General features: G+C 45.3%; 2 long non-coding RNA genes across 2 annotated transcripts; both read right to left on the minus strand.

The window, feature by feature from the left end:
- Positions 1-23,653: 23,653 nt before the first annotated feature.
- Positions 23,654-26,862, minus strand: LOC147054804 (uncharacterized). Its single transcript, XR_015066702.1, has 3 exons — positions 26,424-26,862; positions 26,220-26,326; positions 23,654-24,272 (listed from the first exon to the last, which is right to left on the minus strand). It is a non-coding gene; the product is annotated as an uncharacterized LOC147054804 (long non-coding RNA).
- A 13,208-nt stretch (positions 26,863-40,070) lies between these two features.
- On the minus strand, positions 40,071-43,065 carry LOC147054805 (uncharacterized). The gene is made up of 3 exons (XR_015066780.1): positions 42,775-43,065; positions 42,571-42,677; positions 40,071-40,623 (listed from the first exon to the last, which is right to left on the minus strand). It is a non-coding gene; the product is annotated as an uncharacterized LOC147054805 (long non-coding RNA).
- Between the last annotated feature and the right edge of the window lie 29,024 nt (positions 43,066-72,089).

A 72,089-nucleotide genomic window follows, 5' to 3' on the forward strand; every position in this document is an offset into this window, starting at 1 on the left:
GTTCGATGATCGACTTTGTAGACGTGTCACCGGATTTGCGGCCGCATGTCAACTGATCACCACCTGGTTTTAGGTTGGCTCCGATGGTGGGGAAGATGCCGGTGCGACCTGGGAGGGCCAAACGTACTGTAAGGGTCTGCTGGGAACGTCTGGCAGAATCCCCTGTCAGAAAGAGCTTTAACTCCCACATCCGGCAGAGCTTTTCCGACGTCCCGGAGGAGGCGCGGGACATTGAATTCGAGTGGACCATGTTCTGCGCCTCCATTGTTGAGGCAGCCGACCAGAGCTGTGGCCGTAAGGTCGTTGGTGTCTGTCGTGACGGCAATCCCCGAACCCGCTGGTGGACACCGGTGGTAAGGGATGCCGTCAAGCTGAAGAAGGAGTCCTATCGGGCCGTTTTGGCCTGCGGGACTCCAGAGGCATCTGACAGGTACCGGATGGCCAAGCGGAACGCGGCTTCGGCAGTTGCTGAGGCAAAAACCCGGCCGTTGGAGGAGTTTGGCGAGGCCATGGAGAATGACTTCCGGACAGCTTCGAGGAAATTCTGGTCCACCATCCGGCTTCTCAGGAGGGGGAAGCATTGCACCGTCAACACTGCTTACAGAGATGGCATGCTGCTGACCTCGACTCGGGACGTCGTGAGTCGGTGGGGAGAATACTTCGAAGACCTCCTCAATTCCACCTACACGCCTTCCATTGTGGAAGAAGGGCCTGGAGACTCTGACGCGGACTCTCCAATCTCTGGGGTTGAAGTCATTGAGGTAGTTAAAAAACTCCTTGGTGGCAGAGCCCCGGGGGTGGATGAGATCCGCCCGGAGTTCTTAAACGTTCTGGATGTTGTGGGGCTGTCATGGCTGACACGCCTCTACAACATTGCGTGGACATCGGGGATGGTGCCTCTGGATTGGCAGACTGGGGTGGTGGTTTCCCTCTTTAAGAAGGGGGACCGGAGGGTGTGTTCCAATTACAGGAGAATCACACTCCTCAACCTCCCTGGTAAGGTCTATTCCGTGGTGCTGGAGAGGAGGGTCTATCGAGAGGTCGAACCTCGGATTCAGGAGAAGCAGTGTGGCTTTCGTCCTGGCTGTGGAACAGTGGACCAGCTCTCCCCCCTCTGCAGTATCCTCGAGGGGGCATGGGAGTTCGCCTAACCAGTCCACATGTGTTTTGTGGACTTGGAGAAGGCGTTCGACTGTGTCCCTCGGAAGGTTCTGTGGAGGCTGCTTTGGGTGTATGGGGTGCCGAGCCAATTGATAAAGGTGGTTCGGTCCCTGTATCACCGATCCCAGGGTTTGGTCAGAGTGAGGGTTGGACTCCGCCAAGGTTGCCCTTTGTCATCGATTCTGTTCATAATTTTTATGGACAGAATTACTAGTCGCAGATAAGGCATCGAGGGTGTCGGGTTTGGGGACCTCAGCATCGCGTCTCTGCTTTTTGCAGACAACATGGTGCTGTTGGCTTCTTCAAGCCGTGATCTCCAGCTTTCACTGGAGCGGTTCGCATTTGAGTGTGAAGCGGTCGGGATGAGGGTCAGCACCTCCAAATCAGAGTCCATGGTCCTCGGTCGGAAAAGGGTGGAATGCCCCTCCGGATCGGGGATGAGATCCTGCCCCAAGTGGAGTTCAAGTATCTTGGGGTTTTGTACACAAGTGAGGGCAGGCGGGAGCGTGAGATCGACAGGCGGATCGGTGCAGCGTCGGCAGTAATGGGGACTCTGTACCGGTCCGTCGTGGTGAAGAGAGAGCTGAGCCAATGGCAAAGCTCTTAATTTACCGGTCGATCTACGCTGCTACCCTCACCTATGGTCACAAGCTATGGGTTGTGACCGAAGAGAACGAGATCCCGGATACAGGCGGCCAAAATGAGTTTCCTCCGCAGGGTGTCCGGGCTCTCCCTTAGAGATAAGTTGAGAAGCTTGGTCACCCGGGAGAGACTCGGAGTAGAGCCACTGCTCCTCCACGGAGCCAGATGAGCTCGGGCATCTCATCAGGATGCCTCCTGGATGCCTACCTGGGGAGGTGTTCCGGGCATGTCCCACCGGTCAGAGACCCCGTGGACGACCCAGGACGCGCTGGAGAGACTATGTCTCTCAGCTGGCCTGGGAATGCTTTGGGATCCCTGGGATAACCGGCTGTGGAGAGGGAAGTCTGGGAGTCCCTCCTAAAGTTGCTGCCCCGCGACCCGACCCTGGATAAGCGGAAGAAAATGGATGCATGGATGGATGGATGGATATTTACTTACAAGAACGTTTCTTGACTTTAAAATGTTTGCAAAAGTGGTTAAAAATGCAAAAAAAAGTGTTTAATAAACAATAAAGTGTTTTAAACTACAATAAAATTTAATAAGTCTTATGTGGATATATTGTAACAATATATTTACTCTTTTATTTTCTTATTTATTTAAATGAATAAGATTATTACTTAGTCAAATTCACTTCAAAATGTTTACAAAAGTGTCTAAAAAAATCATTTAAAATGTTCTCTACTTTGCGGATTTTCACCTATCACAGATGGGCGTGAGCGATTAACCGGGATAAACGAGGGATTACTCTACAATACATTGTCAGTAGAATTGCCACTCTGTTCCATTTCACTCAATTCCAGGTTTTTCTGTATCGTTCGCAAATAAATCACTCCCTCCTCCTCAAATTCCGTCACTTTGCAACGAAGTAGGGTGGGCTGGCCAGTCTACACCGAGTGTTTACATGCAATGCTGAAACGAAAGCGCACGTTCACAGCGGAGATGAATAAAAAAAATCCCGTGCTTTCCCCAGGGATGATCCAACGTGATCCACCGCACCCCGCAAGAGAAGGACTGAAAAGGAGAGTTTTTCTTTTCTTCAAATGCTGCACCGATGGCCGTATTTCTAGTCCATTTATACTTAGTGTACCACTATAAAACTGAAAAATGTCAGTGTACACATTTGTTTTTCTTCGTGTAAATCCGTTTTTGTGATTGTATATATGTTGTTTTGTGTTATTTGTGCCAATAACTGCAATTGCTATACAGACACAATTTGTGTCATAACATGACGCAAATGACCCCCACCCCCAAAAAAGACCCCCCTCGCCCAAAGAAAAGATGTCCTCTTTTTCAGATACCCAAATCTGGTCACCCTAAATTGTCCTGCCTCGTTTGTGACAACAAAACGAAGCGCGAATCAGAGATCCTGCTGATTCTGCTGACACAAACAAAGTGGAGGAGTGGATACGTAGCAGGAGATTGAGATAAAGCCTGGTTCGAGCTGCTCTTACAGCTCTAAACCAATCATCGGCAAAGATACAGATCAGCATGTTCCCATTGGTCTCCTACCGGCCAGTATAGTGTGCTATAAAGTAATCTGGGCAGACAAAGTCCCGCGGTCCAAGTGACGCACCAAAAAGCCGCGATGCACCGAATATATCTGCAATATTTGTTTGCAGAAAAATCCGCGATGCACCGAGGCTGCTAAGTGGCGAGGGATTACTGTATATGCAAAACTCAATATTTATTTTTTTTAAGATATTTTTTTCCTTCTTTGCAGACCAGTTTTGTGTGGATCATTAACGTTGTCTGAGAACCAACATTGTCACTTTTTTTTACCACCCAGCTTAATCCCTGGAGAGTGAATCAATGATTTTATTATAAAATAGAAATGTGACAAAAAAATGAATAGCTGGTTTTCCTTTTTATTTATAGAATCTATAGAATCAACAGATTTTATTTTTTGAATTGAAATTGTGTGAAGAAGAAACTTTATTACTTGTCTAGAAGCATAACTTAAGATCAGTTGTATGGTCATTTTATGAATTAAAATCTATTAATTAAAATGTATGAATTAAAATGAACTAAAATGTATTACAAGTCACTCCATTATTATTATGTCACTACATAGTTACAAGAAAAATTAAAGCTGAACTATGTATTTTCAATTTAAGTTTAAATTTAAGCGTTTTCCTTTATTCGGTCAGGTAATTGAAGCAACATCCAACAGCGACAAAAGACAAAGCACCCTAAAATATAAATTAAAATATGCAAAACAAAACGGGGACTGCACCGAGATAATTTTGTATGGTAAAAACTGGCAATGAGAAAAATTGGGTGCCTCTGCTTCAATGAGCCAATCCAGTTTCTTCTATTAGAAATGATCTGCCCAGATTCTCTCAGAAGGGACTAACATTGCAACAATAAACAGTCTCTATCACACAGCAATATTAGCATTAGAGACACTGGCACTTGATTAATATCATATATGTTTTCCTTGTTTCACTCTTTGCAGAATATCCACTCTGCTCTTGTATTTTCAATAAAGTTTAAATATGCTCCAATATACAGTAACTCATTTTCCTGCTGACTCATCTTGCTGTTTCTCTTCCCCTCCTGTGAGTGTTCTAAGGGGACGACACTGGATCTGGGTCGGCGGATCGGTGGTGCACTGGGTAGCACGTCCGCCTCTCAGTTAGGAGGGTGCGGGTTCGATTCCACCTCTGGCCCTCCCTGTGTGGAGTTTGCATGTTCTCCCCGTGTCCGCGTGGGTTTTCTCCGGGTACTCCGGTTTCCTTCCACATCCCAAAATCATGCTTGGTAGGCTGATTGAGCGCTCCAAATTGTCCCTAGGTGGGAATGCGAATAGTTGTTCGTCTCTGTGTGCCCTGCGATTGGCTGACAACCAGTTCAGGGTGTCCCCCGCCTACTGCCCGATGAGGACTGGGATAGTAGTGATGTGAATTCCAGTTCTTTTAGGTGAACTGAATTTTTAGAATCAGTTCACTCAAAAGATTAGTTCAAACGAATCGTTCAACAAATCGTCCCCCCTCGGCCGGCCCCCACAGACTGATCCGTTTTCTCTTTTCTCTTTTTTTTTTTTCCACCCCGTGGACACAACCCATACACATCAAACACCCCCCCCCTCCCCCGCCCTGAAATTTTATATATAATAATAATTGGCTCGGGTAATTAACACATTTCTTTCTATAATACAACACCTACACACTGATCTGTTAGCAAGAGTCTCTCAATTGGTCTTGAACGGGAAGTTGCGTCACTGACTCATTCGTGAACGGGAAATTACGTCACTGGCTCGTAAAGTCCCTCCTCCATCTATCACTCGCTGCTGATTGGTCGTTCGCAAAGATTCACGAATGAGTGACAAACAGCATTGCCGCTATGCCATTGCCAGCCAACACACGTTATGCCGACATTGATGTTTTAATTTTGTATTTATTGGCTTGTAGTTGATGGTATTAATATACCAAATGTGTTTGTGTTTGAATAAAAGGTTGAAAAAAAACTCGTTATGCCAACATCTATTTATTTTGGGGGCCACCAACTCATATAACAACGTAAAACACGTGCACATATTGTCAGATAAAGCAGTTAACTAAATGTCTGATTTTTATGTTTTGTTTGGCGAATATAAAAACAACGAATAAAACACCAGACAATTTATAACATAAATGTTTCTTAAAATAATAATCATAATGATGATAATCATAATAATAATAATAATAAAAGTACATCTCAAACCAGCAATCTAATGTGAAACTGCAGTTGATATATTGGATAACAATTTTGACATATATATATATATATATATATATATATATATATATATATATATATATATATATATACAGTAATCCCTCCTACTTCGCGGGGGTTACGTTCCAGACCCACCCGCGAAATGGGAATTTCCGCGAAATAGAAACTAGATTTTTTTGAGCTATTCTTGGAAGATATTCTATTTTTATCGCTGACATCAACCAGCTCGCTGCTAGGGGACTTTCATATCAATGGACTGTGCGCTCCGCATTCATGCCTTAGCGACGAGACTAACAGTGTATTGCTATGTCAAGATGAAGGCCACCGCCGGTGGAGAGTGTTATATCTTTACTATTTTCCAGGTTCTGATGTAGCAAGCATGGTTCGGACAACGACGTGATGGATACTGCTTTATTCCTTTCATCACAGTCAGTTCACTGGCCGTACATCGCAACACTGAACGTCCCCGAAGCTCCCCCTCCCACATCCGGGGTTTTCCCACTACGGAACATGAGTTAGTCCAAAATATACAACAGAGAGAACGCCCTGAAGTCACATGTGACGATAAAGTATACTGTACTGACTCTTTAATTTATTCATTTCAAAACAAGAAAACGACTTTTAAACGTAAGCTATCATTATTAAAGGAAAATGAAGAAACTCAAGTGGCCGCGAAACCTCGTGAAATGATGAAATTTCTGCGATAAAATAATTAATTTACGCATTTTTGAAAACCCGCGATACAGCGAAGCCGCGATAGTTGAAGCCGCGAAGTAGGAGGGATTACTGTATATATATATATATATATATATATATATATAGAGAGAGAGAGAGAGAGAGAGAGAGAGAGAGAGAGAGATACATACACGTTATATAAGATCATCTATAAGTAAATCGTAAATCTACATTCTTGCTTACATAGTTCACGCAAGGAGAAGCAACACGTTCAATGACTGATCCGTTGATGCACGGAAAGGCAGTTCACCCATTGACTCGTTCGGGAACAGGAAAGTCAGGATTCGTTCCGTCACTGATCCGTTCTCACGATGAACTGGAAATGTGAATCACTCACTCACTGATTCGTTCACTCACAGATTCATTCGTTGGTGAACGGGAAATGCAATTCACGACTCGTTCGTGAACGGGAAGTTGCGTCACTGACTCGTAAAGTCCCCCCGCCATCTAACGCTCGCTGGCGCTGCTGATTGGTCTTCACGAGTGAGTGAGTGAGTGATAGACAGCATCGCTGCTATGCCATTGCCAGCCGACACACGTTATGCCGACATTGATGTTTTAATTTTGTATTTGTTGGCTTTTGGTTGATGGTGTTAATATACCAAATGTGTTCTGATTCTAAAAAGTCAGTTCACCTAAAGGAACTGGAATTCACATCACTACTATCCCAGCCGTCATCGGGCAGTAGGCGGGGGACACCCTGAACTGGTTGTCAGCCAATCGCAGGGCACACAGAGATGAACAACTATTCACATTCACACCTAGGGACAATTTGGAATGTTCAATCGGCCTACCAAGCATGTTTTTGGGAGGTGGGAGGAAACCGGCGCGTCCAGAGAAAACCCATGCGGACACGGGGAGAACATGCAAACTCAAGGGAGGGTTGGAGGTGGATTTGAACCCGCACCCTCCTAACTGTGGGACGGACGTGCTACCCAGTGCCCCACCGAGCCACCTTGTAACAATATATTTACTCTTATTTATTTTCTTATTTCTTTCAAAAATTAAGAATGTTTCTGAAAGTCGGTTTGACTTTAACATTTTGTACAAAATGTTTAAAAATACAAAAAAGGTGTTTAAACAAACAATATAGTGTTCAAAACTACAATAAAAGACTCTTATTTATTTTCTCTATTGCGATGAACATTTGTCACATCATACATACAGTATACGTAGTTACATACCGTATTGGCCCGAATATAAGACAATGTTTTTTGCATTGAAATGCAAGTGGGGGTCGTCTTACATTTGGGGTCTCGACATTATACCCAGCCACAACGCTAGATGATGCCATATATCTTTAAAGCAAATGCTGAACTCCCCAGGCCAAAGCGAACCCGTCACAAAGAATAAAAATAAAAATAGCGGTAGCACTAAGAAGAAAAGTAAAAAAAATAGCAGTAAGAAAGAAAAGAGAATAAAATAAGAGAAGGGATAACAGAAAATGGAGAAACGTAGTGACAATCTGGAGAAAAGTTGGTCGAAGATCGGCCAGGTTAACCGGCGTCTGAGGAGAAGTTACGATGCAAACTTCAAGATGATGGGGATAAAGCTTTCCGTGGTCTGAGTGGCTGCTTTCAAGAGCTCGACAGGAGTGTGTGTGCGTACGAGGACAGTGACACTGAGCACAGCGAGGCAGAGGATGTTTGTGAGGAGTAATGTTCTGACATGACAGATCTCAGCTACTCCGAAGTTTAAACCAGTTTGCATAATTTTATTGCAATGTTTTTCCTTATTCAGATTTGTTTCAAGACTACAGTTACAGTTAGACTTCACTTTGATGGTTCATGCAGTTATTCCAATTTTGTTGTTTTATCACAGTAGATTGGTTTATCTACATTTCAAAAACCAGAAGCCATTCATTTACAAATGTTATTGCACTTTAGTTTACATATTTAAATGTTTAGAAACTAAGATGTGATAGACAGTTTTTGAATGAGGCAAAATAACATGCTTTTTCTCTCCAATATATTATAATTATTTGTTTCAGATGTACTGTAATTATTTTCTGTATTAAAATTAAATTTGGTGTTAAAAATGTCTATTTTCATTGTTAAGTCTTGAAAAAGAGGAGGGTGTCTTATAATCAGTGTCGTTTTATATTCGGGCCAATACGCTATTAGCATGAAATATAGTTAAATAGCATGAAAGCGCGACAATGACTTGGGGTATGTGGTCCTCCTCAGTTTTTGTCCTGCAGGTCAATTGATATAGAATAGGCCACAGGAACAGCCTCAGTTTGTTCATCATCACTTACCAAAGTTATACCACCACACAATGTACAATTGTTGTGTACACTCATCCTTACTCGACTGTTCACTAGAGCTGAAGCATTAAAATGTCAATCAGTCAGTTAGGCAGTCACTCTGTCAATCGCAATTGGTTGGACTCTTTTGGCGTGTAATGTTAGGATTGGTCTCTTTACGGATTAACAGGGTCATGACGAGAACGTTCCTATCTTGAGGATAAGGAGAGGGCACCCAGACGATCGAGCATATCCTCCGAGCGTGCCCCTTATGATGCAGCCTGAACAACACTGACTTGTTGAATGTAAATCAGAGCACCCTAGAATGGTTGGCTGTTTGGCGTGAGAATCTATGATGATGACTCTGTCAATCATCCCCTAATACAGGCATGTCCAAAGTCCGGCCCGCGGGCCAATTGCGGCCCGTGGTCAAATTTCATCAGGCCCGCAGCCTCTGTGATAAAATCTTTAGTATGTGGCCCGCCGCCATTGTTGACCAGCGCTTTAATACACACGTATCAAAGCTATTTTATGTTTATGCCGCAGAAATGTAATCTCGCGCGACCCGGCGTGATTTCACAGCGAGAACATGACTCCAGCTGTCCTGTTATGCGGAGCATGCGCAAGTCAAATGCGGAAATAAACCCGTTGTAAAAAGGGTACGCGTGAACCGGCTGCGTGAACCCTGTGTGAAATGTTCATGAGGCGAAAATAATTTTAAACTCATGTAAATTTAAGGTATTTCATACAGTTTGTTCAATGTTATCGTATTTTATGTATTACTTATAACTCCTGTTTAAAATGTTCATGAGGTGAAAATAATTTTAAACTCATGTAAATTTAAGGTATTTCATACAGTTTGTTCAATGTTATCGGACTCTTCAGATATGAATGAAAGGCAGAATTTGTGTTTTTAGAGTTGTTCACATCTGCCTGAGTGGCTTATATTTGGTTATTTTGTCATTTAAAAAATAAAGACACATGGGAGAATGAAATTTGTTTTATTTGGATGAAATTGTAGTTAAAAAAATGTCCGAAAAAACTACTGGCCCCCGGGCCCCTTCACTTTATCAAATCTGGCCCTACTTGCAAAAAGTTTGGACACCCCTACCCTAATAGAATGTAAAACTTCTCTAAATTCCTCTTTCAGGGCTGCTTATTACAATACCCCAGAATCATCAAATATGTTGTCGTTTTACGTTGTTGCCTCGGTCATAATCAGAATCAATATATGTTAACAACTCAAATAAGTCAGCACCTTTCAACATTACATTTGTTAACGGAGTCCTCGCTGCCGTTGTTTCGAAACATCCATTTCCATTAATAATTTACAGGGAGAAAGTGAGTGTGTAACACTGATCTAGCATACTCAACCAACCTATGCAGTGTAAATAATAAAATACCATACACTCAGACAACACAATAAAAGACTTGACGAGAGATGAGTCACTTGTTAAAAATGTAAGTAAGCAAAAGCCATCACATATCACACATCAAAGGGCAAGGCAGGAAGTCAGAAAATACAGCATCAGCATCTTAAATAATGGGTCAATAAATAAAACGGGCCAATTTCAGCTAGTAGATCACCATGCCCACCAGGTCCATAGAGGGCACCTTTCTAAGCAGAGCTCAAGTTGTGATGTGTCCACAATGCAGTAATGTCTTACTAATTGGGATTTGCACCCATTGCATTAAAAAAAAGACTTTTAGTCTAGCCAGGACTTCACTGTCAAACACTCACATTATTTTCTTCTCAATACCGACAATAAATAAGAAAGCTGATGTTGTAGTTTTTCAAAAGTACATTTTGGTCAACCAGAAAATCGCATGATCACAGGGTGACAGGGGTCAAATTTGTTTTTGAACTTTTATTCCTTCCTAAGAAGTGAAAGTATGCAGTCACAATCATTCGTGGTGACGAGTACAATTCTAACCAACTAGTTTATGGAAAGGGAATAGCTTGGAGTAACGTTTTTTTGATTTTACACTTTTAAAGGGTGGCTTTTCGGAGGTATTAGATCCATGAACTGGTAATGCTGTATTGAATATTTTATTGACTGTCTGCTTGCCCCTTGCTGACCTGCCTGACATGCTAAGTTCCCATCTCGCTGGAGACGCCACGTCGCTTTTCATCAGGCCAGCCACCCGTGAGGCTCCCCTGCATTTCTTGTGAATAAACTCATGCACAGTGGGGGAGAAAGAAAGGCCAGGGCACAGGGGCACTGGGTCTGATGAGGAGAAAATAGAAGTGCAATCACACATGCACACATTCTTTCTATGATGACCAGCATCTACCCAACTTTTGTTACAAATGCGAGTGTGAATTATATGCGCATACTTAGAGTTCAGTCAATTTGATTTTCCTGAAATCAAATTTTTGAATTAGTAGATGCTCTCAGTGACCTTATTTAGACCACAAAGACCATAATGTTAAAGAAAGTTTTGTTCAGTCCCTCAAATACCTAAAATGATTTCATTCCGTGTGGGTCTGTCAATTGTTGTGCTGCAATAATACTGGGATTTCGCAGACTTACTGAGTTGTGTAGTGTGTGTATATTTTGCTACATGCTAAGTTTGCAAATGATATTGCAATTGAAGCAATATCACCCTAATTTCACATTCCTTATCCTTGTATTTAACGGATCTTATTTATGGATGTTGAAGATTATCAGCAAGAGATGGCATTATTGAAAATCGACCGCAATTGTCTTTTTGAACATGTAAGAACAACAACAGTTTAAGAATGATAGTTTGGTGAGTAATGCTTTGAAGCACTCTCCCACCAATGATCATCCCCCCCATCTGACATCCTTCTGTCTGTGGCTCATTACAAGCATCAGGGATTCCTAATGTGTTAAAACTCAGTGGGGTGGAAACGTCAGCTAACGGACGTAAGGTCCCCAACGGTTTTAACTTATTCATGCAAGTGTTGGCCTCTTCTAAAGACAGTTTAGCGCTGATTCTAGGACAACAGGGCCTAGAAAAAACGAGGGTCACTTTTATGCCATTTATAAGTAAGCCAGTAGCAGCATCACTGACACAAATGAATGGGGTTACTGACGTATTTTTTTTCACCACTTTTTTCACACATCTGTGAAGTTGAAGAAATTTGAGCTTTGTCCAAATTGCATGCTCTTTGGGTGGTGATCATTTCAGCTTGTTTAGTGTAGAATGTTCATCAGGGAGGAGTAAACTTTCTAATTCTTCTTCAACTTCTGACTAGATGAAACTGATACATTTTCAGCTCTGTGTTTCTTAAAACATTTTTTTTTTTTTTTGCACAAACATCTGCCTTGACTTATTGTAATGGTTTCACTAAAATCTGGGGAAAAGAAATCCCAAAATGTTTGCTGAGTCTTTCAACAGAATCAGTTCCCTCATTTTACTGCACGGTTCTTTTTGGAATTATTCTACACTGATTCAAAGTAGTGGTAAGTGCTGTGCATTAAATAGTATTATGTTTCCATGCTATTAAAAACAACCTTCTATGTAGGCTATTGTTATGAATATATTCGTAGATCATGTTCATGTAGTTTTATTAGACTCTACATATCCTTGCAAGCATTTTGACGTCTAATAGACGTCTATATGCTAACCAGACGTCTCGGCGAAAACACGTCTAAAATGGTCCAAAAGTGTAATAAATGGAGACGTCTATGCCTTAGACGTATATTAGACGTCTTTTATACGTCTACGAGATAGACGACTATTAGACATCTATTACACGTCTATATGTGAAAGTTTTTTTTAGACGTTTATTGAGTAGACGTTCGAATGATGGCTAATAGCTATTAGCGCGATTACCGCTAGTCACGCTAATAGCCAGTGATCATTTGACGTCTATTCAAAATTGAGGTTCTCTTCAATACAGTTAACCTGTGATCCTTACCTTTGTGTAGTTCCAGGATGTTGTGAAAATGCATTTGATTAGTGATGGTCTAGGGCCGGGGTCACCAACCTGGTGCCTGCGGGTAAGGACCAGATGAGTCGTCCACTGACCTGTTCTAAAAATACCTCAAATAGTAGCACTTATTAGTGAGCTGCCTCTATTTTTTTAAATTGTATTTATTACTAGCAAACTGGTCTCGCTTTTTTCGTGTCTGGTCTTTTTTGTGTTTTAATATAAATGAACTCTGACCTAGTATAGTTCAAAGTTCAGTATTGTGCGCATGACGAAAACGTAGCGTTTGTTGCCCTCTTACAAACAAGCTAACGTTAGCGGGCGCAGCAAATGTGAGAAGAGTTACCCCAAAAATGTCAGAAAAAAGAAAGAAAACATCATTTTCACGATGATTTTTTTTACCACTGTGAAAAGATCCTGCGTGTGTTTAATTTGCGGGGCAATTATGGCAATGGCAAAGCGGCACAATGTGGAGAGACATTTCACTGTGTCACACAAGCTACCATGCTACCCACCGAGCAGCACACTGCGCTGTTAGGCTACGGATTTTAGCGATTGATCTGACTCCAAATTGCGATCAACACTTAACACAAGTTGCTATGTCCCAATCCACACACTGGCGCACCTAACAATTTTGCACGTTCGTTCTGTCAAAGAGAAGCCCAGTAGATCAATCAGGCCAAATTTACCAATTGTTTATTCCTGACAAAGCGCACTAATATAGGCCTGGGTCCCGGGTCCCTTACACTAAAACTCGTGCGTTTTTGTGACCACCAAAAGACAACACATTCTTCTGGGTTGCCCAGTTTTAAAGAAACGCAATATGAATATTAAAACATGCAAAACATTGTGTGATGATTGGTCGATGTCCATCTCCTCCCCGTCGAGGTGTTACTGCGATGGTCGGGCGGTTGGGTATTTCCCCGTGAAGCCCAACCACCTGGACGTGAAGTTGTTCTTTGTTCTCATCTCTCACCGACCTTGAGGTGTTATCGTCCGGTGCTCCCTTCGTCCGGGCCTGTTCCACAACACTTTGAAGCAAACAAGTTCATGCAGTTTGCCTGCACATTCTTCATCACCCACCCATCCACACGAGCACTCCAATACTAGATATTATATTGATATGATGATAAGTTTAACACAACCTTAAAAAATATGTTTGCAAACTTGCTGAAAGCACATTTACCTTTAGCGCGCAGAAAAAGCCCGTGAGTTAAAGGCAGCTTTGTGCAAACATCAGTCTTTTTTCACTTGACCGGTTAAAAACCTCCAAAAAGCAACCGAAGCCTCGTTTAGAGCTACGCAATTTTTGATGAAGAAAAAGAAGGCATTTACAGACGGGGAGGTTGTCAAAGAAGCAATGATGATAATTGCTAAAACTATGCTTGAAGATGACAAGTATGGAACCGTACTCTCCAGTCTCTCCGTTTGTCCAACCGGGCAACTACAATGGTAAGAAGAGTGTTGGCGATGTCTGGGAACTTGACTTTGTTGTCTCCGAGCGCGGATGTTAGAACTCCTCTTTGTTGCGTGGAATAAAGAGCCATTTACCAAAAGACGTGCCTGATTCACTGAAACGCTACATTGGTGTCAGAAGTGAAAGTTATCTATAGCGACGGTATGGCATTGCGTAAGGACTGTGGCGGTGGTCGGGTGCTGGAGGTGGTGATGGAGTTACGATAGCGCGTGGGGCCGTGAGTTGGATCTCAAAGTGTCGGAGCACGTGGAGCTCTTGAGGGTGACTGCCAGGAAGCTGGCGTCCGATGCCGGGCTTGGCTCATTGAACAATGAGAAGGACGCAGGGACGAAGGACGGTGGCAACCTCCATGGTGACCGCCATCATATCAAGACACCGAGATACTCAGGTAAGGCAGACTGGGAGGCTTTCCATGCCCAATTTGAACTCTTGGCATGGGCTTCTGGCTGGTCGGAGAAAAATAAAGCGCTACAGTTGTGTCTCACGGAGGAGGCCCTGTCCTGCTTGTTACTGCTTAGCCCAGCCGAGAGGGACGACGATGGGGCTTTGGTTGGTGCCCTGCGGCGGCGTTTTGGGCAGTGCAGCCAGCCCAATGTCCTGCGCTCGGAGTTGTCGAACAGGCAAAGACAAGCTGGTGAACCGCTCTGTGTACTGGCTAATGACATTGAAACATTGTCGAGGCGTGCATATGCCCATATGCCGGCTGATGTGCAGAGTGAGCTGGCCAGGGACCAGTTCATTCACGCAATTACATCAAGAAAACTGCGGATCCAAACCCAGCTGGCGCACCCACACACTCTCCAGGAAGCGCTGGAACTGGCTGTGGAAAGAGAGGTCATAGGGGACACTGCGTGGAGTGACCATGTCGAAGGCAGCCATGTGGTGTGTTCTGCTGCACAGGTGAATCTGAGCCCAGAGAAACCGGCGTGGGTGGATGAATGGACTGAACGTATCCGCTCAAGCACACTGCAGGCACCTCGCAGCAGTACCCGCTCCCGACGGCGCCCTCAAGTCAAGTCAAGTTTATTTGTATAGCCCTAAATCACAAGCAGTCTCAAAGGGCTTCACATAGACAATCAATTGACAATAATTCTCAAAGCATCCCCTGATCTTAGGCTCCCAAAAGGGCAAGGAAAAACTCAAAAAACCCCTACAAGGGGAAAAATGAGAAACCTTGAGAAGGGACCACAAGGGACCACTCAAGTGTATTGGGTGTGTGGCCAATCTGGCCACATTAGCATTCAGTGCCCCAAAAAGGCTGGTGGTCAGGGAAACGGCCCAGGGTCTGTGTAGGGTGGACGCCACAGACCCGTGCTCCTGTGTCCCGTATCGGTTTGTTTCCTGGTGGTGGAGTCCATCTGCACAGACGGGGAAGCGAGGCTCCACTTCCCCTAGAAGCAGACGACAGCGCAGAGTTTGTGAGGGTGGTGGGCTGGACACGTGGGTGATTTCTGCCATATCCCCATCACCCTGGCAGGTGCTCTTTGCATGGCCCTTGTTAACGCCGGCTCTACTGCAGCGATATTGAGACCCGATGTGTTTCCGGCTGGAGCTTGTTTGGAACCTACTGGTGTCAAGCTGCATACAGTGACTGGTGAACTCACCCCAATGCTCGGAAGAGAGGTGGTGACTTTACATGTCGGGGGAATGTGCATGAACCTTCGGGTGTGGGTGGCAGTGGTGCGGGACCCCTGCATCATTGGATAGGACTTGCTGCGAGCAGCCCGTTGCGTGTTGGACTTGGGGAGGAACACATTGACCTTTCCAGGAGGCCCCACTCTTGAAATGGTGCACCCCATGCAGTTCCCAATCCTACACCTGCCGACGTCAAGAGTAGCAGTGAGAGTAGCTATCGCATGAGCCTGACCTAGTGACCTAGCCTCACTGCTCCTAGTTCCTACCACAGCCACACAGCTCTTGCCCACCTCGGTTGCCTGGCCCGGGGCTCCGTGGCAGATGATGCAGGCAGAGAGTCGGCGGTGAGGGAGGTGTGGAAGCGCAGCTGTGATGGCTTGATAGTGGAGCAACAGGAGGAGCTGTGGCTTCTACTGTGGGAGTTCAAGGACATTTTTTTACTGAATGAAGAGGAGGTGGGCCTGACACCTCGTGCAGCACAACATTGACCCTGGGGATGCACGGCCCGTCAAAACACAACCCCTCCGCCTTCCGCTGGCACATCAGGAGGACGCTGACAAGGCAATCAATGATATGCTGAAGGCTGGCATCATCGAGCCATCTGATAGCCCATGGGCCACAGGGTTCGTCATGGTTAACAAGAAAAAGTCAGTGAAGAAGAGGTTCTGCGTGGATTATCAACCCCTGAACAGTATGACAAAGAAAGACTCCTCGTCTCTGTCTCGCATTGATATGACCCTGGACCTGGTATCTGGGTCATCATGGTTTTCCTCGCTGGACCTGCGCAGCGGATATTGGCAGGTGCCTCTCGGCCCGAGGCACGGCCAAAAACAGCTTTCTATACCAGAAGAGCGTTGTGGCAGTTACGAGTCCTCTGTTTTGGTCTGTGTAATGCACCCGCTACTTTTGAGCGGCTTATGGAAAAGGTGCTAGCTAGCATTCCCAGACAGGAATGTTTGGTCTATCTGAATGACATTCTTGTCCATGGGAACTCTTTCAAGGCGGCTTTGGGTGCCCTGCGCCAGGTACTACAAAGAATTTCTACTGCTGGCCTGAAGTTGCATCCTGACAAGTGTTGCTTCATGAGGAGAGAGTTTGAGTTCTTGGGGCACAAGGTGGGAGGGGAAGGCATTAGGACTCTGGAGGACAAGGTGCAGGCTGTGCGAAACTGGCCTGCTCCCAACAACTTGTGTGAGCTGAAGAGCTTTCTTGGATTAGCGTCCTATAACCGGGGCTTTTCGTGCACAGCCGCGCCTCTTTTCCACCTGCAGCGCAAGGACACTAAGTTCGAGTGGACGGGGGAGTACGCACAGGCCATCAGCTCCTTGAAAGGAGCATTGACAGAGTCTCCCATCCTTGTTCCCCCCGATCCTAAACTGCCGTTTCTCCTGGACACAAATGCCAGCAATGTTGGGATGGGGGCAGTCTTGAGTCAGTTGGGGGCGAAGGGAGAAAAAGTTGTGGCATACTTCAGCAAAACCTTCAACAAGGCGGAGTGACGCTATTGCGTCACACGTAGGGAACTGCTGGCTATCGTGAGGGCTATAAGCCACTTCCGATATTATCTGGTGGGTTTACCCTTCATGGTACGCACTGACCATGCTGCACTCCAGTGGCTCATGTCTTCTAAGGAACCTGAAGGACAGATTGGATGCTGGCTTGAAGAACTGGCACCATATACCTTCCGAGTGGAGCACAAGGCCGGGCCTTGCCATACCAACGCGGACGCGATGTCTCGACGCCCTTGTGCACTTGCTGGCTGCCGCTTCTGTGAGCGAAAAGTAAGCAGAGAGAAAGAGCTGCGCGGTGAGGAGCAGGATCCTACGCATGATCTCGGCGAACATGTTTGCAGAGAGATGCAAGTTGTGGATGCACCCGAATGGAGGAAACAGCAGCAACAGGATGTGGCTCTGCAACCCATTATGCAGTGGGTGTAACAGGGCCAAACACCAAAGTGGGAAGAGGTTGCTGGGCACTCGCCTGCCTCAAAGGGACTATACGCCAAGATGGAGATGCTCCGGGTGAGGGATGGAGTACTCCAGAGAGTTTGGAAAGAACCCGCTACTGGGGAAGAGAGGTGGCAGGTGGTTGTCCCCAAGGCTCTGAGGGAGACTGCCTATCACCTGGTGCAAGGGCGACAAGTGAAAGAAGGCCTTCAACACTCCAAGTGGACATTACGAAAACTTGGTGGTGCCGTTCGACCTGACCAACGCCCTTGCCATATTCCAATAAATTAGTAAATGATGTGGTAAGGGACATGCTCAACCAATTCATGTTCGTTTACCTGGATGACGTAACCTTTCAGAACATGTCAGTTACGTCCGGGCAGTGTTGCGCTGCCTGCTGGAAAACTCAATGTATGCCAAAGCGGAGAAGTGCAAGTTCCACTCACCTTCGGTCAAGTTCCCGGGCTACGTGGTGCGCAAGGGCTCACTCGAAATGGACTCGGAAAAAGCGGTCGCATCCCGGCCGGTCCCGGAAACACAGAAACAGCTGCAGCAAGTTCTTAGCTTAGCAAATTTTTATTGGCACTTCATTCGTGGCTACAGCACGGTGGCCGGCCCGCTCACACCCCTCACCAGCCCGGCTCCACCCTTTTGGTGGACAGATGACACTGCTTGGGCCTACCAGGAACTCAAGAAGAGGTTCGCATCTGCCCCCATCCTATGGATGCCCAATCCCGGGTGACAGTTCATCGTCGAAGCTGATGCCTCCAACGTGGGAGTTGGGGTGGTGCTGTCACAGCATAATGCGCAGGATAATAAGCTCCATCCGTGTGCCTTCTTTTCCTGCCACTTGCCGGTCCCTGAGCGCAACTACATTGGGAGTTCCTCGCCATGAAATTTGTCCTGGAGGAGTGGAGGCACTGGGTGAAGGGCGCGGCCCCGTTCATCGTCACTGCAATCGGCCCAGCCACCAGATGCTCACCATCGAGCCCCAAATTCAGGCCTGGCTCCAGAAGGAGGCCTCGGAGACCCGCGTCGGGGCAAGGGAAAACGAAGTTGATTTTTATTCATCATCAAAAGGGGTTTGTGAGCCGTGCTTTGTCTGTCCCTTCACCTAAACCGTTTTGCCATGGGTGGCCCTGCCAGGGGCATAAAGCCCCAGACAACTTGGCTCTAGGATCATTCGGACACGCAAACCCCTCCACCATGATAAGGTGACGACTAACCAGACCATTGAATGCTGTTTTCTATACACGATCCTGTACACTGCATACACACTTAACAATCCAGTAAAGTAGCTCCCCAACAATGGGGGTTTCCCAATCAGGGTTCCAGATGACACATAGCACAGGCTTCAAAGATGTCCTATATATGCGCTATATAAATTAAGTCCTAAATATGTGTGTGCATGCGTGTATATGAATATATATATATATATATATATATATATATATATATATATATATATATATATATATATAGAGAGAGAGAGAGAGAGAGAGAGAGAGAGAGAGAGAGACGTATAAAATAATATATATTTTATTCAAATATATAAATATATATTTTTTTAAATTGTATTTTTTGTTAATTAGTTAGTTTCCTAGTTAGTTAGTTAGTTAGTTAGTTCGTTAGTTAGTTAGTTAGTTAGTTAGTCAAAAAATGTTTTATACAGTTTAAGAAATAAACTATTGAAAGTAATTGTGATTAAAGTCCAAAATAATCAACATGACTGTTAACTGTCTTAGACTCACTCTATAAATATTGCGATAATAAGAACAAAGTCACGTTTAAAGACGCTCTGCTGTTCGGGCAGTAGCTAGCTGCGTGATGATCACAGTCAAGGTGTCACGACTTGACTGTGTAGTAGTTTATGTTGGTGAAAATGAACAATCCAGGTTCTCCATTGAACTACGTCCTGGGATCTCAGTCAGTCCGCTAACGCACCATGGCCGTCAATGTCACTATCACGAAAAGCACACAGCCGCAAACTGAATATGGGCCTATGCACCACAATCGCACCAACACAACATGAAATCTCATGATTCTTTGATTAGCCACGCATGCAGAATTAGTAAGTGGCTGACCAGGCCTTGCGCTAACTGACCAGTAGTTTTGCAATCCTATTTACAATGCACTTCGTAATTAATATTGGACAATTTCCCACAGCACAGCTAAATGTGCAGTGGCACAGTGGATGGGAAACACTAGTCTAGAGGATATCAAAGCCTGAATGTCACGGAATGTTCAACATTTTATTGAATCCCCAAAATTATGGTTTTCGGTCCCATTGGCGCTGTTATCCTATCCGTGATCAACAAGTTTAAATAAAACGATTACCAATCCATCACAAAATAGAGAAACATCTCAATTATTAACAACTTTTATTTAATTGTCATTTCATTTATGTACCATTTAGTATCCACAAGAGTATTTTCTCGCATTTTGCCTGCTTAACAATCTTTGCCATGCCCCAAAGAAGGAAAGGGGAAAACGGGATTGTGATTTGAAAATGTAAATGGTTTTCTTTACCAATGACCAAAATTTGATTTTAGTAAAAGTGTAGCTGCTGTCAATGAAATAAAATTACAACTACAGTCAATACTTTAGTTGGAACCTTTTCAAATTGAAAGAAGAACCAGTGACTTAATGAGGCCAAGCTGCATGATGACAGTAAGTAGTAAGTGGGACACTGACACTCAAGTATAGTAGACATATTTTTTTCTTACTGGTGCCGTGGTGTGTGGCAGCCTTCCAGCAGTTCTCTCTGACAGAGCTTTGCCTACTCTACCTCAAATGCAAGAACCACATTAGACACAGTTTGGCCATTTTACGCTTGCAAGCGGAGAAAGCCATCAGCACCCTGTGCGGTACAGAGATAGTTGCCAGCAGTCTGATTTTCGCTTCTTGCAAGAGCAGGATGGAGGTGAGAGTGAACAGGTTTCAGGGGTCACCTCTGCAACCTGGTTAATCACAGCAGAGGGTCTTAGCTCTTTGTTTTACAAGATTGTGGAAACAAATACTAGTGGAGCATTTTAGATAAATAACTAAGCAGGAATGTTTCCATATCATTTGGAAACTTTCAACAACTGAATGTGGAAAGTTTCCAACGAGTCAAGGAAAGGTGGAAGGTTTTAACAAAGTTAATGATTCTAGTCAACATTCCAACATAATCATATGATCACAATAATTTGTCAACCCTAACACTCTCTCTCTTCTTTCCTCATAAAAATAAAAAAATTTGTGAGCTCGCATGTGGCGCGTCTTTGAAAAAAGGGTGGGGGTGTTGCCCTCATCTCAAATTCCGATCTTAGATTTACGCCTCGTTCGATTAACATATTTAAAACATTTGAAGTTCTCACTGTCCGATCCACCGCTTTACCGTCATTTTATCTTGCTGTAATTTACCGTCCACCTGGGGCTTACGCTAGCTTCCTGGATGAATTTTCAGAATTCGTGGCTGATCTAGTGACAAACGCGGATAATATAATAATCATGGGCGATTTTAACGTCCACATGAATTTACCGTCAGAGCCACTTACTTCGGCGTTTCAGACTCTAATTGATACGTTTGGTTTTACGCAAGCCGTACAGGTAGCAACGCATAAGAATGGTAATACCTTAGATTTGGTAATATCCCGAGGACTGGCAACCTCTAATATAACAGTACTGCCATACACTACTGTTTTGTCTGATCACTACTTAATAAAATTTGAAATTTTAGTTCTTAGTCAAAGATAAGAGAGCAATCAGAATTATAGCAGCCGTAATATTAACTCCATGACTGCGACTGCGCTATCTGGGCTACTGCCACCAGCAACTGCCGTATTGCCCTCATATACCGGCTCTATTGATAATCTTACAAATGAATTCAATGCTACATTGTTAAATGCCATTGATTCTGTGGCGCCGCTACGTCTAAAAACTCGCCGTAGACTGCCTACTCCGTGGTTCACAGATGAAACACGTTCGCTTAAACAATTAAGTAGAAAGCATGAGCGCAAATGGCGTTTAACCAAACTTGAGGTTTTCCATCAGGCATGGCGCGACAGCCTCCTGAAATATAAAGATGCGCTTATCTTAGCAAAAACTCGTTATTTTTCGCAGGTCATTAATCTCAATAAGAACAATCCTAAATACCTATTTGATACGGTGGCAAAGCTAACACTACGTCAGCCAACCCCCGATAGCTCCTTTCACTCGGCTGACGAGTTCATGGAATTTTTTGCTCGAAAGATTGAATCCATTAGGGATGAGATCAAGATGACCATTCCGATCACTCAGTCGGGACCGCCGATTACCGGCGCCGACGATCATGCAATAACCCTTTCAAATTTTAAAAGCGTGTCCCTCGAAAGGCTTACACAATTAGTTAGTGCGGCTAAACAAACCACATGTTTACTTGACCCGCTTCCAACCAAACTATTTAAAGAATTATTTCAAATCTTAGGACCGTCCGTTTTAAATATAATTAATCTGTCTATCTCCTCTGGGATAGTGCCAACAGCCTTTAAAACCGCTATTATTAAACCGCTACTTAAGCGACCAAATCTTGACCCGGACTGTCTCAGTAACTATAGGCCAGTTTCAAATCTCCCATTCATAGCAAAACTGCTTGAAAAAGTAGTAGCGCAGCAGCTTATTGATTACATGGTCGCTAATAATCGATATGAATCTTTTCAGTCTGGGTTTAGAGCTAATCATTCCACTGAGACAGCACTTGCTAAAGTGACTAATGATCTCCTCTTAGCTATGGATTCAAATACTTCATCGGTATTGTTACTACTCGATCTTAGTGCTGCCTTCGACACTGTTGACTTCAATATTTTATTAGAGCGTCTTAAAGGTTGTGTTGGTATTTCGGGGTCAGCACTAGCCTGGTTTCATTCGTATCTATCAGACAGGACGCACCGAGTGGTCCATGGCAATGCGTCCTCTGAGCTCTATAAAGTTACGTGTGGTGTCCCACAGGGATCGGCACTAGGACCAATTCTATTTAATATTTATATGACTCCGCTTGGGAACATAATACGTAAATATAATATTAGTTTTCAATGATACGCGGATGACACCCAATTATATATGCCATTATCAATGACAGATCCGCGGGACTGTTGTAATCTTGAGGCATGCCTTGCGGAGATCAAGCAATGGATGTCTCTCAACTTCCTTCGTCTGAACCCAGATAAAACTGAGATGTTGATAATTGGTCCAGCTCGTTATCAACATTTATTTAAGGAAACCGCTATAACTCTAGATAACCGTACTATCACTCAGAGTGATACTGTAACTAATCTCGGGGTAATATTTGACCAAACGCTCTCCTTTCAAAAGCACATTAAGACTATAACCAGAATAGCATTTTTTCACCTTCGTAATATTGCTAAGATTCGCCCAATCCTCTCGACCGGCGATGCGGAAATTATTATACATGCGTTTATCACGTCGCGCCTGGACTACTGTAATCCATTATTCTCTGGTGTTCCCAAGTCCAGCATCAAAAGTCTACAGTTAGTACAAAATGCTGCTGCAAGGCTGCTCTCACGGACAAGAAAATTTGATCACATTACCCCAATATTAGCCAATTTACACTGGCTCCCGGTCCATTTAAGATGTGACTTCAAGGTTCTTCTATTAACCTATAAATCATTGCGTGGCTTAGCGCCTTCATATCTCGTCGACTTAGTTTTTCTTTATGTTCCGTCTCGTAACCTTCGTTCGCAAAACGCTAGTCTCTTAGTGACACCGAGGGCCAAGAAAATGTCTGCAGGGGCTAGAGCATTTTCTATTCGGGCTCCAGAGCTCTGGAATGCCCTGCCAATGGATATTAGAACTGCTACCTCAGTAGAAACATTTAAGACACATTTAAAGACGTATTTCTATGATATGGCCTTCAATTAACCTGTAGTAGCCGATTCGGCTGGAGTTTGTTTTTGCTCCCTCTCCCCGACCCCACTCCCCCCACCCCTCCCCGGCTGGGGAGGTGGTTAGGTGACACCCAAGCTGACGACAGCTATCTAGATTCTCGTGGACCAATACAGCATGAGGGAACTGCAGCGGAATACCCTCCTAGAGGACACTGCCAGGACAATCGAAGGCACCTCCGACAGCTCTTCGCTTTGGCCTGGACATCCACTTTTTGATTTCCATATTATGTATTTTATGTGCCCTCTTTGCATCCATTGCAGCCTGGTGATCCTGAAAGGGGGTCCTTCCATCTGTGGTCCCTTCTCAAGGTTTCTCATTTTTCCCCTGGTAGGGGTTTTTGAGTTTTTCCTTGCCCTTTTGGGAGCCCAAGATCAGGGGATGCTTTGAGAATAATTGTCAATTGATTGTCTATGTGAAGCCCTTTGAGACTTCTTGTCACCTCTTTGTTCTTCTCTGCATACTTCTCTTTTAACTGCTTCTTGATTCTTTCAGAATGTCAAAGTCAAAGTCCGCTTTATTGTCAATTTCTCCACATGGCGAGGCACACAAAGAGATCAAAATTACGTTTCCCACCGTCCCACGGTGACTAGACACAGTACACAACACTCACATCAAATAGCACAAAGAGTAAAAACGAACAGACAAGAGCAACGAATAAGTAATAAGCAAATAACCCAAATAAATAAACAATAAATAAATAAATAGACAAATAAGAGCAGCAAAATGGAGCAAGCGCGCTAATAGCAGACAGCCAGATCATAGCGCAAAAGAACAGGACGTCATGTAGCAGAGGGTGGAGGGGGGAGGGAATTCAGGATCCAGACAGCTTGGAGCACGAAGCTGTCTCTGAGTCTGGTGGTGCAGGAGCGCAGGCATCTGTATCTCTTCCTAGAGGGCAGAAGTACAAACAAAGAGTGAGCGGGGTGACTCACATCACACACAATCGCAGCCGCTTTGCGGGTGAGACGGGAGGCGTAAACTTCCTTCAGGGAGGGGAGTGGAGCCCCGATGATTTTACTCGCAGTGGTAACTATGCGCTGCAGGGCCTTCATGTTGTACTCAGAGCAGCCACCACCCCACACAGCGACGCAACTGGAGAGGACGCTCTCAATGGTGCCACGGTAGAATGTGGTCATGACGGCGGAGTTTCCGCAGAAAGTACAGGCGGCGCTGAGCCTTCTTCGTAAAGCTGAGGCAGAAAGGGTTCCGTTCTGCCCTACCATCAAGTCATCTGGCGAATGTCCGCTCCCTGGCGAACAACATGGACGAACTGCTGCTCCTCACTTCAAGGAACACGGACTTCAGCAGATCCGCCACGCTGTGTTTTGTTGAAACGTGGCTTTGCGGACGCACCCACCACCACGTTGTGGAGTTAGCTGGGTTTCGGCTAATGCGTCCAGATGCAGCGCGGAGCTCTCCGGAAAATATAGGGAGGTGGTCTCTGTTTTTATATTAATGAACATTGGTGTACTGATGTCACAGTGTTGAAAGAGTTTTGCAGCCCTCTCCTAGAAACACTTTTCAAAAACTGCCAGCCATTCTATTCACCATGGGAGTTCTCCTCAATCGTCATGGTGGCTGTTTACATCCCACCACACGCATGTGCGAGTGAAGCCACGCAGATGCTGGCTGACCAGGTGACAGACACGGAGAAACTTCTACCAAATTCACTCATAATTGTTCTGGGTGATCTTAACAGGGCGAACCTCGCACACGAACTCTCCAGATACAGACAGCACATAACGTGTCCCACCAGAGGCTCACAGACACTGGACCACTGCTACACCGTAATTAAGGATGCATACCACTCTGTGGCTCGTGCATCTTTAGGACTCTCGGACCACTGTCTAGTTCATCTGATCCCAGCTGTTAGAGATGTTCTGACTCTAACTTATTTTGCAAGAACCACACGAGAGACAGTATGCCCTTTAAGCACTTGTAAGTGGAGAGCCAGTCTGTTACTGTAGGTACAGCAATGTTCGAACAGACTCTGACTTTGGATTCATGCAAGAGAGTATTTATTGAGAGAAGAAAGGTGGGGGTGAGAGTGGTCAAGGTGGGGGTGAAGCCCTGGCCTCTCAGGGGCTCACAGCAGGGGGTGTTTTACGATGTTGAGTAAACAGAACACCTCTGATTGCTTCCTCTGCAGTTGGTCAATCAGTTCAAAGGATCTTAGCTTTCCTGTCTTACTTTGTTAAGAGAGGACAAGCTATGTTAATTATTACAGATTACATTCCAACATAAGCATAGGATCAAACTAATCTATCAACCCTAACACCGGCCTACAGGCAGAAACTAAAAACTTCTAGCCTGTGGTGAGGACTGAAGAAGTGGACAGTGAAGTCAAGGCAGGACCTCCAAGCCTGCTTTGACTCGGGGAGTTTTTTAAGCTGCAACTTCAGACCTGCACGAACTCACTGACACTGTCACATCATACATCAGTTTTTGTGAGGATCTGTGTGTGCAGACTAAGACCTTCTGCACGTACAACAACGACAAACCTTGGTTTACACCGAACCTTAGGAGGCTGCGCAAAGTCAAGGAGGAGGCCTACAGGAGCGGCGACCGAAACCTGTTCAAGCAGACCAGAAACACACTGAACCGAGAGATCAGGAAAGCCAGGAGGTGTTGCGGGGAGAGCCCGGAGAGACACCTCTGCCATTCCTGATCCCTCAACAGTGTGGAAAGGTCTGCAGAGCATCACGGGCTTCAAGAAACGAACACCCCGTCCTGTGGAGAGCCCAAGGCTTGCTAACCAGCTAAACAGGTTCTACTGCAGGTTTGATCGGTCCTCCCACACAACAGGACCCCCTGCAGCACAATCTACATACTCACCTCAGCCCACAACCGCTCTGTCCACATCTCTGTCACCGTTGTCACCTACTCTATCTCTTGCAGAGGCCGTGCCCGCACTCCAGATCCGCGAGGAGGAAGTGCGCGAGCTGTTCCGGAGACAAAAGATCAGGAAGGCACCGGGCCCAGACGGCGTGTCACCTTCTTGCTTGAATTGAAAGTCTGTCCTGAGCAGCTGGCACCCACCTTTGCCGGATCTTCAACCGTTCCCTGGAGCTGTGTGAGGTGCCCTCGTGTTTCAAGAGCTCCACCATCGTTCCAGTGGCCAAGAAGCCCGCCTTCACAGGTTTGAATGACTATAGACCTGTCGCTCTGACATCTGTGGTCATTAAATCTTTCGAGAGGTTAGTGCTGAACTACCTGAAGGAAATCACGGGCCCCCTGCTTGACACCCTCCAGTTTGCCTACCGGGCAAACATTTCGGTGGATGATGCGGTCAACATGGGACTGCACTACATCCTGCACCACCTGGACACCCCAGGAACGTACGCCAGGATCCTGTTTGTGGACTTCAGCTCGGCGTTCAACACCATCGCTCCTGACATCAGTGAAGTCGGGACAGCCACCCGGCCGAGAGCCGGCCCCCGACTTCCATCCACGGAGGTGAAAGAGAGCTCCCATCGAGAAGGACCGGGCGTGCGTAAAAGCCATAAGAGTTTTTCAAACCTTCTGTGTCACTCCAAATCATTAAATCCTTCAAACTCTTTGTCCTCCGTGTTACTTAAAAACAAAGCCGCTAATGATGCCGGTAGTACGTGGGGCCCTTCGTCATCTTCGTCATCCCGTGATCGAATCCTTTGCCCTTTATGTAAACAACCACCGCGCGGCACGGGTGACGTCACTTGCAGTTCAAATGACAGTAATCCCTTGCTACATCGCGGTTCGTTTATCGCGGTTTTACTACATCGCGGATTTTTGAATTTTGAAAATTTGTGATAAAAAATAAAAAATAAATAAAAAATCCCTCCGTGAGTCGTCACCTTATTGTGGTGGAGTGGTTTGAGTGCCCCTATGATCCTAGGAGCCATGTTGTCTGGGGCTTCATGCCCCTGGTAGGGTCACCCATGGCAGAAGGGTCCTAGGTGAGGGGCCAGACAAAGCACGGCTCAGAAGACCCCTGATGATGATTACAATAAATGTATGTCGTTTTCCCTCGCCCGGACGCGGGTCACCGGGGCCCCTCTCTGGAGCCAGGCCTGGAGGTGGGGCTCGAAGGCGAGCGCCTGGTGGCCGGGCCTTCGCTCATGGGGTCCGGTCAGGCATAGCCCGAAAAGAAAACGTGGGTCCCCCTTCCAATAGGCTCACCACCTATAGGAGGGGCCAAAGGGGTCGGGTGCATAGTGAGCTGGGCGGCGGCCAAAGGCGGGGACCTTGGCGGTCCGATCCCCGGCTGCAGAGGCTGGCTCTAGGGACATAGTCGGACTTGCCTCCACACATAGTTTGGGCTCTGGTACAAGTCCTCTCGAGAGGGGCTGGATTCTCTTCCACTCTGGAGTTGCCCACGGTGAGAGGCGTCGAGCAGGTGTTGGCATACTTATTGCCCCCCGGCTGGGCGCCTGCACATTGGGGTTCACCCCGGTGAGCGAGAGGGTAGCCTCCCTCCGCCTTCGGGTGGGGGGACGGGTCCTGACTGTTGTTTGTGTCTATGCACGGAACGGCAGCTCAGAGTACCCACCCTTCTTAGAGTCCATGGAGGAAGGGCTGGAGAGCGCTCCTTCTGGGGACTCCATCGTTCTACTGGGTGACTTCAATGCTCACGTGGGCAATGACAGTGAGACCTGGAAGGGCGTGATTGGGAGGAACGGCCCCCCCCGATCTGAACCCGAGCGGTGTTCTATTATTGGAATTCTGTACTCGACACGGATTTTCTATAATGAACACCATGTTCAAGCATAAGGGTGTCCATGTGTGCACTTGGCACCAGGACACCCTAGGCCACAGTTCGTTGATCGACCTTGTAGTCGTGTCATCGGATTTGCGGCCACATGTTTTGGACACTCGGGTGAAGAGAGGGGCGGAGCTGTCAACTGATCACCACCTGGTGGTGGGTTGGCTCCGATGGTGGGGGAAGATGCCGGTCCGACCTGGCAGGCCCAAACGCTCTGTGAGGGTCTGCTGGGAACGTCTGTCAGAATCCCCTGTCAGGAAGAGCTTCAACTCCCACCTCCGGCAGAGCTTTTTCCACGTCCCGGGGGAGGCGGGGGACATTGAGTCCGAGTGGACCTTGTTCCGCGCCTCCATTGTTGAGGCAGCCGACCGGAGCTGTGGCCGTAAGGTTGTTGGTGCCTGTCGTGGCGGCAATCCCCGAACCCGGTGGTGGACACCGGCGGTAAGGGATGCCGTCAAGCTGAAGAAGGAGTCCTATAGGGCCTTTTTGGCCTGCGGGACTCCGGAGGCAGCTGACAGGTACCGGATGGCCAAGCGGAACGCGGCTTCGGCAGTTGCTGAGGCAAAAACTCGGGCGTGGGAGGAGTTTGGCGAGGCCATGGAGAATGACTTCCGGACGGCTTCGAGGAAATTCTGGTCCACCATCCGGCGTCTCAGGAGGGGGAAGCAGTGCACGGTCAACACTGTTTACAGTGGAGATGGTGTGGTGCTGACCTCGACTCGGGATGTCGTGAGTCGGTGGGGGGAATACTTCGAAGACCTCCTCAATTCCACCGACACGCCTTCCATTGTGGAAGCAGGGCCTGGGGACTCTGAGGCGGACTCTCCAATCTCGGAGGTCGAAGTCACTGAGGTAGTTAAAAAACTCCTCGGTGGCAAGGCCCCGGGGGTGGATGAGATCCGCCCGGAGTTCTTAAAGGCCCTGGATGTTGTGGGGCTGTCATGGCTGACACGCCTCTACAGCTTTGCGTGGACATCGGGGACGGTGCCTCTGGATTGGCAGACTGGGGTGGTGGTTCCCCTCTTTAAGAAGGGGGACCGGAGGGTGTGTTCCAATTACAGGGGAATCACACTCCTCAGCCTCCCTGGTAAGGTCTATTCAGGGGTGCTGGAGAGGAGGATCCGTCGGGAGGTCGAACCTCGGATTCAGGAGGAGCAGTGTGGCTTTCGTCCTGACCGTGGAACAGTGGACCAGCTCTACAACCTCGGCAGGATCCTCGAGGGTGCATGGGAGTTCGCCCAACCAGTCCACATGTGTTTTGTGGACTTGGAGAAGGCGTTCGACCGTGTCCCTCGGGAGGTTCTCTGGGGGGTGCTTCGGGAGTACGGGGTGCCGAGCCAACTGATAAGGGCGGTTCGGTCCCTGTATCACCGATGCCAGAGTTTGGTCCACATTTCCGGCAGTAAGTCGGATTCGTTCCCAGTGAGGGTTGGTCTCCGCCAAGGCTGCCCTTTGTCACCGATTCTGTTCATAATTTTTATGGACAGAATTTCTAGGCGCAGTCGAGGCGTTGAGGGGGTCCGGTTTGGGGACCTCAGCATCGCGTCACTGCTTTTTGCAGATGACGTGGTGCTGTTGGCTTCTTCAGTCCGTGATCTCCAGCTCTCACTGGAGCGGTTCGCAGCCGAGTGTGAAGCGGTCGGGATGAGGGTCAGCACCTCCAAATCCGAGTCCATGGTCCTCGGTTGGAAAAGGGTGGAATGCCCTCTCCGGATCGGGGATGAGATCCTGCCCCAAGTGGAGGAGTTCAAGTATCTTGGGGTCTTGTTCACGAGTGAGGGCAGGATGGAGCGCGAGATCGACAGGCGGATCGGTGCAGCGTCGGCAGTAATGCAGACTCTGTACCGGTCCGTCGTGGTGAAGAGAGAGCTGAGCCAAATGGCAAAGCTCTCAATTTACCGGTCGATCTACGCTCCTACCCTCACCTATGGTCACGAGCTATGGGTCGTGACCGAAAGAACGAGATCCAGGATACAAGCGGCTGAAATGAGTTTCCTCCGCAGGGTGTCCGGGCTCTCCCTTAGAGATAGGGTGAGAAGCTCGGTCATCCGGGAGAGACTCGGAGTAGAGCTCCACGTTGAGAGGAGCCAGATGAGGTGGCTCGGGCATCTCATCAGGATGCCTCCTGGACGCCTCCCTGGGGAAGTGTTCCGGGCATGTCCCACCGGTAGGAGACCCCGGGGTCGACCCAGGACGTGCTGGAGAGACTATGTCTCTCGGCTGGCCTGGGAACGCCTTGGGATCCCCCGGGATGAGCTGGAGGAAGTGGCTGGGGAGAGGGAGGTCTGGGAGTCCCTCCTAAAGCTGCTGCCCCCGCGACCCGACCCCGGATAAGCGGAAGAAGATGAAGGTGAAGGTGAAGAAAATTTGTGAAAGAAATCACATGTAAGTCTCTCCTGAGTATAAGTCGCCCCCCCCACCCAAACTCTGACAAAAAACGCGACTTATAGTCCGAAAGTTACGGTAATCAGATCTATAAAGATGCGCATAACATATAACCGAACACATTTATGATTACGTGAATTATGTCGACATTGGAGAAAGCACCATATTATTGTATATTAGGGTGACCAGATTTGGGTTGCTGAAAAAGAGGACACCTTCTCATATTTTTGAGGACGTCTTGACGACGCCTGGGGGGGATGCTAAGAGAATTCTTTTTTGGGGGGGAAGACAGCCCCCCCGTCTTATACGTTAGGCACCTATGTAGCTTCATATGCATCATGACCCTGGCGAAAGCACGCACAATTTTTTCTTAATTCCTCCGTAAAGATGCATTTTTGTTTTGACATTGTCTCCACTTGCTGGTAGTGGAGTGGCAATTCTGTTGACAATATACTGTACATGTGAGGCAGTCGAACAAAACCCGGACAGTTTTTGAAATTCCTCCCGGACAGATAAAAAGGGTCTGGTCACCCTATTGTATATGGAACTGTTAAATCCCATATCCAGCATTAGATAGATAGATAGATAGATAGATAGATAGATAGATAGATAGGTAGGTAGGTAGGTAGGTAGGTAGGTAGGTAGGTAGGTAGGTAGGTAGGTAGGTAGGTAGGTAGGTAGGTAGGTAGGTAGGTAGGTAGGTAGGTAGGTAGGTAGGTAGGTAGGTAGGTAGGTAGGTAGGTAGGTAGGTAGGTAGGTAGGTAGGTAGGTAGGTAGGTAGGTAGGTAGATAGATAGATAGATAGATAGATAGATAGATAGATAGATAGATAGATAGATAGATAGATAGATAGATAGATAGATAGATAGATAGGGAGGGAGGGACAGACAGACAGACAGACAGACAGACAGACAGACTTTATTGATCCCGGGGGGTAATTCAGGAGCCAGCAGTTACATACAGAAACACACAGATAGATAACCAGATAGACAATACATCGTCAACAGAAGATAACTTAATATTACTGAATATTAAATACATCAAATAATAAATAAATTGATCAAATAAATAGATTAATAATTAATGGCTCAAATAAATAAATAAATAATAAACAGTGTCTCAATGGTGAGTGCACCCCCAATCCCCACGATGAGTTAAAAAGTCTCACGGCATTAGGGAAGGAATGAACCCCTCAGCCTCTCAGTGGAGTAAGACGGTGTCAGCAGCCTGTCACTGAATATGCTCATCCGCCCAGTGACGGTGCTGTACAGTGAGTGTTTGGGGTAATCTTTTATGGACAGTATCCTAGCCAAAACCCGCTAATCTGCAACAGACACCAGATCAGGTAGCTCCGTGCCCACAATAGAAGCCGCCTTCCTCACCAGTTTGTCCAGGCGGGAGGCATCCCTCTTCTTGACACCCCCCACCCCAGCACGCCACCGCAAAGAATAGGGCGCTCGCCAAAACAGAGCATCACCCGACAGACAGCGAAGGATGCCAACCGCCTGAGGAAGTACAGGATTATCCTTTTTTGCATAAAGCGTTCACATGAGCAGACCAGTTGAGTTTGTCATCCAACAACACCAAGATATTTACAGGTCTGCACTATCTCCACACAGGCCCCGTTGATAGTCACAGGCTCAGGATAAGGCCTGGGCCTCCTGAATTCCACCACCATTTCCTTGGACTTGGTAATGTTGAGGTGCAGGTGGTTGGAGCCACACCAATCAGCAAAACGCTGGACCAGGCCCCTGTACTCCTCTTCCCGTCCATCTCTAATACAGCCAACGAAAGCAGTATCATCCGCAAACATCTGCACATGGCAGAACTGGAAGTCAGAGGTGTACAGGGTAAACAGTAGAGCGCACCGTTCCCTGCGGTCCTCGCTGCTCTTCATCATGCCTGACTCACAGCCACCAAAGCGCACATACTGAGGCCTGGCCGTCAGGTAGTCCATGATGAATGCCCTCAGGAGTGACTTCACGCCCATCAATAACAACTTGTCATCCAGGCGCGCAGGCTGAATGGTGTTAAAGGCACTGGAGGGATCCAGGAAGGTAATCCGCACAGCCCCCTTTCCCTTGATCAGGTGAGAGAGAAAGAGAGAGAGGGAGAGAGAGAGAAGAGAAAGAGAGGGAGAGAGAGAGAGAGAGAAGAGAGAGAGAGGGAGAGAGAGTGATGTAGCATATAGGCAACAGCATCCTCTAACCCCTCCTTTTCAATATGCAAATTGTAAAGGATCGAGAGCATGGGGAACCTGAGGCCTAAGGTGATGAAGGAGCACACGCTCAAGAGTCTTCATCACGTGAGACGTCAGCGCAACTGGCCTAAAGTCATTTGGCCTGTATGTTGCAGTTTCTTGGGGAAAAGGATGATGCATGATATTTTCACAGCTGAGGCACCACACCTTTCTCCAGACTGATGTTAAAAACACGCTGGAGAGGGTCACCCAACTCCGGAGCGTAGGCCCTCAGCAGACAAGCAGAAACACCGTCCAGACCAGCAGCCTTATTGGGGCTGGCCACTCACTTGAGCTGCCGTCACCCTGGGCAAACTAGGGAGCAGAAGGGGGTGGCGGGAGCAAGGGCGAAGACAAGCAGGTGTTGTTGAAGCTGTTGAAAAAAGTCATTCAGCTGGTTTGCCCTCTCCACACCACCACTAGTGGTGACACTTTTCCTTGGACCACAACCAGTGATCAGCCTCATCCCGTCCCACACCTCTTTCATGCTTTTCCACTGCAGCTTCTGTTCCAACGAAGTGACCTCGCCACCTTGAGCTGGGCCCTGAGCTCCTTCTGCACTCACTTACGCTCCTGCTTATTACCGTCCTTGCAGGCCTGCTTCTTTCGATTCAGGATGCCTTTGATACCACTTGAAATTCATGGCTTGTTGGCATAACAGTGCACCGTCTGTACTGAAAACACAGCATCCATGCATAAGTTGATGTCCAGGTGAGAGAGCATGCCTCCTCAATAGCCTGCCTCTATAGCCTCAATAAACTCCTCAAGGTCCTCAGTGCCTGGCCCCAGCAACACATCCTAGTCCATACATGGGCAAACTACGACCCGCGGGCCACATTTGGCCCATGAGCCGTTTAATCCGGCCCGGCAAACTTGAATAAATTGTATTGTTACAAATTTTTGGGGTCATTTTTCCTGCAATGACTGCGTTTCCCCAGTAGATGGGTAAACACCGGCCCACACATTTCCTCCCGAAAGCCGTGTCGGCACACTCACAAGTGCGTATATGTATTCAGTAGAAAGGACCCGGCGCACTCCACGTTCCATTTCTATCAGTGCCAAGTTTCGAGTGTGGGCTGTGACATTAGCTTTCTTGTAATTCGAGTTTTCAGACAGTTTTACACTAAAGCCACCCAAAAACCTTCCCCTGGAATCTTCTCATTAAAATTAGTGGCCCAAGGAAAGAAAGGTGGACACTGAGTGCCGAGTGTTTAAAAAAAGAGTGGACAACAAAATATTTTTTCGCTGAAGTCCGATCAATGCCGGTTTGTCTGATATGTCAAGAAACGTTTGCAGTATTCAAGGAGTACAATATTAGCCCTCACTTTGCTCAGGGATGAGACTTTTCTGCAGATCTGCGGATGTCCGTGTTTTTTTCCGTCGAAAGTATCATTTTTGTGAATCGTGTCAATCCGTTGAGATTTATTTTTTAATATATGGGGGGGGGGGGGGAGTGTATGGAAGCGGCTGGTCAGCTGGCCTGGCAACGTTAGCCTCGGCGACTCGCGAGCATTCGCCCGCCCGCTGCGACGGCATCTTATGGCACAACTCAAGGCAAAATTAGTAAAGCTGTGAGTACGGAAATGGGCCTGCCTCTAAACACCTAACTCACTGGGAGCAGTGATGCGACAACATTTGCCTTATTTTCGGCAGCATTTTGGCGCTACTTTTGTCACATCATTTCCACTTGTTAATGTAACTTACGCGGAGAACTAGTGTTTTTGCACCAACACAATGTAAATTTGCGATTGGGTTTTCATGACTTGTAGACGAGTTATTTAGTTAGATAGATCTTGGGCCTACTCAGCAAAGGTTTTCGCCAGCATGAGCATCGTGCCAGGGAAATAGACAAGCCAAACGAGATCAAAAATTGCTTCAGATGGGCATGGCTCGAGAGCGTCGTCATTGTACAACTCGGAACACAGTCCGTAACCACATGCCTGACGGAACATATCCTTAAAGTAGATGTCCCGGGGAAGGTTCTGTGAATTCTCTGTCTATGGAGGTTGCGGCGTTAGGAACATTAAGGAGCACATCGAAACAAAAAAACACAAAGGTACTTTTTTACTGTTACAAGCATGTGGCTTTAGAAAGTATCATGATGTTACATGTGAGTTAATGTTACGCTATTGTCATCATATAGTTAAAGAATAAATCTTCAATGATGTATATATATATATATATGTATGTATGTATGTATATATTTATATATATATATGTGTGTGTGTGTGTGTGTGTGTGTGTGTGTGTGTGTGTGTGTGTGTGTGTGTGTGTGTGTGTGTGTGTGTGTGTGTGTGTGTGTGTACGTACGTATATATCTCGGCCCCCCAGACCCCCGGTCGGCCCCACCAGACCCCCGGCTATTCTTCAGTGTTTTTTCACATTTGCCATTCTCATACCTGTTTGCTACGAAGGATGCTAATTACGCTAGCAGTCAACACATAAACGGGCGGCTACATCGGAGAGGTTCACAGCTCATTTGAAGACTCAGGAAAACCTTACTCGTGGACAAACTGCCGATCAAAAGTCAAGTCCAGAGGCACGTTTTTGATGCACCCCTGTTTTCCACTAATCTTTCGAATGCCGATTTTAAGGTTTCCTCACCAGCAGGTGTTTGTGAGGGGGAGAAAAAGACAGCCCCCCCTATGAGTAGCTTACAGATTTAATAAGCTCTACAAAAGCGAAACTAATGTCTTTGCCACGTCTGCAGACTGCTCAAAGCCTTGCTGGTTTAGCGTTACTGCAGCTCAACTTTGAAGGCCTTACCACCGCTAAACTAGACGTCATCGAACAGATCGCCATTAGAAACAAGGTGACTATAGTTCTACTGCAGGAGACCCACATTGAAAACAAGAACTTCTTGAAGGTTCCTGGTTCCTCTGGCTGGTCACACTGCCGACAAACATCACGGCATAGCAACGTTTGTTCGTAACAACATGGCTTGGTCAGCCATAGCACAGTCCGTAAAAGATGCAGAGGTGGATTGGATTACCACGAAAGTGCAAGACACCGCCATCGTCAACATCTACAAGCCGCCCCCGAACAGGTTCCCCCCAACATATCTGCCAGATGTCCCGGCCCCCGCCATGTATGCTGTGATTTCAACACTCAGTACACAGACTGGGGCTACAGCAGGTCCAACGGTGATGGTGAATTCCTGGCAGAATGAGCCTCGGCCGCAGAGGCAACACTCCTATACGACCCAATGGAGCCACGCACTTTCTACTCTGCACGCTGCAACAGCACCACCTGGCTTTAGCAAAATGCCGCGACAACCAACCGCTACCAGAAAGACGTATCCTGGCCTCCTGCGAGTGTGGGGACCCAGTCCAGACGGTGGAGCACATAATCAGCAGTTGCCCCAAACACCGGCCACCGAATGGCGAACAAGGGGCTGGTTGACCTGGCCGACGGTGCATTGGCCTGGCTCGCCTCAACGGAGCTGCAAGTCTGAAGACACACGACAGAAGAAGAAGGTGTTTGTGAGTTAAAGCTCTGCTCTAATTTTCAGATATTCATCACCGTGTTGCCGTTTTGATTTCTTTATTACTTTATTTAGATGTATTCTTTCACTGATTCTTCAAGATGATGTATTTGGTCAGAATGTTTGCCGTTTGATGGGATTTCATCTCATAAGATAAATATATTTCATAAATCTGACCTGCGGGCATTGAAGTGATGGAAGCTGTTATTCATAATAACGGTGTCGTATTTAATGAGTATCAGTGATAGTACTGTATTGGCCCGGATATAAGACAACACCGATTATAAGACGACCCCCTCTTTTTCAAGACTCATGTTTAAAAAAAGACTTTTGAACACCAAATTTAATTTGTATTCAGAAAATAATTACATTTAAAACAAATGATTATAACAATATATTTGAGAATTTTTTTTGCCTAATTTAAATCATGCAAAAACTGTCGATCACACCTTAATATCTGAACATTTAAATATGTAAACTAAAGTGCAATCACATTTGTAAATGAATGGCTTCTGGAATTGAACAACAAATTGAAACTAGAATTAACAATTCCTGAAGAAATTGCGTGTGAAGGTGAAGAAGTTGAAGAAATACTCGAGGAATGCTGCAGAATGATGTTGAAACGAGTTGAATCGGTTGAAAAATGTAAAAGTTAGAGTAGAAAAATTAAATTTTGGACAATTTGGTCGAATTTCAAAAATGAAAATTTGAAATTACAATTGAAAGTTGGAATGAGTTGAATCGGTAGAGAAATGTAGAAATTAGAGTAGAAAAATGAAATTATGGAATTTGGTCAAATTTCAAATTTGAAAATTTGAAAATACAATTGAAAGTTGGAATGGGTTGAATCGGTTGAAAAATGTAGAAATTAGAGTAGAAAAACGGAATTTGGAGAATTTGGTCGAATTTCAAATTTGAAAATTTGAAATTACAATTGAAAGTTGAAATGGGTTGAATCGGTTGAAAAATGTAGAAATTAGAGTAGAAAAACGAAATTTGGACAATTTGGTCGAATTTCAAATTTGAAAAATTGAAATTACAATTGAAATTTGGAATGGGTTGAATCGGTTGAAAAAAGGTAGAAATTAGAGTAGAAAAACAAAATTTTGGAATTTTGTCAAATTTCAAATGAGAAAATCTGAATGTTGGAATGGGTTGAATCGGTTGAAAAATTTAGAAATTAGAGTAGAAAAATGAAATTTTGGAGAATTTGGTTGAACTTCAAATTTGAAAGGTGTGGAATTTTTGGTAAGTGGCAAGGTGTGGAATAGGTAGGCAAAAGATGAACAGTTGGAAGTTGGAACGGGTTGAATCGGTTGAAGTATGTAGAAATTAGAATGAATGAGATTTTTAAAAAAAATTGCGCCAAAATGTTTTGAAATTTGGAACGAAACAAAATATACGGCTTCAAAAGGTTCGCTTTCAGGGTTCAAATGTTGAAACGGGTTGAATCGGACAAAAATTGTAGAAGTTAGAGCAAATGTTGAATCCCCATTGAGAATGAATGGGAATTAAAAAAAAAAAAACTTGTGCCAAAACGTTTTGAAATTTGGAACGAAATGAAATTTATGGCTTCAAAAGGTTCACTTTCGGGGTGCAAATGTTAACACGGGTTGAATCGGACAAACATTTGTAGAAGTTAGAGCAAATGTTGAATCCCCATTGAGAATGAATGGGAATTTTAAAAAAAAATTGCGCCAAAATGTTTTGAAATGTTGGTTCATTCGTGGTGCTTTTTATCTCTGGTAAAACATAAAGCTGTTGGCACAGTCTGCTTGACTATATTATGTGCAAGAGAGGAAGAGGGGGACTATTATATCTTGCTATAATGATAAAAATGTGATTCACCCACAGGTCAGAACTTTAACAGTGTCACTCTGTGTGTTTATTGTACTGTATGGGTGCAAGAGAGTGTAAAAGGGGTCAGCTTTTTAAAAGGTTTCTAAAAGATTTGGAGGAGTGAAGGTCAGGTGATGGAGAAAGCGTGAACAGCACAGCTCTCTCACCCCATCTCTTCAACCTGCACTTCTCCTCTGCTGCCCATGAAAGTTTCATGGTAGAATTAGGTTGTTGACTCATCTTGCACCTCCATGCTCATAGTATTGACAGGCTGCCGCCAGTGAAATGCAGGGTGGGCCAGAGTAGCCACTAAGTATACAGTCATTTCTTCACTCAGTCTCTCTTTTTTTCATTATCCTTTTGCTCTACAGCAGCCAACAGCATCAGAAGTGTTTTAACAGAGCTTTAATGGCCTCTGCCCCAAACCTCACCTCCAGCATGCATTCACTCAAACACTCTTTCACACACACACGCACGCACGCACGCACGCACGCACGCACGCACGCACGCACGCACGTACACCATAGGTTAGAAATAGCTTACTCATAGTGAATATACTGCTGAACAGAAAAAAAAGAGTAAAGGCTTGCTTGAATATGTCGCTGAACAGAAAAGAGGAGTAAAGGCTTACTGGGCTGATGGAGAATGACCGGCTATACTTTTCTCACCTTGCTTTGCTGTAATACTACATACGCCAACGAACTAAAGTGATCAGCCTTCCCGGATAATTGTTTTTCTTTTTCACATTTTTCGTGGGCCAAATTGTATTTTGTTACAGATGTATTTGTATTCTTAGACTTACAATGAAGTCAAAGGCTTGCTGAATATACTGCTGAACAGAAAAACACACACACAAACACACACTCAAATATAGACGCCCACATAGATAAATAAATAAATTATATACGAACCAAAATTTGAACCCCCCAACACACACACACACACACCTGTCGCCTTTGCTTGGCCATTACGTTTGTCTCGGCGTGTTAGCAGTGTAAAAAAAAAAGTAGTGTAGTGAGTTTTTAAGACTACGTAATGTACAATAATATGTAATATGAAACTCAAATTCATAAAAAAAGGCATGCGAATTGTCGGGCTCGTGAGGGATTATGGCCAGTGTGCCAAAATACCGTATACCGCACCGGAGTATAAATCACACCAGCCATAAAATGCATAATAATGATGAACAACAACATACGTATATAAGTCGCTCCGGAGTACAAGTCGCACTTTTGGGGGAAATGTATTTGACAAAATCCAACACCAAGAACAGACATGAACCAGCAACAACAGGCTAAACGATACGGTATGCTAATGTGACATAAACACAAATGAGGAGCTGAGAACAGGCCTGACGTAACATTTACAGTTATTCAAATAACTACAATATAAATAACATGTTTATCAAACCATCTGTGTCATCCAATTCATTAAATCCATCAATCGAATTCTTTGTCCTTTCTGTAAACAACGCCGCATGTGCGGCGCGCCGCTGACATCAGACTCGTCGTCGTCAGTTGCAGTTCAAATTATTCCACAGGCCCATATAACGATATATAAACTATACATCAAATAACAATAATATAAACAACAATTTTATCGAACCATCCGTGTCACTCCAAATCATTAAATCCATCGGAATCTTTGTCTTCCGTGTCACTTAAAAAAAAAATCACACACACACAAAGCTATTGACACCGAAACTATGTGCACCACTGATGTCAGACTAGATATATTAAATGTAATATCAACAACAATTTTATCAAACTATCCGTGTCACTCCAAATCATTAAAAACACGGGAATCTTCGTCTTCTGTGTCACTTAAAAAAACAAAAACAGAAAAAACACAGCTGTTGACACCGGAACTACGTGGTCTGCTGACATCAGACTGGATATATAAAATAAATGTAATATAAACAACAATTTTATTGAACCATCCGTGTCACTCCAAATCATTAAATCCATCGGAATCTTCTTCCTCTGTCACTTAAAAAAAAACAAAAAAAAAAAACAGCTGGTTACTCCAAAACTACGTGGGTTTGGTAACCGGTTCTTTATTTAACAAAACGAGCTCAATGAGCCAACAATGAGAATTGGGCCCCGCCCCATCCCTTCACGGCCTCCGTAGACAATGTGAAACGACTAAGAACTAACATAAATCAAAGTCAAAGTCCGCTTTATTGTCAATTTCTTCACGTCAAGGCACACAAAGAGATCGAAATTACGTTTCCCACCGTCCCACGATGACTAGACACAGTACACAACACTCACATCAAATAGCACAAAGAGTAAAAACGAACAGACAAGAGCAACGAATAAGTAATAAGCAAATAACCCAAATAAATAAACAATAAATAAATAAATAGACAAATAAGAGCAGCAAAATGGAGCAAGCGCGCTAATAGCAGACAGCCAGATCATAGCGCAAAAGAACAGGACGTCATGTAGCAGAGGGTGGAGGGGGGAGGGAATTCAGGATCCAGACAGCTTGGAGCACGAAGCTGTCTCTGAGTCTGGTGGTGCAGGAGCGCAGGCATCTGTATCTCTTCCTAGAGGGCAGAAGTACAAACAAAGAGTGAGCGGGGTGACTCACATCACACACAATCGCAGCCGCTTTGCGGGTGAGACGGGAGGCGTAAACTTCCTTCAGGGAGGGGAGTGGAGCCCCGATGATTTTACTCGCAGTGGTAACTATGCGCTGCAGGGCCTTCATGTTGTACTCAGAGCAGCCACCACCCCACACAGCGACGCAACTGGAGAGGACGCTCTCAATGGTGCCACGGTAGAATGTGGTCATGACGGCGGAGTTTCCGCAGAAAGTACAGGCGGCGCTGAGCCTTCTTCGTAAAGCTGAGGCAGAAAGGGTTCCGTTCTGCCCTACCATCAAGTCATCTGGCGAATGTCCGCTCCCTGGCGAACAACATGGACGAACTGCTGCTCCTCACTTCAAGGAACACGGACTTCAGCAGATCCGCCACGCTGTGTTTTGTTGAAACGTGGCTTTGCGGACGCACCCACCACCACGTTGTGGAGTTAGCTGGGTTTCGGCTAATGCGTCCAGATGCAGCGCGGAGCTCTCCGGAAAATATAGGGAGGTGGTCTCTGTTTTTATATTAATGAACATTGGTGTACTGATGTCACAGTGTTGAAAGAGTTTTGCAGCCCTCTCCTAGAAACACTTTTCAAAAACTGCCAGCCATTCTATTCACCATGGGAGTTCTCCTCAATCGTCATGGTGGCTGTTTACATCCCACCACACGCATGTGCGAGTGAAGCCACGCAGATGCTGGCTGACCAGGTGACAGACACGGAGAAACTTCTACCAAATTCACTCATAATTGTTCTGGGTGATCTTAACAGGGCGAACCTCGCACACGAACTCTCCAGATACAGACAGCACATAACGTGTCCCACCAGAGGCTCACAGACACTGGACCACTGCTACACCGTAATTAAGGATGCATACCACTCTGTGGCTCGTGCATCTTTAGGACTCTCGGACCACTGTCTAGTTCATCTGATCCCAGCTGTTAGAGATGTTCTGACTCTAACTTATTTTGCAAGAACCACACGAGAGACAGTATGCCCTTTAAGCACTTGTAAGTGGAGAGCCAGTCTGTTACTGTAGGTACAGCAATGTTCGAACAGACTCTGACTTTGGATTCATGCAAGAGAGTATTTATTGAGAGAAGAAAGGTGGGGGTGAGAGTGGTCAAGGTGGGGGTGAAGCCCTGGCCTCTCAGGGGCTCACAGCAGGGGGTGTTTTACGATGTTGAGTAAACAGAACACCTCTGATTGCTTCCTCTGCAGTTGGTCAATCAGTTCAAAGGATCTTAGCTTTCCTGTCTTACTTTGTTAAGAGAGGACAAGCTATGTTAATTATTACAGATTACATTCCAACATAAGCATAGGATCAAACTAATCTATCAACCCTAACACCGGCCTACAGGCAGAAACTAAAAACTTCTAGCCTGTGGTGAGGACTGAAGAAGTGGACAGTGAAGTCAAGGCAGGACCTCCAAGCCTGCTTTGACTCGGGGAGTTTTTTAAGCTGCAACTTCAGACCTGCACGAACTCACTGACACTGTCACATCATACATCAGTTTTTGTGAGGATCTGTGTGTGCAGACTAAGACCTTCTGCACGTACAACAACGACAAACCTTGGTTTACACCGAACCTTAGGAGGCTGCGCAAAGTCAAGGAGGAGGCCTACAGGAGCGGCGACCGAAACCTGTTCAAGCAGACCAGAAACACACTGAACCGAGAGATCAGGAAAGCCAGGAGGTGTTGCGGGGAGAGCCCGGAGAGACACCTCTGCCATTCCTGATCCCTCAACAGTGTGGAAAGGTCTGCAGAGCATCACGGGCTTCAAGAAACGAACACCCCGTCCTGTGGAGAGCCCAAGGCTTGCTAACCAGCTAAACAGGTTCTACTGCAGGTTTGATCGGTCCTCCCACACAACAGGACCCCCTGCAGCACAATCTACATACTCACCTCAGCCCACAACCGCTCTGTCCACATCTCTGTCACCGTTGTCACCTACTCTATCTCTTGCAGAGGCCGTGCCCGCACTCCAGATCCGCGAGGAGGAAGTGCGCGAGCTGTTCCGGAGACAAAAGATCAGGAAGGCACCGGGCCCAGACGGCGTGTCACCTTCTTGCTTGAATTGAAAGTCTGTCCTGAGCAGCTGGCACCCACCTTTGCCGGATCTTCAACCGTTCCCTGGAGCTGTGTGAGGTGCCCTCGTGTTTCAAGAGCTCCACCATCGTACACATCAAATAACATCAAGAGTAAAAACGAACAGACAAGAGCAACGAATAAGTAATAAGCAAATAACCCAAATAAACAAACAATGAATAAATAAATAGACAAATAAGAGCAGCAAAATGGAGCAAGCTGTCTCTGAGTCTGGTGGTGCGGGAGCGCAGGCATCTGTACCTCTTCCTAGAGGGCAGAAGTACAAACAAAGAGTGACTGGGGTGACTCACATCACACACAATCGCGGCCGCTTTGCGGGTGAGACGGGAGGTGTAAACTTCCTTCAGGGAGGGGAGTGGAGCCCCGATGATTTTACTCGCAGTGGTCACTATGCGCTGCAGGGCCTTCATGTACTCAGAGCATCCACCACCCCACACAGCGATACAACTGGAGAGGACGCTCTCAATGGTGCCACGGTAGAATGTGGTCATGACGGCAGGAGGAGCACTTGCTCGCCTGAGTTTCCGCAGAAAGTACAGGCGGCGCTGAGCTTTCTTCGCCAGCGACGCAGCGATGGTGGTCCAGGAGAGGTCCTCACTGATGTGCACCCCCAGGAATCTGGTGCTGCTCACTCTCTCCACCACAGCACCGTCGACGGTCAGCGGCAGGTGGTGGGTGTGACCCTTCCGGAAGTCAATGATAATCTCCTTGGTCTTGTTGACGTTCAGCGGGTTGTTGTCCCTGCACCATGCGGCCAAAATGTCGACCTCCGATCTGTAGTGAGTCTCGTTGCCACCAGTGATCAGACCCACCACAGTCGTGTCGTCGGCATATTTCAGCACGCGGTTGCTGCTGTAGGTCGCAGTGCAGTCATGCGTCAGCAGGGTGAAGAGCAGCGGCTGAGCACACAGCCTTGAGGGGCCCCCGTGCTCAGCATGATGCTGCCGGAGACATTGTTGCCCACACGCACTACTTGAGGCCTCTGACAGAGGAAGTCCAGTAGCCAGAGGAAGTCCAGTAGCCAGTTGCAAAGGGAGGTACTGAGGCCCAGCTTGTCGAGTTTGCAAATGAGACGCTGTGGAACAATGGTGTTGAATGCAGAAGTGAAGTCCACAAACAGCAAGTTTGTCAAACCTGTGTCACTCCAAATCATCCAATCCTTCAAACTTTTCGTCCTCCGTGTCACAAAGAAAGCCGCTACTGATGCTGTTAGTACGTGGGGTCCTCCGTCGTCTATGTCGCTGACGTCAGAGTCCTCGTTAGTTTCAGTTACAATTATACCAGCTTTTCTGAATCCTGACAGAATGGTTTTGCGTTTCATTGAAGCCCATGTTTTGTCGATCCATCCAATGACGTCCAAGAATGTTGCACGGTGCATTCTCCTGGTTGCCATGAAGCTGTGCTCTCTGTCAATCATCCACTGCTCCCATAGGTTACGCAAGACTGCCTTAAAGCTCCTATTTACGGAGATATCAAGTGGCTGGAGTATTTTAGTTAAGCCTCCAGGGATGATGAACAATCCCGTATGGAGTTGAGATTTTTAAATGTATCTTTTAACTGTGGCGTGATGTGCGCTCGCATGCTGTCCATCACAAGCAGAGCTTTGCCGCTCCTGAATATAAGTCCACCCCCACCCAAACTATGAAAAAAGGTGCAACTTATACTGCAAAAAATACGGTATATGGCATTTTTGCTGCTTTAAACATTCTAAAATATGGTAGTCCGAAACAACAGGACCTTGACTAAGCATAGTAAGCAAGCCAGAAATCAAAAGAATCATGCCTTCACTTCCTTCTCTGACGTAGACAGGTTGATGTGTCAATCAAGCAGGCACCCAAAATGTGGTCGTCAGTAAGTCCACCCCCACTCCCTTCCAAAATACTATTAAATCACTTTTCAGTTTTTGTCAGGGGGGAATTTTAGTACTATCATTTTTTAATGCAGTCCTATCATATGTAATCCAATGTCGGGTTTGTTTTACGGTCCCTTGTAACTTCAGGTGTTTTGCTGAAAATATAAAAATGGTCATCTTTTGTTTGCCAACGAGACATGGACAAACAAAGAGAAGCAGTACAAGCGTCATCAGAAGGAGTAGAAAGCGATGCATATTCATCAAAATTTCTGTATCATTGGTGTTCACCTCTTTTTGTTTGATTCTCAATCAATTGACATAGGCTATGGCACATCCAGGACCCTTGTAAAGACAAGCAGTTCTGATAATGGACTGTACATTCTCAAAAAAACAAAACTTCAAAACCAAGAACATTTATTGTTATAAGAACAGTCCTTTACGTATAAGTCATGCTCACAAAGTAGCAACCAGGCCTTGTTTACGGTGAACATTGCGTATATTGTTTCCAGAGCACTTCTTGTACATCCACTGACTCTTTCAAAACCGGACTTAAAACTCACCTCTTTACTTTGGCATTTCTGTAATTCCTGTTTTTATATCCTGGTTGTCGTCCAGTTGTTTTATACTTGTCCTTGCTTTTTATTCTTGTTTTTACTTGCCATGTAGCACTTTGAGATTCCTCCGAATATAAAGTGCGTTATAAATATAATTTATTATTATTATTATTATTATGGTCAATTTGGTGAGGGGCGCACAGACTCGAGGTGGGGCGACATTCAAATCTTGATAGTGGTTTAAAAAAAAAAAATCAAACTCCCTCTTCTAGGGTTTAGCTGTGAGAGTGAGTTTCTTGGTTTAACGCTCATTAACAGAGTTTAACCACGCATGTAATGATTGGGACAGTTCGTTGGCGCTCAAAGGGTTCAACAACCCACAGACACATTCACTCTCTCACACACACACACACACACACACACACACACACACACACACACACACACACACACACACACACACACACACGCACAGCCAGGACCCCCTGGTAACCTCATCAGACTTGGAGTGTGGGAGGGTGCTTGTGTGGTGGTGGGATGCACATGTGTTTATGTGTGTGTCTGGGTTGTTGTTTTTTTGTTGAGTGGCTGAACAGTATAGTCATGTATGTTTTGGTTAGGATCAGTCCCCAGGAAATATGTTGAGCACTGTATAAATTCCTGTGGCTCAGTAATCAACAGTCTTTCCCCTGTCAAGCACAAGCAGTCAGTCACTTATCATACAGACAGTAGGTGTACACATATCATGATTGCAATAATTACTCATGGATCAAATATTGTTTGCATTTCTGGGAATATTAAGCCAAGATATACAACTGATTTATGGTACAATAAAGCTCCGGATGTCATGTGACTATTGTCGTTGATGCATTCTATCACCATTCTATCCAAGTGCACTTCTTACTTTGTTATAAAGGACATAATGCACATGCAGGACAGGATATGAGATATTACTGATCGATCAGGTGCAGGGAGTGTCATGGAGGATTGGAGCAGGGCGACCAAATGCAGCTTGGATCAGGGTTTATTGAAGAGAAGGGGGGTAGGAGAACCGAGACACAGGTGGGACAGAGGCTCACAGACAGCGGACAGGAAACAGAGGTCCACTCGGACCACAAACAGATACATGAACTGGGTTCTGACCGTGAGCCTACACATGAGACCGGGGGAATGCACACGCAGGACAGGGGTAGAAACAAACAGGAAGCAACAGTAGACACAGACAGGGAGAAACACGCGGGTGCAGCTCCAGTCGGCTGCCTCAACAATGGAGGCACGGAACATGGTCCACTCAGACTCATGGTCCCTCGCCTCCTCTGGGACGTGGGAAAAGCTCTGCGGGAGGTGGGAGTTGAAGCTCTTCCTGACGAGGGATTCTGCCAGACGTTCCCAACAGACCCTCACAATACGTTTGGGTCTTCCAGGTCGGACTGGCATCTTCCCCCACCATCGGAGCCAACCCATCACCAGATGGTGATCAGTTGACAGAAATCCATGACACGACTACAAAGTCGATCATCAAACTGCGACCTAGGGTGTTCTGGTGCGAAGTGCACACATGGACCCCCTTTATGCTTGAACACGGTGTTCATTAAGGACAATCCATGTCGAGCACAGCAGTCCAATAATAGAACATCGCTTGGGTTCTGATCGGTGTGTGTGTGTGGGGGGGGGCGTTCCTCCCATTCACGCACTTCTAAGTCCCTTATGCTTGAACATGATGTTCATTATAGAAAATCCGTGTCGAGCACAGAAGTCCAATAATAGAACACCGCTCGGGTTCAGATCGGGGGGGCGTTCCTCCCATTCACGCACTTCTAGGTCTCACTGTCATTGCCCACGTGAGCATTGAAGTCACCCAGCAGAACGATGGAGTCCACAGACGGAGCGCTCTCCAGCACTTCCCCCAAGTACTCCAAAAAGGGTGGGAACTCTGAATTGCCGTTTGGTGCATAGACACAAACAAAAGTCAGGACCCATCCCCCCACCCGAAAGTGGAGGGAGGCTACCCTCTCGTTCACCGGGTCGAACCTCAATGTGCAGGCGCTCAGCCAGGGGGCAATAAGTATGCCCACACCTGCTCAACGCCTCTCACTGAGTGCAACTCCAGAGTGGAAGAGAGTCCAGCCCCTCTCAAGAGGACTTGTACCAGAACCCAAATTGTGTGTGGAGGCAAGTCCGACTATGTCAGGTCAGAATTTTTCTGCCTCGAACACCAGCTTGGGCTCATTTCCAGCCAGAGAGGTGACACTCCATGTACCAAGAGCCAGGTTTTGCAGCTGGGGATTGGACAACCAAGGTCTCCGCCTTTGGCCGCCGCCCAGCTGACAGGACCCGACCCGTTTGGCCCCTCCCACAGGTGGTGAGCCCATGGGAAGGAGGACCCACGTTTCCTTTTTGGGCTGTGCCACCAGACGCTCGCCTTCGAGCCCCAACTCCAGGCCCAGCTCCAGAGGCGGGCCCCGGTGACCTGCGTTCGGGCGAGAGAAAACGAAATCCATTTATTTTATTTATCAAAAGGGGTTGTTTTGAGCCCGGCTTTGTCTGGCCCATCACCTAGAACCCTTTTGCCATGGGTGACCCTGCCAGGGGCATAAAGCCCCAGACAACTTGTCACCGATTTTGTACATAACCTTTATGAACGGAATTTCTAGGCGCAGCCGAGGCATTGAGGGTGTCTGGTTTGGGGACCTCAACATTGCATCTCTGCGTTTTGTAGACGACATGGTGCTGTTGGCTTCTTTAAGCGGTAATCTCCACTGGAGCGGTTCGCAGCCGAGTGTGAAGTAGTCGGGATGAGGATCAGCACCTCCAAATTTGAGACCATGGTACTCAGTCGGAAAAGGGTGGAATGCCCTCTCCACATCGGGTGTCCTGCCCCAAGTGGAGGGGTTCAAGTAATTTTTGTGACAAGTGTAATGCTACTAACAGGATCATCCAGGCAGCTTCATAGCCAGCGGTTGTCTGGCTGTCAGGCGCAGTACACCGCTGGCAGATATCTGTTAACTTGGCAAAACTTCGGCCGATTGGGTTTGTTCCCCTTTTGTTCGTCTTAAATAAAACAGTAAAAATATGCACAGAATAGGGAAGTGTGGGCAGTGGCGCACTCGCTTGTGGCTTTCAATGTCATCTAATAGTAAATAAACGTACAAGGAAGTTATACCTCCATAACTCAAGTGATTCAGCAATAGACACACCTGATTTAAAGTGATCACTTGATCTGCACTAACTGCCACTCTGAAAAAAATCTCACTTTGTTGTTGGCCCTTCTTAAGGCTGCCATCTGTAGAGTGCCTGTGACTTCTTTGGACACGATTAATGCCGTATCTTTGCGTTTCCTCAAAAGAGCGACATGTTTTCCAAAGCAGCTTTTAGTGAATTTACTGTCACTGTAAATTTGACAGTGAATTATGGAATGCCCGAAGTCAACGTCCTGAGCTCTCTTGGAATAAATTCAACAGTTTCCCCCAAAGTGTTTGATCTACAGTAATATTGTCTTCTCTTTGAACTCATGACACTAAAAGGCAGCCCAACACCAAAAGAACTCACATACACAAGTGTTGTAACAGAATACATCCTTGTACATGTTTGATCAACCAGGTAATGCTAATCAGTTCTTTCACTTTGGTTTCTTCATGGGTCAGTTTTGTCCAAAGTCCGGCCCGCGGGCCAAATCCGGCCCCCGATCAGATTTCATACGGCCCACAGCTTCGCTCTTATAATGTATTATTTATGGCCCGCCTGCACTGTCAAACTGAATAAAATAATCATGAATCTTGAAAGTGTAATTCATCCTATTACGAAAAGGTGGCAGCACCACCCCTCTCCGCTCATTTCTGCCTCTCACAACTGCAAAGAAAACGAGGAAAGTTGACATTTAGGGCCCTCGCTTTCAAGAGAAATGGGAATTACAATATTTCTTCACTGAAAATCTAGGCAATTGTGTTTGTCTAATTTCTAAAGAGATGGTTGCCTTGTTTAAGGATTTCAACCTAAAGAGACACTATCAGACTAAACATGCTAACAAAACTATTACTTTCTGAAAGATATTGTAAATGACGAGAGCAAAATTCACTATGCTAACAAAACTATTACTTTCTGAAAGATATTGTAAATGACGAGAGCAAAATTCACTTGTTTTAAGTTTTAATAGTAACAGACAACTTTGCATTATTTATAACTCCTGTTTAAAATGTTCATGAGGCAAAACAAATTTTAAACTTTGCATTACTTATAACTTCTGTGTAAAATTTTCATGAGCCCAAAATAATATAACAATATTAATGTAAGAACATAATTCTTTAAATAATCGGCGGTCTCGACTGAGTGATTGGAATGGTTATCTTGATCTCATCCCTAATGGATTCAATCTTTCGAGCAAAAAATTTCATGAACTCGTTAGCTGAGTGGAAGGAGCTATTGGGGGTCGGCTGGCGTAGTGTTAGCTTTGACACTGTATCAAATAGGTATTTAGGATTGTTTTTATTGAGATTAATGACTTGCGAAAAATAATGAGTTTTTGCTAAGATAAGCGCATCTTTATATTTCAGGAGGCTGTCACGCCATGCCTGATGGAAAACCTCAAGTTTGGTTAAACGCCATTTGCGTTCATGCTTTCTACATAATTGCTTAAGCGTACGTGTTTCATCCGTGAACCACGGAGTAGGTAATCTATGGCGAGATTTCAGACGTAGCGGTGCCACAGATGATGGCATTTAACAATACAGCATTGAATTCATTTGTAAGATTATCAATAGAGCCGGTATATGGGGGGAATACGGCAGTGGCTGGTAGCAGTTGCTCAGATAGCGCAGTTGCAGTCATGGAGTTAATATTACGACTGCTATAATTCTGATTGTTTCTTGTCTTTGACTAAGCACTGAAATTTAAAATTTTATTAAGTAATGATCAGACAAAACAGTAGTGTATGGCAGTACTGTTGTTTTTGAGGTTGCCAGTCCTCAGGATAATACCAGATCTAAGGTATTTCCATTTTTATGCGTTGCTGCCTGTACGGCTTGCGTAAACCAAACGAAATGAATTCTGGAAATTCATCCAGGAAGCCAGAGTAAGCCCCGGGTGGACAGTAAATAACAGCAAGGAAGATAAAATGACGGTAAAGCGGTGGATCGGACAGTGAGAACTTCTAATGTTTTAAATACGGCAGTGGCTGGTAGCAGTTGCTCAGATAGCGCAGTTGCAGTCATGGAGTTAATATTACGACTGCTATAATTCTGATTGTTTCTTGTCTTTAACTAAGCACTGAAATTTAAAATTTTATTAAGTAATGATCAGACAAAACAGTAGTGTATGGCAGTACTGTTGTTTTTGAGGTTGCCAGTCCTCAGGATAATACCAGATCTAAGGTATTTCCATTTTTATGCGTTGCTGCCTGTACGGCTTGCGTAAACCAAACGAAATGAATTCTGGAAATTCATCCAGGAAGCCAGAGTAAGCCCCGGGTGGACAGTAAATAACAGCAAGGAAGATAAAATGACGGTAAAGCGGTGGATCGGACAGTGAGAACTTCTAATGTTTTAAATACGTTAATCGAACGAGGCGTAAATCTAAGATTGGAATCTGAGGTGAGGGCAACACCCCCACCCTTTTTTCGAGGACGCGCCACATGTGAGCTCACAAAATTTGGAAGCGAGGCCTCATTAAGCGTGTTAGGATACAGATTTTAGCTATTGATCTGACTCCAAATTGCGATCAACACTTAACACGAGTTGCTATGTCCCAATCCACACACTGCCGCACCTAACAATTTTCAATTTTCGTTCGTTCTGTCAAAGAGAAGACCAGTAGATCAATCAGACCAAATTTACCAATTGTTTATTCCTGACAAAGCGAACTAATACAGGCCTGGGTCCCGGGTCCCTCACACTAAAACCCGTGCGTGTTTGTGACCACCAAAAGACGACACATTCTTCCGGGTTGCCCAGTTTTAAAGAAAGACAATATGAATATTAAAACATGCAAAACATTGTGTGGTGATTGGTCGATGGCCATCTCCTCCCCGTCTAGGTGTTATTGCTGTAGTCAGGCGGTTGGGTTTTTCCCCGCGAAGCCCGACCACCTGGACGTGATGTTGTTCTTTGTTCTCATTTCTCACCGACCTTGAGGTGTTATCGTCCGGTACTCCCTTCGTCCGGTACTCCCTGTCTGGGCCTGTTCCACAACACTTCGAAGAAAACAAGTTCATGCAGTTTGCCTGCACAATTTTACCACCCACCAATCCACACGAGGACTCCAATACTAGATATTATAATGATATGATTATAAGTTTAACACAACCTTAAAAAATGTTTGCAAACTGCTGAAGTACTGATTGATGAGACTGATGACGCTGAGATATAGAGTTGTGTGTCATTGGCATAAGTATGAAATGAGATGTTGAGATGTTTCATAATCTGAGCTAGGGGTAGCATATAGATGTTGAAAAGTAGCCTGTTTGCCTGCCTTTTTGTTTGTTTGTCACCCTTTTCTTTTTTCTTGTCACCTTTTTGTGTATGCGCTCTTATTTGCATTAGATTTTTCTTGCTTGCATGCTATTTTGTTTGAAATTTGTTTTTGGTATTTACATTTTCTTGTTTTTCTACTTTTTCTTGTGTCATATTTTTCCTGTTTGCATTTCTCTTGTTTGCCTGTTTCTTCTTGTTAGTCAAATTTTTTGTCTGCATGCTCTCTCATTTGCATTTGGTTTTTTCTTGTTTGCATGCTTTTTTGTGATAATTTGTGTTTGGGATTTGCACTTCAGGACTATTGTATGAAATTCTACATTTCCCCTAATAAAATACCCACATAAAAAACAAAAATTGTTTTCTGTTCTCTGATTTTTAAATTTTTTGACCAATTCAAACCTTTACAATTTTAAACTGTTCAGTGTATATCAAAGTCAGTTAATCCATCCATCCATCCATCCATCCATCCATCCATCCATCCATCCATCCATCCATCCATCCATCCATCCATCCATTTTCTATACCGCTTGTCCCCACAGGGGCCGCGGGCGTGTTGGAGCCTATCCCAGCAGTCATCGGGCAGTAGGCGGGGGACACCCTGAACCGGTTGCCAGCCGATCGTAGGGCACACAGAGACAAACAACCGTCCGCACTCGCACTCACACCTAGGGGCAATTTGGAGTGCTCAATTGGCCGACCAAGCATGTTTTTGGGATGTGGGAGGAAACCGGAGTGCCTGGAGAAAACCCATGCGGGCACGGGGAGAACATGAAAACTCCACACAAGGAGGGTCGGAGGTGGAATCAAACTGGCCCCCTCCTAACTGTGAGGCAGACGTGCTAACCAGTGCCCCACCGAGCACCCTAGTTAATAACCACTGGGTATCATTCAATAGGTAATTTCTTTTTCTAGTATGTGCCATTGTGCACTTAAAAATCAACGTGTTATTCTTTCTAAAACTATTTGTACTGATACACACGTCAAAACAGCTACACACACTTGAGATTAAACTATTAATTCTACGGAAGAAAAAGTAAGTTATAGGGTCAAGATTCTTGACATGCAAAATGCTTCTCTGACTTCATTTTACAGTGTGTATGAAACACACATTGAAATGCCAAGTTTTTGTAATATAGAAATAATTTCTAAACTTTGTTTATCATTGTATTACCTGCATAACTTGGTTGAATTTGTTTACCATTACCTTGGCTTTTGAAATTAATTCTCAACTGTAATATTAGTATTGTTTGACAACTTTTGTAATGTGTTACCCCACCCCTCATCAAAGGTTGCAGGGACAGGCTTTATTACCCAACACGATGACAAATATAAAAAAGCAAATAAGTGAATGGATGACAATTGTGCCTTCAGGAGAGGGGCCAGCATGCGGGCCAGCATGGATGAGAATCTTTGAAACTTTTCAGCCGTGCCTTGATTTTTATGTTTTGTTGTGTATTTTTTTTATGTTCCGCTCTGGTAATAATTCGCCCCGTGGTTGCAGAAAATCATATATAAAGCTCAAACTGAATTTGAAAAACAGATGGACAGGCAGCTGCATTTCGACCTTGAAAAACCAGTCTGTGTAAACCATTACAAAAGCCTTCAGTGACGCTCAGCCAATACGTTAAGAACACGATCTTCTCATCTTTTCTCCCCCTTTGCTTCCTCACCATCTCTATCTCGGGACTGGTTGCTTTTTATATCCCACGTGGGGTTTTTGTCTTCCGTTTCCACAAGTCGGCTGTCTGGTTCTTCATTCACTCCTTTGTTCAGATCCACATTTTATAAGATCTAAAAATTAGTAATTATTAAAAAAGCAAGTCAATACTCAAGGATACATGTTTATAAGGAGAAATGTCTATTTCACAACACGAATAGTGTTATAATATACAACACATTAACAAAATGATCTTTTACATATATTTTTCCCAAAATAGTTGTAGTTTTTGGCTATGCTTTATTTAATGCTCATTTTCACACATTTAATTGTAGATGGCGTAATGACTGAAGGTGCATGAAGACCAGCCTGAAAAGTAGCGATCATCCGGTCATCCATCCATTTGAATCCACTTCAGGTTGCAGGGTTAGCAACTTAAGTATGAAGGTTCAGACTACCTCCTCCCAGCCACTTCATCCAGCCCTACCAGGGGATCGGGGCCCATAGTTTCAACAAGGGAGGCATCCAGGTAGTATAATTAGCAGATGAGCAAGCCTCCTTTAATGGCTCTTCTCGATGTGGGGAAGCAGTAACCCAACTCTGAAACTCTCCCGGTTAATTGAGCTTCTCACTTATATCTATGAGAGTCCAGAGACCTTGCAGAAGAAGCTTGTTTCAGCGGCTTGTACTGTTAATTTCTTACGATTACACACCATATCTGAGGGTGGTGATATATGTCAGGTCTAAGTATGATCAGACATTAAATCACATGCTGGAACGGAGAGGAGAAGACAACCAGGATGAGTTTACTCGCGAGGAGAACGATAAAGGAAGCTCAGTTACAATCTCCATCAGTTCTGAGTTTCTCCTCCACGTGCGCCTCTTTTTAATGTTTTGGTTGCCCTGGTTACAGAGGCGTTGCTACACTAAAGGGAGGGGAGATAGTGGTTGTAGCAACGCTGATTAGCTAAGGAATGTAGTGGGGTGTGATTTAGCACTTCATTGTCGGCCCTTGACCCCCGCATTGGGATTGCAGAGTCTGTTCTCTTCCCTCAACCAGTTGTCTTCTCCACGGGTGGCCGACTCCTCCTCGACTGTGATCAGATAACTTGAAGCACGTTGAATGCCGCTTACCTGTGGAACAATGCAACTAAACACTTGCTAAGTGTATCTTCTTAGTAAACTAACACAACACAATAATGAATATCTAGCCCTACTTAAACATTTCAACACATATTAAGTAAATGTCAGGTAACTGGTATACAATTCCTTAAACGAACATTGAGTCAATATGGGATAACTGATATGTGACTACTCCAAACTGTATATAACATTTAACAAAGAAAAACAGTTCCGATCAACTACAATCTATGAATCAAGGCTACAGTTAACTAAAAGGAGTGAAGTCCCTTTAAACTAAACAAAGAACATTTCGCCTATGCAAAGAAGCTCTGCTCATTGTTAGTGAAGGCCTCTTACAAAACAAACACAAAAGTAACATAAGGACAGGAAGCATACATAAGGCTGACGGGGATCAAAAGACATCCCCTGAACTGAATAGGTAGTACTTAGTTCAAAGGAGAGTCGTAAACTCATTAAAGATAAGGCCTCCTGGTCTGGCAGGCCAAGGCTTCCCCCGAGATTATTCCAACAATATATAATATATATTTATCAGAAAATTGGTGCTTTGCTTTTTGGCTCCGTTCCTTCTTCACCATAAGAGACCGATGCAGGATCTGCATCACTGCAGAAGATATACGAAGCCACCTAACAATGTTTCATTCTATTCTCCTCTTGACTTGTGACCACAAGGTACTTGAACTTTCCTACTTGGGGCTAGATCTATTTGAAAGAGTTTTTCCTCACTCTACCGCCTTGCAAGAACCACACTGTAAAGACAGTATGCTCATTTTTACGCTTGCAAGCGGGGAGAGCCCGCTTTTGTGCAATACAAAACTGCTTGAAAGCATCTCCGCAGCACTCGTATTTATTCTCAACAAGGAAGGTGGGGTGTGCGGAACATGTCATTATCTTGTGAAAGCTTCATGGGGCCCATGGTCTGACCTCCATATATGACACCCAAGTCAGCTGGCTAACTGGCCCCCAAATATAACATCTACACCTTCAAAGAACCATCTCCTCCATACAAAGTAGTAGTAGTAACCAACAAAACACTGAAAATTATTTAGTGTCCTGAGTTTTTTGCGAAGGTCTCTCTCTCTCTCTCTCTCTCTCTCTCTCTCTCTCTCTCTCTCTCTCTGTCTCTCTCTCTCTCTCTCTCTCTCTCTCTCTCTGAAGTTCCTCCTGATGGTAAACAATTAGTTGACTTAACCATTTTCTCAAATTAAACACAAATTATCTTATAGTATAGTACCAATTGCCCTTAGAGTCCTCACAGGCCCAAAAAAAAAACCTGATAGCAATCCTTTAGCTTCCCCGGGATCAATAAAGTATCTATCTATCTATCTATCTATCTATCTATCTATCTATCTATCTATCTATCTATCTATCTATCTATCTATCTATCTATCTATCTATCTATCTATCTATCTATCTACCTACCTACCTACCTACCTACCTACCTACCTACCTACCAACCTACCTACCTACCTACCTACCTACCTACCTACCTACCTACCTATCTATCTACGGCACAGGTGTCAAACTCAAGGCCAAGGGGCCAGATACACATATTTGTATGTGGCCCGCGAAGACAAATTGTGCATCAAATTACTAAAATTGCACATCATCTTCACTTTAAAAATTATTTTTTTACCGATTTTTACTTGTCTGATTTGAAAACGAGTTATTTGTCATTTTGTTTCGTAGCTTATACTGTACATATTATGAGGTGTTCATACATTTATTTGAGTTGACAGTCATATTGGCACTCTGAAAGAAACTATGACTATGATGCGGACCGCGAAGAAAAATAAGTCTGACACCCCTGATCTACGGCATCACACCCCAGGTATCAACAATTAGTCTGGGGATTGCTTCCACCACAGGGACCCAGCACCTTATGGCTAGAGCAACAGATGAAGGCTTGGAATTCCCTTCTCCGGTTTACCAGAAGTGTCACTTGATGGTCCTCTGAAAGAGGATTCTCAGACCTTCCCAGAGAAGCCAGTCCTTTTAGGGCTGACAGGTTGCACTTACACCACATTCTGAGCCAACTAACCACCAGATGGTGATTGGTTGACAGTTCCAACCCTCTCTTTATCTGAGTGTCCAAGACATTCAAGTCCAAATTTGTGCATGTTTCAGTGATGTGCGGTCAGAGGAGGCAAGGGAGGCTGTGCCTCCCCTGCCATCATGGAAAGGGTTCCTTTTAATTTCAGTAGTCTTGTATCATTTTGAACCAAAATCGCAGAATTTTTAGTTATTTTAAAACCGAAGACGATTCGCTCGGAGAAGCCAACTTCCTGCCTTGCCTCCTCTGAGGATTGCGTAATCACAAGGCTGCCTATGGTGACAGACTATGCAGTTAGACTGACTGTCTGTCGCTGTTTAAGTGCTCAAACACTGTGGCTATATGAACAAATTTCTGTAGTTAATCTGATGTATGTAATATCTAGTGTTTTTCGTCATCTGTCTGTAACGTCGTGTTTCTTTAGATGAACAAAACGGCTTTGAAAAGTGACCTTAGGGAGGCAACGAATAAAAAGGTTCTCCAGCCTTATAGCAGGGGGTGCTAGCGATCCTGGGATGCTTCATGCAGGAACCTGTAGAATAAGTGATCTCCAGTTCAAATTTACAGTGAACAACTGAGGAGCAGTCGTTCATTTATTTCGTTTTACATTCGGTTTTATTTTTGTTTTTACATTTCGTTTTACAATTTTACATATACAGTGAAGCCTCGGTTTTCGACCACAATCCGTTCCAGAAGGCTGTTTGAGAAGTGAATCCTCCGAATTCCGAATCATGTTTTCCCATTACAAATAATAGAAAAAAATGTAATCCGTTCCAAGCATAAAAAAAAAGCCTTTTATTTAAGCATTTTTTCATTTGCACATTTTTTACCGATCGCGCAACTGCAGCGCACGTCGCCGACCGCGGAACTGCACCGCGCTGGTCACATTATTGTGACAAAACGGTTGCTGAAATTTAGAAAATATTTTTAAAGTCCTGATGTACTTTTCAAAATTTAAGTGGACCTCAGTGCGCAGGGAGCTTAATTTGGTCCGATCGCACAACCGCAGTGCGCCAGTGCGCTGGGCGCACACTGTCGTATTGTTTTAGGAGCGTCTTTGTATTTTAGGATGGCTTTACTGCTCCAAATTGCTTCCTTTGGAGGCATGATTAGAATTGATGCAATCCTCAGAGTAACGAGAATGTAATAACGAACAGAGTCAGTTGGCATGCGGGTCCTCTCGGCTCATCTCGTGAGGTTCGACAACCAAATTTTGTCCTACATCCGAAGCAAAAAAAATCTCGAATTTTTTGTTCAAATACCGATTTGTTCGGGAACCGGGACGTTCAAAAACCGAAGCTCCACTGTACAAACGATTTTCAAATATGGATTTTCGGTCGAAGCAGAAGGTCATCAGTAAAGGAAGACCAACTCCGGAGTTAAAAGGAGTTGATTCGGGCAAAGGGACTTCAGAGTATGTCTTTTCAAACAGAGTTGTACGCACGATCAAAAACAAGTTTTTGATGCCATGTGCTTTAATGAGTGTTTTTATGTGTGAAGACTGATGATATGGGAATTCAATTACCTTCTTCATCTTCTTCCGCTTATCCGGGGTCGGGTCGCGGGGGCAGCAGCTTTAGGAGGGACTCCCAGACCTCCCTCTCCCCAGCCACTTCCTCCAGCTCATCCCGGGGGATCCCAAGGCGTTCCCAGGCCAGCCGAGAGACGTAGTCTCTCCAGCGCGTCCTGGGTCGTCCCCGGGGTCTCCTACCGGTGGGACATCCCCGGAATACCTCCCCGGGGAGGCGTCCAGGAGGCATCCTGATGAGATGCCCAAGCCACCTCATCTGGCTCCTCTCAACGTGGAGGAGCAGCGGCTCTACTCCGAGTCTCTCCCGGATGACCGAGCTTCTCACCCTATCTCTAAGGGAGAGCCCGGACATCCTGCGGAGGAAACTCATTTCAGCCGCTTGTATCCTGGACCTCGTTCTTTCAGTCACGACCCATAGCTCGTAACCATAGGTGAGGGTAGGAGCGTAGATCGACCTAGAAATCGAGAGCTTTGCCATTTGGCTCAGCTCTCTCTTCACCACGACGGACCGGTACAGAGTCCGCATTACTGCCGACGCTGCACTGATCCGCCTGTCGATCTCACGCTCCATCTTGCCCTCACTCGTGAACAAGACCCCAAGATACTTGAACTCCTCCACTTGGGGCAGGATCTCATCCCCGATCCGGAGAGGGCATTCCATCCTTTTCCGACCGAGGACCATGGACTCGGATTTGGAGGTGCTGACCCTCATCCCGACCGCTTCACACTCGGCTGCGAACCGCTCCAGTGAGAGCTGGAGATCACGGACTGAAGAAGCCAACAGCACCACGTCATCTGCAAAAAGCAGTGACGCGATGCTGAGGTCCCCAAACCGGACCCCCTCAACGCCTCGACTGCGCCTAGAAATTCTGTCCATAAAAATTATGAACAGAATCGGTGACAAAGGGCAGCCTTGGCGGAGACCAACCCTCACTGGGAACGAATCCGACTTACTGCCGGAAATGTGGACCAAACTCTGGCATCGGTGATACAGGGACCGAACCGCCCTTATCAGTTGGCTCGGCACCCCGTACTCCCGAAGCACCCCCCAGAGAACCTCCCGAGGGACACGGTCGAACGCCTTCTCCAAGTCCACAAAACACATGTGGACTGGTTGGGCGAACTCCCATGCACCCTCGAGGATCCTGCCGAGGTTGTAGAGCTGGTCCACTGTTCCACGGTCAGGACGAAAGCCACACTGCTCCTCCTGAATCCGAGGTTCGACCTCCCGACGGATCCTCCTCTCCAGCACCCCTGAATAGACCTTACCAGGGAGGCTGAGGAGTGTGATTCCCCTGTAATTGGAACACACCCTCCGGTCCCCCTTCTTAAAGAGGGGAACCACCACCCCAGTCTGCCAATCCAGAGGCACCGTCCCCGATGTCCACTGTTAGGGATGTTCTGACTCTAACTTATTTTGCAAGAACCACACGAGAGACAGTATGCCCTTTGAACACTTGCAAGTGGAGAATTTGTTCCTTACTGTAGATACAGCAATGTCCGAACAAAGTCTGCCGTTGCATTCATGCAAGACAGTATTTATTGAGAGAAGAAGGGTGGGGGTGAGAGTGGCAAAGGTGGGGGTGACAATTTACATGTGTGGTGGTCACCTCAGACAATGGTTAACCACTTCAGAGGGTCCCAGTTTATTGTTTTACGAGGTCGTGGAAATAAAACCTTGTGGAGCCTTCCAGATGACTAACTAAACAACACACCATTTGGAAAGTGGCAACAACTGAATGGTTAAACTTTTCAGAGTCAAGGAAAGGTTAAAACAAAGTTCATCATTCTAGTCTACATCCCAACATAATCATACGATCAAGATAGTTCATAAACCCTAACATATCCCTCCTGTTTATCATATGATTATGCCCACCCCGATCAATCAAACATAAGTAAGAAAATATAATGTAGAAAGAAAAACAACAATAAAATCAAAACACAGAAATAGCACATCATTGTACCCATCACTTGCGAAGCATTTTCGATTGCCAAATCATTAAGTTTCTGTAAAACATGCTCGGCTAAACATCATCTACGCAATCTACGTGTGTGAGTGAAAAACCTGCGGCAAGATGTTATAATGCAGGAAAAGTCTCACACGGTCCCTCTGCCTTCGGCGACCATAATGTTATCAACAACAACAGTCAAGACAAAAATTGCTCGTGATTGTTCAGCCGTCGGGCGCTTGGCACGCCCACTGTTGGAGGGTGAGCACAATTCTCACCCCCTCTGCAGCACTGCTTCGTCGGGGGAGAACCTAGAAATGTCTGCCACGTGGTTGTCGTCTTCAGTCTTCAGTGGCCAGGGTAGACTACCTGGCCACCAAGGGGGAAGAGGATTATTCTACCTCTATTTGAATTGGGGACGGGGACGCTGTTGATGGTGGATCTGCTTTCTTGCAAGAACCGTCGTGTTGCAGCCATCAAGTCCAGACCCATCCGTGGGCTGGCCCAGTTCTTTCTTTTGATGACCTTGATGTAGACCCAGTCTCCTGGCTTGGAGCGGTTGTTGACCTGTGGGGAATAAAAATCAAGCGGCAGTAAATTTGCATTTAACACATCTTTCATTTTGAGCGTTCTGATCATGTAATCTGCCAAGGTCTGTTCTTCATCTGCTTTTTACAAATTTGGAGTGAACACGGGTAGTCTATATGGTCTCTCATGGATGATTTCAAAAGGTGATAGCCCTTCTGAATTGGGGGTCATTCTCATATAGAGTTTCACCAAGTCTAGGCACTCCAGCCAGGCTCTGCCTGTTGATTCCATACATTTTTTTTCAACCTGCTTTTGATAGTAGCGTTTGCTCGTTCAACCAGGCCTGCACTGGATGGGTGCCAAGCACAGCGGTTTTTTAACGTTATCCCAAGGTGTACAGCCATGTTTTGTATAACTTGGTTTGCAAAGTGTGGACCATTGTCACTGTAAATGATCTGCGGGATGCCATGAACCGGTATGACGGTTTTGCAAATGGCTTTTGCCACTGTTAAGGCATCTGCTCATTTAGATGGAACTATTTCAACCCATTTGGACAATGCATCAATCATCACTAGACAGTATTTGTGAGGTCCACTTTGTGTGAGTTCAATAAAATCTATGTGCATGATTTGGAATGGGTAAGACGGTTTTGGAAAGGAGCCTCTCTTAGGTCTCATGTTTCCTTGTGGATTATGTTTCACACGAACAGGACATGCTTTACAAAAAAAATTAAGTAAGCATCTAAACCAAAGGTAATGAATTGTCCTCATCCCTCCTGTCGACACATGGCAAGGCCCACGTGTCGCAATTGCTGCTGCCTCAAAAAGCGATTTTGGTAAAACAGGTTTGTCATTGATGCAGTGGATTATCTGTATCCACAACTGCACCTTTTGTCGTCCACATTCGTTTTTCCACCATTGGAGCATTGCCCTGCATGTCTGTCAGTATAGTTTTATCTATGAGTTGCGTGTCCTCTGAATCTATTAAAAGAACTTCATGGCCATGTTTCCCTGCTGTTGCTTCTTTAGCGATTTTGTCTGCAAATCTGTTTCCATTTGAGACTTCATCTGTGCCTGTGGTGTGAGCAGCACATTTACACACAGCAAGTTTAGCAGGTAAACGGATGGCTTGCAACAAGTCTTTTAACAAGGAGGCATGGGTAACCAGCTTACCGGTTGATGTTGTCATCCCCCTGCGCTCCCATTGTTTTGCAAAATAGAACAGAGTAGAAAACGCATACTGACTGTCTGTGTATACAGTGACTTCCTTATCTTTCAGGAAATCATTCATCCCTGCTCATTTGCATCTCACACACAATCACCAAAAAGGAGTCTTTTCATCACATTGGTCTCAAGTTATCCAAGTCCTCCACACAACATTTATATACCATTCTCAACCGATAGAACAATTCACCAATCCAAAAAGAAGCTCAACACACACACAAAAACACAGCTTGCGAATTAATCGGATTTATTTTTATTTTTTTTAATTAACCAACTCAATCTCTCAGATTTAACTAAAATATAGAAGTTTGTAGACTCTTATAACACAACTAATCAATTATTTTTTTCAAATTTAGTTTTGCAGTGTGTGAAATCCACAATTTTGCTTCATCCAATTCCAGAAAACATGTTTTCTCTGTCTTTCGAGTTTGTCATCAGGATGAGACACTAATGAGCACTAGTGTAAACCAGTTTCTGCCTACAAACAGATTTCTTTCTTTTCCTCTCTTTTGTATTTTTTTTTTTTATTCTTGTTTCTGTTTTGCGGTGCAAATTGGATAGACCACAGTCTAACAAATTTCTTTGTACACAGGTTTAGCCAATTTTATCAGTTTAACAAATATGCACACACATGCACAGCTCTCGGTGCGAGGGGAGGGGACCTGGCATCAATGATTCGTCACAAGCTGGCCATTTCTTGCGGTCGATCATGAAGCTGGTCCCACCCACGCACGAGAGGACAGCACATTCTAATTTTTCTATTTATCTTTTAGAAACAAGTTGTATTTCTTTACCACTTGGTTTGCAAATTTTAACTTCAGTGTGCACACATAATTTGACCCCTTGTCATTTGTCGTTGGGCATACAATCAGCATTGTCATAATTTCATTGTATGTACAGGAGTTCTAATAACCTAAAAAAATGTTCTAAACCAAAAGTAGGAGCATGAGAGGTCAAAGGGGAGGAAGCCCGTTATGCTGAAAATTTGGCTTTTCCTCTGCCCCTTCCTCCACCCTTTGATTGGTCTTGTTTTGCATAACGACACTCTCTTGCAAAGTGTCCTCGTCTCCCACAGTTCCAACAGTTGTCAGAATCTGGTGGGGGTTTTGAACCATATGGCGGCAGGCGACCTTGTTGGCCTTGACCTCTTCCTCTGCCCCATTGGGAACTTTGGAAGAAGACTGTTGCATCTTCATCTACATGATTATCATCATCATCTAGATGAAATACATCAGAACTTTTGCCTTTCTTGATCACTTTGTCAGCGTCTCTGGCCCACTGCATGGTTGTTGTAACACAAGCAGTGTGTGCTTCCACCAAGTGTTTCCGCACCCAGTTGTCTAATTCAGGGGGGGAACCAGTGAGGAGCGCATATTTTAGCTGTTGCTGATAAGCACTCTCAGCTGCATCTTTGAATGGGATGCCATTATGCACCCTAAATTATTTTTCAAATCTTAATGGAATGGCAGCCTCATCACTTTTTATCTTTCCATTTTTGGTCTTTTGCTCTTGTGAAGTTTTCAACCACACTCTAGTACATTGCAATTCTCCCTCTTTTCTTTCCTTTCTCAATCCCTTTGGCTTCCTAGCCACACTCTCCTCCAAATCATCTACCACTACGTTCCACATTTCAACTTCCCTTCTACTCCATACTTTTTCTTCCACTTTGGCATGTATCGCATACAATTAAGAAATCTACTTGCCATGTACTTCTGATCACCTTCAAGAGCTAGAGATTTACCGTTTTTATTTCCTATCTTAACTTGGTATTTTTAGATTTTTCCAATTTTTATTCAATTTTTTGTTTTACTTTTTTGAGGATCCTCAATGTAGGATTAAATTGACCCTTCAACAAAATTGCCTCTTAGTCAAATTATCCTACCAGTCACACACTCAACCACACAACTTAACGCTTTTTAACTTTTAGGCCTATCTCGGATGGGTATAAAACCCTTCCAAACAGCTGGGAAAAAACGGACCAAAAAGAATCTACGCCCTTCTCCAATCAAGAAAAATAAGCTCTGTCTTTTTTAACCCGTTCCCTCCACTGGGTCTTGGACACAAGCTGTTCTATGGCTCGGAAAAACGCACAAAGAAAAATCTACACCCTTCTTTGAATCACAAAAAAGAAGCTCTGTGTTCCTTAGCACGTTCCTTCCACTGGGACTCGAACCCAAGCCAGATCCTGTAGCTTGGAAAAACAGACAAAGAAGAATCTATGCACATCTTCGATGAACGAAAAGGAAGCTCTGTTTTTCTTAGTCTGTTTCTTCCACTGGGACTTGAACCCAAGCTATATTCCGTGCACTTTCCACTCTTACGCGTTTCACAACAACACAATCACACAATTTTAGGGCTTTAACTTACTTGTCCCCTGGTTCGTTGTACCCGTCAATCCATTGTTGTCCGACGAAGGCAGACCTAAGATGCTGGCCCAGCGAAGAATTTTCTTGCCAGGACTTTTCTTTACCAGGTCCTCCTAATGGACGCTGGCTTGTCGACAATGCAGCACGTCGTCCTCCGTCGATAAGCAGTGGGTATGTTGGGTCCGGGTCACGGCACCAAAATGTTAGGGATGTTCTGACTCTAACTTATTTTGCAAGAACCACACGGGAGACAGTATGCCCTTTGAACACTTGCAAGTGGAGAATTTGTTCGTTACTGTAGATACAGCAATGTCCGAACAAAGTCTGCCGTTGCATTCATGCAAGACAGTATTTATTGAGAGAAGAAGGGTGGGGGTGAGTGGCAAAGGTGGGGGTGACAATTTACATGTGTGGTGGTCACCTCAGACAATGGTTAACCACTTCAGAGGGTCCCAGTTTATTGTTTTACATGGTCGTGGAAATAAAACCTAGTGGAGCCTTCCAGATGACTAACTAAACAACACACTATTTGGAAAGTGGCAACAACTGAATGGTTAAACTTTTCAGAGTCAAGGAAAGGTTAAAACAAAGTTCATCATTGTAATCTACATCCCAACATAATCATACGATCAAGATAGTTCATAAACCCTAACATCCACGCAATGCTGTAGAGGTGTGTCAGCCAAGACAGCCCCACAACATTGGGAGCCTTTAAGAACTCCGGGTGGATCTCATCCACCCCTTGCCTTGCCACCAAGGAGTTTTTTAACTACCTCAGTGACTTCGACCTCCGAGATTGGAGAGTCCGCCTCAGAGTCCCCAGGCCCTGCTTCCACAAAGGAAGGCGTGTTGGTGGAATTGAGGAGGTCTTCGAAGTATTCCCCCCACCGACTCACGACATCCCGAGTCGAGGTCAGCAGCACACCATCTCCACTGTAAACAGTGTTGACCGTGCACTGCTTCCCCCTCCTGAGACGCCGGATGGTGGACCAGAATTTCCTCGAAGCCGTCCGGAAGTCATTCTCCATGGCCTCGCCAAACTCCTCCCACGCCCGAGTTTTCGCCTCAGCAACCGCCGAAGCCGCGTTCCGCTTGGCCATCCGGTACCTGTCAGCTGCCTCCGGAGTCCCGCAGGCCAAAAAGGCCCTATAGGACTCCTTCTTCAGCTTGACGGCATCCCTTACCGCCGGTGTCCACCAGCGAGTTCGGGGATTGCTGCCACGACAGGCACCAACAACCTTACGGCCACAGCTGTGCCAAGTGCACACATGGACACCCTTATGCTTGAACATGATGTTCATTATAGAAAATCCGTGTCGAGCACAGAAGTCCAATAATAGAACACCGCTCGGGTTCAGATCGGGGGGGCCGTTCCTCCCAATCACGCCCTTCCAGGTCTCACTGTCATTGCCCACGTGAGCATTGAAGTCACCCAGTAGAACGATGGAGTCCCCAGAAGGAGCGCTCTCCAGCACTTCCTCCAGGGACTCAAAGAAGGGTGGGTACTCTGAGCTGCTGTTCGGTGCATAGACACAAACAACAGTCAGGACCCGTCCCCCCACCCGAAGGCGGAGGGAGGCTACCCTCTCGCTCTCGCCCAGCCGGGGGGCAATAAGTATGCCAACACCTGCTCGACGCCTCTCACCGTGGGCAACTCCAGAGTGGAAGAGAGTCCAGCCCCTCTCGAGAGGGCTTGTAGCAGAGCCCAAACTATGTGTGGAGGCAAGTCCGACTATGTCTAGTTGGAACCTTTCTGCCTCACACACCAGCTCGGGCTCCTTTCCAGCCAGACAGGTGACATTCCATGTCCCTAGAGCCAACCTCTGCAGCCGGGGATCGGACCGCCAAGGTCCCCGCCTTTGGCTGCCGCCCAGCTCACTATGCACCCGACCCCTTTGGCCCCTCCTATAGGTGGTGAGCCCATTGGAAGGGGGACCCACGTCTTCTTTTCGGGCTATGCCCGACCGGACCCCATGAGCGAAGGACCGGCCACCAGGCGCTCGCCTTCGAGCCCCACCTCCAGGCCTGGCTCCAGAGAGGGACCCCGGTGACCCGCGTCCGGGCGAGGGAAAACGAAATCCATATATCTTTTCCATCATAAGGGGTCTTCTGAGCCATGCTTTGTCTGGCCCCTCACCTAGGACCCTTTTGCCATGGGTGACCCTACCAGGGGCATGAAGCCCCAGACAACATGGCTCCTAGGATCATAAGGGCACGCAAAAACCTCCACCACGATAAGGTGACGACTCACGGAGGGGGGAATTCAATTATAATAGTTCAAATTAAATAATGAATAATGCATTATTTAATTTTAATTCAATTATAATAGTTCAAATTAAATAATGAATAAACTACTCTAGAACAGCGTTCCCCAATCTTTTTTTGTGACACGGTTAGGTGTTGGACAAATTTTACCAGGGGAGGAGGGGGGATGACGTCAGTGCCTCCCCAGTCATGAACCTCACCGCACGTCACTGGCATGTTTGTGTATGTGTGTGCACTCTGCATTGTCAAAACCAAAGTGGCTATTTTAATAATGTTTTGATTGACTTCTTCTTTGAACGATTCATATTAACTTGGCCAAAAGTGTGTTTGATAACCATTCATGCAGTTGTACCGTATTTTTCGGACTATAAGTCGCTCTGGACTACAAGTCGCACCAGCCATAAAATGCATAATAAAGATGAAAAACAACATACGTATGTATATAAGTCGCTCCGGAATACAAGTCGCATTTTTGGGGAAATTTTATTTGACAAAATCTAACACAAAGAACAGACATGAGCAGGCAACAACAGGCTAAACGATACGGTATGCTAACATTACATAAACACAAACGAAGAGCTAAGAACGTTCATGACGTAACATTAACAGTTATTCAAATAACTACCGTTTTGGCCCGAATATAACACGATGGTTTTTTGCATTGAAATAAGACTGAAAAAGTGGCGGTCGTCTTATGTTCGAGGTCTAGACATTATACCCATTTTCACTCATGCGCAGCGTTAAGTTAAAGGTTGCTGTGATCGTGTGCGTCATTGACACAAAGTGAATATATACATTTCATAGTTACTACTGTCCACTGTGCTTTTTGTCCGATCGCGGTTTGCTTCGTGTGCGCGCTGTTTGATTGGCAGCTCTGGGGCCCTCCTTTAAGTTTGCCTTGCATCGTACAAGTAGCCGTTACGCAGCGACACAGTCGCCAGCAAATGTATTTTGTTGTCTCGATCGATTACTTATGTTTGCTGTGTTATCAAGGGAATTTCATTTATGGTTATAATTTATTTTTTGCGAAAGCAATCATAACTGAACCACGTCTTCCCTCCTGTGTTCTGACCGACACCCGGGAGCGAAAAGAGCATAACCATCCGAGCCAACCCCCAATACAGTCCTCAGGCTCCCCAACAATAGCGGTAGCAGTTTGCATTATTTTATTGCAATGTTTTTCCTTATTCAGATTTGTTTCAAGACTACAGTCACAGTTGGACTTCACTTTGATGGTTAATGCAGTTATTGCAATTTGGTTTTTTATATCACTGTAGAATAGTTTAGAAAATAGACTGTAGTCGGTCCTACTCAACGGGAGCTCTCTTTCACCTCCGTGGATGGAAGTCGGGGGCCGGCGCTCGGCCAGGTGGCTGTCTGGGGACGATGGATGGGGCTCGGACATGGCTTTTACGCACACCCAGTCCTACTCTATGGAGCTCTCTTTCACCTCCGTGGATGGAAGTCGGAGGCCGGCGCTCGGCCGGGTGGCTCTCCGGGGACGGTGGAAGGGGCTTGGACATGGCTTTTACACACACCCGGTCTATATTCTATGGAGCTCTCTTCCACCTCCGTGGCTGGAAGTTCAGTCGTTGTTGCCTCGTTGAACTCTTGTTTTGTTAAATAAAGAGTCGTTTACCAGACCCACGTCTTTGCTTGTACTTTGTTAACGCTACAATATAGTTATATACTAGATCTGTGGAATAACGAGGAGGCTGACGTCAGGGCGCACGCACGGCGTTGTTGACAAAGAACGAGGAATTTGATCGATGGATTTAATGATTTGGCGTGACACAGATGGTTTGATAATATTGTTGCAATATGAGTTATTTGAAACATACTTTATATATCGTTATATGGGTCTGTGGAATAATTAGAAATGCAACTTACGAGTCCGACGTCAGTGGCGCGGCGCATATGCGGTGCCTACGCGGCGCCTACGCAGCATTGTTTACATGATGGACAATCGATGGATTTAATGAATTGGAGTGTCACAGATGGTTTTATAACTCTGAATGTTACGTCAGCTCTCAGCTCTTCGTTTATGTTTATGTCAAGTTAGCATACCCATCGTTTAGCCTGTTGTTGCTCGTTCATGTCTGTTCCTGGTGTTGGATTTTGTTTTCACAAAGTAGTAGAAGAAAGTGCTAAGATCCTTTGAACTGATTGACCAACTACAGAGGAAGCAATCCGAGTTGTTCTGTTTACACAACATCGTAAAACATCCTCTGCTGTGATCTCCCTTGAGGCCATAGGTTCACCCCCACCTTGGCCACTCTCACCCCCAAACTGCTTTCTCTCAATAAATACTCTCTTGCAAGAATCCAAAGTTAGACTTTGTTCGAACACTGCTGTACCTACAATAACGAACAAATTCTCTACTTGCAAGTGCTTAAAGGGCATACTGTCTCCTGTGTGGTCCTTGCAAAATAATTTAGAGTGGGAACATCTCTAACAATCGGGGCCTTCTTATATTCGGGCCGATACAGTATAACATGAATAACACGTTTATCAAACCATCTGTAATCACTCCAAATCATTAAATCCATAGAAATCTTCGTCCTCTGTGTCACTTAAAAAAAAAAAAAAAAGCCTGCTGCTGACTCCGGAAGTACATGCGGCGCTGACGTCAGACTCGTTGTCAGTTGCGGCTCCAATTATTACACAGATCTATATAACTATATCCTAGCGTTACCAAAGTACCAGGCAAGTCGTGGGTTTGGTAATCGGCTCTTTATTTCACAAAACAAGAGATCAACATACGAGCCAACACAGTGTGTATTCTAACAAAGCGCCCCGGATCGCTCTTCTCGTGTCCTCCCCCTGCTGCCTTCATGGCCTCCCTAGACAATCGGAAACTACTGAACTCTAACAATATGCAAGTTGCTACACTAAATAGACTATATATCAAATAACTATAACATAAATAACAAGTTTATTGAACCATCACTCCAAATCATTAAATCCATCGAAATCTTCGTCATGTGTGTCAATCTCTGTCCTCTGTGTTATAAACAACTCAGAACTCTGGAAGTCAGTGAATGGATTTATTATTCCAATTATTCCACAGGCCTAGTGCGTCCTCATGCGGTTTAAAATCAAAATAACATGTAAAGTGATCAGCTATACTGTACTTACTAGTAAGTAAGTACTGTGTTAATGATCAAGTAATAATGTATTAATAATTTCACATAAATCGCTCCTGATTATAAGTCGCACCTTCGGCCAAACTATGAAAACTGTGTGGTGGACCTCAGGACCATGCCTTTCACCCATAAGGCCTGCAGTTAGGGATGGGGTAATATGTTTGTCCTTTACTACATCGTCTCTTCTTTGTTGCTTTGAAGCTTCTCTCACTCGTTGACAGTCAGTCATGGAATAAAGACATGTTCCTCACTTTTGCCACAATGCTATGTAAAGAATATTTGGAAAGTTGGTAATGTAATATTCACAGTAAACACCAGATGGCAGCAATTGACATGAACCCAGTACCTGGTGAAATGTGGCTGTACTGTTTTATTTAGCGGGTTTTTTTCATGTAATATATAATGAGGTTTTCTTGGTGGCCTTCATTTTGTCAAAGTGACCATTGATCCAAAAGATGCTGACAGAAGTCAGCAAAGTCTGCAACAAAGTCACGTGAGTGATAGTTGTTCAGTGGCTTTTCTACATAAAAAGTCTGACAACTGTATGACATAATGAGCATATTTGGGTACATCATGTTTTTTTTTAGTGTCTTCATTTTCACAGCTAAAGAAGTTTGAGAAAAGGTGTATGTTGGATAATATGTCAAGATTACAATAAATATAAAATAAAACATAATTTCATCAAAATTCTGTGAGTTGTTCTTGTATTTAAAGTGAAGTTGGAAAAGAAAAAAACTGTACTAAATAAACAGTACAAATCAGCCACATTTCAGATGGAACTGGATCTAACGTAAATTACTCCCATCTGGTGTCTACTGTGAATAATACATTACCAACTGTCCAAATGTCCATAGTTATTGTTTACCAACAACTCTGAATATGTAATTGTATCAAAATACGGAATATCTAATACAACCACAATTGTCATGACAATGAATCTAAAAAAATATCACTTTCTTTTTGCTCGCTTGTAGTCATTTGTTCCTGAGGGGCCGGAGTGTGAAGTCTTGTTATCTAAGTAGTTTGGGGTCAGTCTTCATGCCCTGTCTTTATGGCCAAACGCTGAAGTCTTGTCTTGTATATTATTTAGTGCCATCTACTGGTGACCCAATAGAAGGCAATGACCTAAATACAAAGGGCATGCATTTTGAAGCACGCACACTACGGTGCCACAGAGAGGGTTACACATACAGTACTGTAGTCATGGATCCAGCAATTTTTCAAAGTCGCTATATTCGTCCTCTTCTGGGATCCAAGATGGCGGCAAGACATGTCAATGAGGTGCGACCCATGTAATATAATTTTGAGATTAATTGACCTACTATCACATACAAAAATGTTTATGTAATAGGACACGTTTCTCGTCTACAGCATCTTCTATTTTGGTGCTTCAGCTGCAGAAAGTTGATGTTTTTGGGTTGTTATGGTAATCTGAGTATTGTGACACTCTTTGCTGTGTTTTAGTCCATTTATGATATTGTATGTTCTGAAACGCGAATGGATGCGGAACTCTATGAAACAAGTCTAAATAATAAATGTGAAATACTTCAAACATATTCAGAAATGACGCACATCATTATTTCACTTTCTCAAACTCATTAAATTCATTTCCAAGCCTTCCTTCCTAATTCTTCTCATAACCCTTAAAACTCCATGTGGGAAGGGGAATAAAAGATGGAGAGCCGAGAGACTTGAGAAATTGCAAAGAAAGGGTATGACAGGGCAAACTTTGTTTATCTGACAGTGTACTGAAATAGCATAGGGTAAACACGGGCTTCCATGGGAAATCCCTCAAGGAGTTATGTATGCCACTATAACTATGATCACAACTAGGACTTCATTTTCTCTTCATAGGATAACCAACATAGCATTGATAAACATGTAATGTCAACACACACTGAGGTGAGGTGTTGTCTTTCATGTTCTCTACCAGTTTTATTCGTTTGCATCAACTAAATTACACAGCTGTGAAAGGAAAAAAAAATCTAATAATTTACTTGAAACAGACAAACGTAAAAAATAAACTTTAACAAATAAATTAAATGTGAAAAATCAAATAACACTAAATGTGTGTGCGTGTGTATTGGAATATTTGCTTCCATCCTTTCATTATCTGTACCGATTGTTCCCACGGGTGATGCGGGCGTGCAGGAGCCTATTCCAGCAGTCATTTTGCAGCAGGCGGGGGACACACTGCACTGGCTTCCACCCAATTATAGGGCACACACACTCTGAACTGGTTGCCACCCAATCGTAGGGCACACATCCACAAATGCACCCACACCTATAGGCAATTTGGAGTGCTCAATCGGCCTAACAAGGCATGTTTTGGGGATATAGGAGTTCTCAGGGAAAACCTACACAGGCACGAGGAAACTGCAAACTCCACACAGGTGAATCAAACCTACACCCCTGAACCGTGAGGCGGACGTGCTAACCAGTGCTTCACCGTGCCGCCCTGGAAGATTTGCATCCATCCATCCATCCATCAATTTTTCTGAACCGCTTAGTCCCCACGGGGGTCGCGGGCGTGCTGGGGCCTATCCCAGCCGTCATCGGGCAGTAGGCGGGGGACACCCTGAACTGG

Source organism: Syngnathus leptorhynchus, chromosome 7, assembly GCF_054491065.1.
Source record: "Syngnathus leptorhynchus isolate UIUO chromosome 7, UIUO_Slep, whole genome shotgun sequence".
Classification (NCBI taxonomy): Eukaryota; Metazoa; Chordata; class Actinopteri; order Syngnathiformes; family Syngnathidae; genus Syngnathus; species Syngnathus leptorhynchus.